Source organism: Ambystoma mexicanum, chromosome 2q (assembly GCF_040938575.1).
Source record: "Ambystoma mexicanum isolate Mex_15411 chromosome 2q, UKY_AmexF1_1, whole genome shotgun sequence".
Taxonomy (NCBI): domain Eukaryota; kingdom Metazoa; phylum Chordata; class Amphibia; order Caudata; family Ambystomatidae; genus Ambystoma; species Ambystoma mexicanum.
This window is the reverse complement of record NC_090924.1, coordinates 1,399,761,801-1,399,833,889: the sequence shown is the minus strand read 5'-3', so window position 1 is coordinate 1,399,833,889 and position 72,089 is coordinate 1,399,761,801.

Genomic DNA, 72,089 nt, shown 5'->3' with positions numbered 1-72,089 from the left:
AGCACCAAGTCAACTAGAATGTAGGCTGGGCCCTCTTGTTGGCTACTGAGTTGAAGAGGCTCGTTAAGTGCGATGAGGGCTAGCACAAATGGAAAAGGCCTCAGGGAATCGGATCTGGAGACCAAAGCAGGAGAAGGCCGCGTCGTATAGATGCTAAGTTTGTACAGTGGGCGCCCCAGGGAGACTCCGCTGTGGGTTCTGGATGGGAGCTGGGTTAAGTAGAGTAGAGCTCCAGCAGTGATGGGTGGGCAGGGCATGCAAATCTTGCCCCCAGCGTGAACTTCCCCACCCTCCCACACCAAAGGTGTAGAGTAGGGTGTTGGGTGCCGTCTAGTTGGCCAGTGGGCCTCGGCCCAAGCCCCGGTGTCCTTCCCCCACCCCCCACTGGCGAACACGTTGGCCGGAGGGCCAGAGCAGACTCCTCAAGTAATATGGAGAGGTGGACCCGGAGCACTAACCTGGCACCTGGATTGGGATCACAATCCCTCGCTCCAGCGAAACTGAGTTCCGTTGCAGCTCCTCGGGCGGGCAGAGATGGTATCCGGCTCTCTCCTATGTTAGTCGTTGCAGAAATCTGGGCTCTTCATGGGGTTAGCCAGGGGGGGTACCCCGTCTAGCAGCAGCGGGCCGCGCCAACATCTCTGTGGCTTTAGATCAATAAAAGTTCACGGGACACCACCCGCAGTGATTTATCGGGCGCCTTTAAGCTTTTCAGTATTATGGGGTGGAGGAGGGAGTCTCACAGGCAGAGGGTGAGAGGGCTCCTTTCCACGTGTGAGCAGCCACGGGGAGGCCTCAGCCGCGGGACGATCTCCGTGGCGCACCCACCATGCGGTCCCCCGCCTCACTCCGGCTCCGCTTCCTCGAGTGCTGCAGGCTGGCTTGAGAAGCTCAACTAATCTGTCCAGGCATGGGAGGAGGCATTGTCCGAGGTCCTCCCTGGGACGCCGCCAAGGGAGAGAGGGTTTCGAAACAGTTCTTGGAGGACAGGCCTTGGTCCCCTCCCCCACCGCAGAAATGGCTCTGTAGCCGTGGAGCTGTAGACAGGAACTGCTCTCCTCCGCGGGAAACAGCCAGCTCGAAACACCAGCTCTGCGCCACCCCCGGAGATCAGGGTTTCGTACGTTAGGTGCACAAGGGGTTCGCGCAGCCCCGGGGGGTTGTAGCTCCTCACCTGGGGGGGCAATGGAGGGCTCAAGTCCCTTATAGCGAGCCCAAGGAGAGTAGCAGACGGAGGTGCGTCAGACCATCTCGGCGCCCCCTGTTGGTTCCGCCACAAGCTCAGCTTGGCATTTTTAATTGAAATTGAAAAATAACAGCTGGTTGAAAGACATGTGATTGAAAGCAGTTTATTATAGCCAAGCAACATGTATGATTTCTAAAGGTGGTGGGGCAAGGTGAGTTTCCGTAGGCTAACGGCTGTTATTAAATACATGTCATTGTCTTCGACAGACACGGACTGCAGGCCTGTGTGTGCTGTGGACTCACTCTACTGATGGCTGGACTCTTCATGAACCCTCTGAGTGACATAATGCTAAAATGCTAAGCACCACCTCATATACATATAGTGTCATGAGCCTCACACGCCAGGTATAGTTATCCTATGGAAAGTACGGCCTCAGTGGCCCAAGTGCTGTGACCAGTTGCTCAAGTAGCCTCACTTTATACCAGGCAAAGCCTCAGATGCTGGATACATGATTCAGCCTTGCTGTATTCTTCTAGTGCACATTTCAATGTATCACTTTTAGTGAGCTCAATTTTGGGAAGTTAGGGAAATTTAGGCCCTGTGAGGTAAAGTTATTTGCCCAGGATCACACATGATGGTCTAGTGGAAAAGCCAGGTTTTTTGCATATTTCACTGTCTCCAATTTTCCCAGCAGACCACATCTCTCCCCATACAATCTTTAATTTAAGACTAGCATACCCTTACTAACATACCCTTGCTTGTGAATTGTGGTTTTTCATGTGCAGACACAGTTGTTTGTGTTAAATAAAGCGGATATGTGATGCATCAAGCCACATGTAAAAGAAAACGTCTTTACCACAACCTGTTGCGTAATACAAGTATTTTCTTATTGAGATTGAATGCAGGCGAAACACAATAACTAGTGCTTATCTGTTAATTCCCTGAGTTATCCTTAGGCATTTCTGCATCGAAAGTTTAATTTCCTAAATGTCCAAAAGTGCATAGAAATATCTGCTTTGTACAGTTTACATTGAACTGTCACACTTAGGACATACAACATTACACTTAGGCAAACTACAAACACAAAAAATGAACCCGCGCCACTGCGCGCGCGCAGACACACACACAGCACCAACCCCCACCCACATACCTATCCCCTCAACCACCCGACCAATTAAATAAATCAAAAACTCTTTCAGCAGTTACTTGTTGTGGAGTCTTCCAATATGCAAGCAGTCCTAATTGTGTAATGTTGAATGGGACTATACACACTTAGAGTGCCAAACCAAACTGATTTATTTCAGTCCAAAAGTGTTTAATTCACTGAGCAATAAATCACTATTGGACATCAAAGTGTGTACTGCCATTATGCAGAAAAGGAGTCAGGGATCTCCCAATAGACACATCATTTTGGGTCTTTTGATCAAATACAATGTTTCCAGAAGCACTTCCACTTCTGAAATATTTTCTATATTTCCCAGGATTTACATGCGATTGAAATACCATCCCCCACTACTTTCACAAATAAGAGGGGCTGGGATTTAATGTATTCCTCTTTAGAATAAACCCCTGTAGAACTATATTTCCCCATGACATTATAGTTACAAAGGAATCTCTTTTGGCTGTCTCATAGACAGTTGTGTACCCTCTCAAGGACTGTTTTGATTCTCCCCCTTTGGTAACACGTATGATATGATATGGCATTTGTAACGCGCCTATACACAAGTGTTTAAAGGCGCGACGAGGCAGGGGGGGTACAAGGGGAGACATACAACGATTCGACTAGGCCAGGTGTCATTCATATTGCGCAAGTGCAAGGGCAGAGGGGACTGGGAAAAAGTGCAAGGGGAAGGGAGAGGGGGAAAGTGCTGTACATGGTTAGTAGAATACAAGATAAATAATAGGGCCAGCTGGTGGCAAGTGCAAGGAAAAGTGCAGGACATGGTTAGTAGAATACAAGATAAATAATAGGGCTAGCTAGTGGCAAGTGCAAGGTAAGTGCCGGGTGAAGGGGCTGTAGGGTACAGAGACAGTCCCGTAGTGCAGGGAGGCAGTGCAGGAAGAGTGGCTGGGCCAAGGACCGAGATCGGTGAGTGGCCCAGTTGCAGATTCAGTGCAGGTTCAGTGTTTTTAGCAGGGGAGAGAGGGAGAGAAAGCGGAGGCAAGGAGGAAGGTTTTGAGGTGCTTCCTGAACCGGAGATGGTTCTCCTCAAGTTTCAGGGAGCAGGAAGGCTGTTCCAGAGGGAGGCCCCTGCTGTGGAGAGAGATCTACCCCCAGCTCGTTGCTTGGAGAAGCGGCTGACCCTGAGGTAGTTGGAGGTGGATGAGCGAAGAGCTCAAGAAGGAAGATATTTCGGAAGAGAGAGTTGAAGGTATTTTGGCCCAAGGCTCCAGAAGGCCTTGTGGACAATGCAGAGGGTTGTGAACTTAATCTCGCAGCCACTGGGAGCCAGTGTAGTGATTTCAGTCCTGGAGAGATACGGTCCTTGGGCTTGAGGCCAAGGACAAGTCTCACAGTCCTGTTCTGGATAAGTTGCAAAGGGCGGAGAGTAGAGGCAGGAAGGTTTAGATAGAGGCTGTTACAGTAGTCCAGCCTCGAGAAAACCAGGGCTCTGGAGACAGTGAGCTTCTGGGGGAAGGAGAGGAAGGGAAGGATACCTCTGAGGAGGTGTAGCTGGTAGTGTGACTTCTCAGAGACGTCAGAGATGTGAGGAGAGAAAGAGAGTGTGGAGTCGAAGATGACTCCAAGGTTTTTTGATTTGCAGATAGACGCAGGAAGAGGGCCAAGGGAGGCCGGCCAGAGAGCTGCAGGGAAGGAGGGAGTGGGTGTGCCGATAAGTAGAATCTCAGTCTTACTGGCATTAAGGCAGAGGTCATTGGCGGCACACCATTCCTGGATAGCAGAGAGACAGTCAGAGATGAGGGAGGGGGAGAGGAGGCTGAGGGTAGCCTGAAAATGAGCTGGGTATCATCCACGTAGCACTGAAAGTTGGGACAGAGAGCGGCGATGCGGTGAGCAAGAAGTGCCAGATACTGGTTGAACAGCCAGGGGGGGAGGTTAGATCCCTGGGGTACACCACAGGTAGAGAAAAAGATGTCAGAGAGGAAGGAACCCAGTTGGACCTGGGAGGGTCGATTGGAGAGGAAGGAGGTTAGCCACGCCAGAGCCTGACCAGTGATACCCAGGTTATCACGGAGACGGTTAATCAGGATGGTGTGGTTGACAGTGTCAAAGGCAGAAGAGAGGTCGAGCAGAATGAGAACACAAGGGGTGTTAGAGTCAAGGTTAGAGAGCAGGTCCTCACGTATGTTCAGGAGAGCCGTTTCCGTGCTTCTGGCAGCTTTGAAGCCAGACTGATGGTCATAAAGACTACCAACAGATTCAGCATGGAGATTAAGCTGGGAGATGGCCAGTTTCTCCAGCATCAGTCACGTAGGTATCAGTCAGCAAGGTGGGCCAGCTTCCCTGCACAGCCTGGTGTCTCTCCTTCTGCATCTCTTAACATAGTCTGTCAGTAATCCAAAATGAGTCCAAGAAAAGACAGGCTATTTTATTCTGCTTCCTATTGTTATCCAATATTGTTTTTATCTCCTTCTTCCAGTCAGTCCATCATTTAGTCCATCCCAGTGAGTGAGTGTGTGAGTCCCCTTTAATCAATGGGTTTGGACTTTTATAGATTAGAAATAGTCCCTTCTGAGGTGTTTCTCATTTATCTATGCTGATTGGCCAGTCTACATAAATGGAGAGTGTTCCAAAAGTGATATTACACTAAACCACCCCCTTCCTACTCATTCGGCATATTAATGAAGAGGGCCGTCTAATGGATTCATTTCTAAACCCAGTTCTACATGAAACAATTGTGATTTTCTAAAACATATTCCTCACATGAGATTAAGTTACTAATTAGTTTGTCCGATTACTCTCACTCGGACAAATCAAATAATTCAATTTTCATCTTGGCATGACATATGATGTGTGTGACAGATTTTTGCTTTTCCTCCTCTAATATTTTCCCTCAACAATCCTATTCCCATCTCAGAATAACAGCCTAGTGTAGAGCATTTATTTTAAAAATATCTACATTTGTCTAATTTTCATAATTCTATGGAGCAGATCCTTATCATTGGTGGGTTTGGACTGGCTTCCAAAAATGACAAAAAATTGTATCCAATAGTAAAGAATAATCTCAACCCCTGCACACTGTTAAAGGCCAGTATTGCCTATAATTCAAGAAAACGTAATGTCTAACAACAAAAATTGACACTTCTAACAAAAGATAAGTGATTGAACAATGTAAAGAAACCTTCTCTGGATCCCGACAATCTAGATAACAATAGCCCCATCACTCATCTTCTCTTCCTAAGTAAGATCATCGAGAACACGGTAGCCACACAACTGCAGCAACAAACCAACACCAACAATCTCCTCCAAACCTACCAATCCGGGTTAGACGCAGATGCAGCACGGAGACAGCAACTTTACAGGTGGTCGACAACCTCAACATCATTGATGACGGCCAACCTGCCTCCTGGTTCTACTCAACCTCTCAACCACTTTGACAAAGTAGACCACCAGGCGCTCACTGACACCCTACATTGGCACATGGGGATCAGTTATCTCGTCCTTCACTGGTTCAAGTCCTACCTAGCCAACCCCCAGCAGTTTGTTCAGATGGACTCCTCTTGATAGTCAATACTACCTGTCACCTGTGGAGTCCTGCAGGGTTCCATCCTCTCCCCAGTGATCTTCATTCTATACATGGGGATGCTGGGAGTCCTCCTAGCCACACACAACACTCACACCCACCAATATGCCAATTACACAGAGCTATACCTCAAGATCGACTCCTTTGAGGGCATCCACAGGCTCACAACCTGCCTCTTGCTTATCCAGTCTTGGATGTTTAGTGCATTCTTGAAGCTCAAACCCTCCAAGACCAAATTCCTACTCCTGACCAACAATATTTAACACCCAGACATAAAGACCTGGCTATCAACCATGAACCCTAGGGGCTTCACACCCAAACTCACCTCTTGTGCCAAGTATCTTGGGTTCCACATCGACAAACACCTCTCCTTCAAGACAGACATAGCTAGGAAAACTCAGACAGCTTGGGATCAACTCTCCCTCCTGCGGAGAGTCAAACCCTTTCTCCCTCCGGACATCTTTAAATACACCATTAAAGCACTAGTCCTATCCTAACTGTAAGGGAGCAATGTCCTGCTTGAAGGCCTCCCACCGTCCTTCCTTGTGCCACTGAGAAGTGTCCTTCGCACAGCCACAGACCTCCTCAAACACAAATCACCTTCAAGTCTTGCTGCATCATCTATAAGGAGGTCGCCCTCAAGTCATCCAGCTTCCTCTCTGAGAACCTCAGTATCTCCGGTGGACAGCACACCACCAGAAACCAGCACACGTGCAGACTTGAAATACGCCACTGCAAAAAGGAAAGGACCAGAAAACAAGCCTTTTCTGCCTATGCCCCGAGACTATGGAACCTCCTCCCTGTCAGCATCAGACTTGCACCAACACTCCTACAAATCAGAAAAGAACTCAGTACCTCTTTCTCAACACATAGGCCATCACGTCACCCTCTGCGCCATCCGACCCACTAGACGCTGTCCACCCCTCTCCACCCCGCCACCCTGTACCCCTGCTCTGTGCCCCTCTGTATCCTACACCCCTTGTTACTGCTGAAAAGTGCTCCATTATGCAGATGTACTGTTCTATTCCTTGGTAAAGTGCTCAGTTGTGTATCTGTATTGTTGTATACCTCTGTAAAGCACGCTGTTACTTCTCGAAGATAAATACCAAAAAAACAATCATAATAATAAAGTCAATTTCAATAAAGGTGCGTGAGTACATGGAAAATTCCAGAGAAGAAATGTAAGTTGTGATTTTTTTAATATTTACATTTTTATTGTTGGAACAGTTTTACACGGAGTAACATCAATATGTAAACATCATACAAGGTCGTGGGATTTTCCTAGGCCTCTCAGAGTAACAATTTACATTCCAAAAGGAAAACGTTGCGTATGAAATCAAATTTTCCCTACAACCGGATGCAGCCCACATTCTTGCCAATGAGAGTGAGAATAATAAAGAACATTCTAACTATCTAGTAACTATCCAGATACTTTTAAATTATCATACATGTGTTGAGGTCATAGGGTTTCACTGGCTGGGTAGACTCATGTCTACTTGCTTGTAAAACAAGGCACCAAAAAAGACTGCCTGGTCGTCTCTTCCGGACATACAAGTGAAATAGATATTCATTATACTTATTCCTGGGGGGAGCCGGTGCATCCAATGTCCTGTCTTGTCTATAATAAGTCAGAAAGAGGAGCTATTCCATCTTTATACCATCATGCAACTCGGAAAGGGTTGCTGTAAGACTATCCAAGTCATGAATGATCCCCGGGACCGCGCTTAGAAACCTCTTGGTATTAAGCTATCATATCTTATCATATCATATCATATGCTTTATGAAGCCATTCTCTGTGTGTGGGAGGGTACCGTCTTTTCCAAAAGATTGTTAGGCATACCCTAGCTGCTAGTTGTAGTTGCAAACCCTAGCTGCTAGTTGCATTGCCGTTGAAGCCCACCATGTTTGCTGACACATGGCTAGCCATGGATATTTATCCTCTGGAAAGGGAATGTCACATGCCCAATGTCGTCTGGCCCTCTGTACTTTTTTGTCATTAGCCTCAACTAAGGCTGAGTAAAGTTTGGAAATTAGGCCTCTGGACCCTGAATGTGAGTTAAGGACCTGTTCAAACGCAGCAAGGAGGCGACTCAGAGAGTCCCTCCAAATAATGTCCATCAAGACACCCTTCAGTTGTAGGTACATGCAATCAGATATTGGATCCCCTCCCAGTGCTTCATCCAGGACAGGTTTGGCGAGGATGGAACCATCTTTTCATAATTGTCCCACTCAGGTTAAACCCCTCTCATAATATGGCTGGAATTCAAGTTGTTTTTGTATCTTGTCCCTTATCGGGGGAGCACACAGTCAACGCAGTGGGGAAGGCCAGGACATTATCTCATTAGGTAATGTGATTTATCTCCATAACACCAATAATGTGGGCCATATCGGATGTTTCCTAACTCTCTGCAGAAGCTGCTTACACGGCACCCACAACCGCTCCCCTACGGTTACCGGGGACATCAAATCATTCTCAAGGGTGACCCATTGCTTGTCCCTTATAACCCAAAGGTGGTCCAGAAGGACCCTTGCCTTTGCTGGCCTTTGATATTCCCATAGGTCTGAGAAGGCCGCTCTCCCCATGTCTTTTGGTAAAATTAAATTACTGTAGGCAACACACGGTTTCCCCTCTGCCCACAAAATTTCAGGAGAGCTTGAAACAAACATAATAGGAGTTGGAGGACATTAATTTTCACTGTGATGAGTCGACCCACCCATGAATGAACCAAGCCTTTCTATTTTACCAAGTCAGACCTAATGGTAGACCACATATGAGGAAATTAGCGCTATATAACCCTTAATAACCACCGTATTACTTTACCATCTCAATCAGTCCCAGGAGAGAACCATCCAGACTGGTTGCATATGCCAATACATCATTTGCAAAGAGTGCCAATTTGTATTTTCTCCCCTATCTGATCAGTTCACAAATATTTTCGTCTCTACGCATAAGTTCCTCAAGCGATGCTAGGGTCAACGAGATTCCAGACCCATCTTATGAAGAACCGCTTTGAGAAAAGGCCATTCGACTCTGTTGAAGGCTTTTTCTGTGTCGAGAGAGACCAATATTGGGTCTTTGTCTGCGGGTGTAATGGAGGCTATGACCTCAAGCGTTTTTCAGATTTTAACTGCTCCCTGCCTCCCTCTTACAAAGTCTACCTGGTCGCTATGCACCAGGGTGGGAAGAAACCCGCCCAGCCTATCTGCCAACATGCTAGCGTAGATCTTTGCATCAATGTTTAAGAGAGATATCGGGCGGTAGGAGCCACAGTCAAGCTTGTCTTTTCAGTCTTCTGGGATCACAACAATCCTATCCTGAGTAAAAGAGTCAGGGGTTGGATCGCTGTCATTATGCCATTAAAAAATGTAGTGAGAAAAGGGACCAATAGCGGGACGAATCTCTTGCAGAAGGCAGTGGTGTAACCATCTGGCCCTGGAGCTGAGCCCTGTTTTAGTTTGGAAATTGCCTGTAGAACCTCCTGAGGCTCAATCAGGGTGTTGAAATAGGGTAAATCTTCCGTCGATAAACTGGGAAGCTGAATGTCTCGAAGGTATTTTTCTTTGACATGGGCTACAGCGACTGTTTCACTGCTAAATGAGGAACCATAGAAGTGGGCGAACCTCTGTGTTATACTTTCTAGGGATGTCAACTTCTCTCCCTGCTGCCCTCTCAATTCGTTTACCAACCTCTGCGCCCTCTGTTTACGAAGCCTGCCTGCCAAATGGGTGTGGGCTTTATCTCCTTTCTCGAAATTCTTTTGTTTAAAGCATTGAATCTGATACAGCCCCACTCCCCTCCAGAGGTCGTTCACTTCCTATCTCAGATCAGCTATTGCTTTTCGTCCCTCCTCACGGTCAAATTGATTGTTAGGTAAGGTTTCTTCCTGGGCCCTGATTTGCTGACTTAACTGAATGTCCCGTAGGGCCCTTATCCACTTTTTTGCCCAGCCTTCCAAGATTATCAGACCTCAGAAGGTCGCTTTCGCCGCTTCCCAGACCATACGTTTGCAGACCTCCTCTGTGCCATTGCCTCAAAGAAATGTCTGATCCCATCTTGAAATTTATCTTGAAATAATTTGTACCTGATCAAAGTGCACGTCCAGCGTTTGTCAGTGATGGGCTGGCAGCCCACGTCAATGGTGGCCGTTGTCATGTGTCATATGGAGGTCAGTCCATGCCACTACCCTAATATCATGATGTATTATATTGTGTGTTTTATTAGCGTCCAGAAGTATATAGTCGAGTCGCATGTAGGTCTTGTGTTGAGAAGAGTAGAACATGTATATCCTCAGGTCTGGGTGGAGTGTTCTAAAGGTATCTGTTAAGTGGACATTTGTAAAAAGATCCCCCAGGGCCCGTCCCAAGACCTGAGTGGGTTGAGTCACCCAATAACGCAATGAAAACCAGTCCTTCAATGGTCTGCCAGGGAGTTAAGGTCTCCTTCACAGATCGTAACCCCACTCTTGCATCCCTCTAGCAGAGTAAATGACTCATCACAAAGCTGGATCAGTTGCTGCTTAGGCACATACAACACACAACGCGTCGCCTCCATGGCATTTAATTTCCCTGACAGCTAAGAAACGACCCCCCAAGCCCTATCTTGATATGCAATATTTGAAATCAGAGCGCTTTCCTTATTAGTATTCCCACCCCTCCCTTTCGTTCTAGGCCAGATGCCCATACAGCCTCACTTATCCCGTTGCCTCTAATAGAACAGTCTTTCCCTTTTTTAAATTCAATCTCCTGGACAAGTAGTATATCTACACCTGACTGGCGAATTTCCCTTCCCAATATGTACCTTTTCTGCAGCAAGTTTAATCCATTGATATTCAGGAACCTCACAGGCAAAGAAGAGCTAGGGTTAGGCCCAAAAAGGCGTTATCGATGTTTAAGGGCCCTCATGGCGTGTTCAGTTTTTCAAAATGTCCTGGAGCCTTTTCCCCTTCCCCTCTGTGGTTGAGGCTGTGATATACCAGCAGTCTAAAAAGACACTTTGGCTCTCTGGTAGGATTCGTAACGTAGACCTAATTTTTGTAATGTTCCAAAGCTCTTTCTGCCTCCTCAGTTATTGTTATGCAGTAGTTGTCTTGTCGATATTGAAAATTAAGAGAAAAAGGGAACACCCACCTGTAACGCACCTCGCTGTAACGTAGCCATAGTACCAATGGACAACATTCCTTTCACTTGGTCAATGTAAGGGCTGAGAGGTCTTGGTATATTTGTATCGTCGACCCTTCATGAGCAATTGGCTCCCTTTCCCGTGCTTTTTTAAGAATTGCCATTTTCTGGACAAAATAGTGGCATTTGGCAAGGACTGAACGCACCCCCCCTGGCGTGCCCCCTCAACTACACACTCTGTCAAAGGTGAAATCTGGGAGATCGGACCCTTCAAACAAGGAAACTAACATTTCACGGGGGGCGAGGTTTCTAGCATAGACACAGGTTCCCTTTGCGTCTCTTTTAAGCTCATTATATTCAAGTTACATCACCTTACCCAGTTCTGCAGGTCGTCAATTTTTCTGGCTAACTCCATTTGTCTGGATTCCAGATCTTGTAGCCTTGCATCAATCAAGATCTAACGTCAGAGGCAGAATTCACTACCAACACACCAAACAGAATTTCCTGCAGTATGTGATTAAACTTGAGGGTCCAGTTGACCCCAGATCAAGCCATTTGCACCAGAAGAGAGACAATTATGACAGTGGTCGTGTCATAAATTGAGCAAGGCTGATCGATCAGACACATGTGACCAGTGAGTGGTGTGGTTTGATCTCTCCTCAGTGATCGAGAATAGTATCTCACCAGGGGGAGGCTGGGTTTAATGGCAGCTGCAAAGTTAATACAGGTGATTTATGTGCCATATGGTGTACAGGATTAGCACACAAATACTATGAGTACCTACAGTTGTAAACTCAGTGGAACAGGGGTAGGTTCTCACTGATGTCCTGAAGAAGGCTGGAGCAGGAAAAGGGCCATAGTGAACGGCTCATATATCCTGGCCGAAACATTATTGCTTTCCTGAGTCCAAGAAGTTTTAGTCCGTGTAATAGGGGAAGTGCTGAGGTCATTACAGGCGCCTGAAAAGCAAAACACTAATTTACATATTTCATGCCCTATGCAGGCATGGGTAGGACCTAAATAAGGTATTGTGGAAGCAGTTTTCTTGCTTAGTCTCTGCTTAAGAAATGCCTTTCGTTTTGACTAGTGAACATCTTTACGCTTGTTTTTATCACCTTATTTTACGCCCTGGGGACTGGAAAATGGGGCACATTATGTTCTCTTGGCCATCTTGCAAATGTCATTAATCGAAGGGGCCCCGTTTGAAATCCATGAGTTTGTGGTTGCTTATTACTATTTCTCTGTTCACCCATGCCTTATAATAACCACAGTTGATGGTAGAGTAGCCCATTTACTTTCCCGAACAACAACCACTTGCTGATTCTTAGACTGAAGAAACCGGGTTCTTTTGGGATATCCATCCAATGGGCATAGAACCAGAGCTTTTTCCACAGCAGATACTTATTTTAATAATGAATTTTATTGATCTTCTACACATAATACAAGAGCATAAGGTGCTACCCCTTTTCTTCGTAACACAGAAACGAAAAGCACGTACCAATGTGATAAACCAACTGCAAGAAACACCTGCGCTCAATACCTACCCGCTCCCTGGGAACCCACATTTTGCCTCTAACTTTGGGGTATTCCATTATATATCATGTTCCCATAAATCAAGATCTACCAGTACATTTGCCCCATGTTTTATCATCTTTCTTTGTACAACCTCTTTGCTCATATAGGAGTCTCTCGGGTTCCATGCATGTGCCCATAGCAACCCTCCACTCCGGCATCTCTTGTGATTCTGAAGACACCCAATGTCTTTCAATATCACGTTTGGTTATGACGTGTCCTATGGCTATGAACCATTTTCATGTCGGCAGCAAGCTATATCACCACACACTCCAAGGACTAGCACTTTGGGATCTACATCCAGCGGCAAGCTCAGAATGCTCCCAAGTTTCTCTCCACTTGCCTCCAGCAGTATGGAATACGAGGACCATGGCCAGAGTATTTGGAGACATGTACCTATGATAATTTTACACTCAAGCATCAGCCATCCTCTCACACGCCCATTTTATGCAATGTGCCTGTGGAGCAGTAGAATAATTGCAATATCTTCATTTGTACAAGCCTGATGCTAATGCCAATTTTCCTTGGTACACGTAGGGCCTGCGTCCAGTCTGCCCCCTCCAGCATTCCCAAATAGGTTTCCCATCTAATCTCTAGTTACCCTAGTGCCTTTGCTATATTATTAGCCAAAACCTTGTACATCGTGCAAAAGGGCTTCTGAGACCCCCCCACCATTCATTCTAGCGGTGTCTACTCAGGCGGATTGTACTTAGTAATTGTTGGACAGCGTGCCAAGGTTGTAGATATTGGAAAAAAGGTACCCTCCCCAGACAAAATATTTTCTTGTAAGTCATCAGAGGACTTAAAAATACCCTTCATGGAGCATGTCACTTAGCTTAATAATTCAGTTCTGTACATAGAACTGCACACGTTGGAGAGTGTTCATATTTCATGTATGTCCATATTATTCCATAAAGGGGCGGCCAGGGACAATTTGCTACCCCAGCCCTTCTGCTTCATGGTTCCGAGCAGGTTTGCAGGATTAGATCGTCAGCTATAGGGAAAGAAGAAAATTGCAAAACACCACTTGAAACCGGTTGAGTACTTCTTGACCTCATCCTGTCCATTTCCAACCTAATTGTTGGTTCAGTGGGGTCTGTCTGTAGCCAGTGTTTACTACCACCATTTAGGATGTCCATCAAAACTTGCAAAGATCCAGGAGGTCCAACCCCAGAGTGAGAACTTATTTTATCCTTTGGCGTTTTAGGGACTTTACCGATGCAATGTTCTTATTTGTTGTAGACAAACATACAAATTTGGAGAGCACAATCATTTAAAAAATCACAACTTTTCTCATCAGCGTTTCACTTCTAAGAGGAATGTATCCATTAGAGGTACCCAGCTTAACCTCCAGAATCCTTCTTTGGATCATGTTACCTGGCTTCCCAAATACCTAAAAGAAATTGATTCAACCCTAATCTGACAGGGCTCTATGGCTGGCATATTTCTGTTGCGTATTAACAGCAGGCATGGACTTTTCCCAGTTGATTCAGAGTTGGCTATGATCTCTGTATGATATGATATGATATTTTACTTGTATCACGCTCGTACACAAGTGTTTCAGATCTCGAGTACTCTTTAAAACCCCTAGACCTCAGGATAGCTAACTCCCATTGACAAAAGCGTATGAGAAGGTTGATCGCATATAAGGAGACTTGATCTTCTGTCCCATCTGGCCAACCTATCCCTCTCAAAATGGGGTCCCTTCTCAGCCATTCAACCAATTTTAAAGTGACTTACAAAGAGAGAGGCAGAGATAGAGGGCAATCAGGGTCGGTGCTTCTAGATAGTGGGAAGACCTTGGAAATATAACTGTTGACCATAGCTTGCTGGTCGGTGTATACAATCTTTATCCATCCTAGGTAATGTCCCAATCTCCATGTCAGTTAACAGTGCCCATAGGAAGCACCATTCCACCAAGTCAAAGGCCTTGTGAGAGTTCAAGTACAGCAAAACCACAGCAGGTCGTCTGGCAGAGTCTAAAAGCATCATCACATTAAATAGCCTTTATACATGTAGATCTCTCATGGGTGAACCCCCATTGATCTTGATGGATCAATGTGGGGATCGCCACCTGCAATCAATTTGCCCAACACGTTGGCCAGTGCTTTGTTCTCACCATTAAAGAGTGTGATGAGCCTGTATGTTTTACAAGCATCTGGGGGTTCCCTTATTTGGGGACCACGACAGTCATTGTTGGTCTCAAATCATGAGGGAGAGGAACTTCTGCTTATCTAGCTGTCTATATGTTGGGGACCTGCTCACTATCGTCTTCACTCAGGGATCTCCACAGCTCAGTTGGGAAACTGTTGGGTCCCAGAGTTTATATGTCCATGTCAACTCGGCCTCCAGCCTGCCTCTTTTCTCATCATGTAACCCTGGGACTGTGAGGTCATAAAAGAAGACCTCAAAGTGTTCTGCTGTACTGGTTCTATTGCTTGTATAGAGTTCAGGAGAAAACAACACAAATGTTTCAGCTATGTGTAAGATCTATGGCTGAACAGATGAGTCTGGACAAAGTCTCTTAGTTAGACGTTTACTTGAACTCACGTACAAGATCAAATGTGATAATATTGTAGGAAGGAAGTTATATAGGGAAGGAAGACTTCCACCAGCCCCTCACTCTGGCCAGGTCTCAATCAACCGTCCACCCCGGAACCCAGAATGAGGAACGTTCCAATACATCAACATTCCATTCCAATAGCACTTACTCAGACCAACCCCAGTTAGAATATAACACTATGTCTGGGGTTCCCCTCTAGATTTCCTCAACTTCGTCTTTGAATTCTGCCAATAAGCTGATAGTCCTGGCCAGCCATGGAAGTAATTTGCCTGGCTTATCTCCCTGATCACAGATGTGTACTTACTCTCCAATTGCAGGATTTGTGCTTTAATTTTTATTAATTTGTGACAGTTGGCCACTTTATATTTAATTGCCAGCGAGATTGCGGCTCACAAAAATGGTGATTAATTGGCTCCAGATTGTAATGAGTAGCTTAGGTCGGCAGGCTACAAACCTCACCAAACGTTAACCATTCCCAGTGTGTCAGCCCATCCTTTCAGCCTTATTGGTGCTGCCAGTAGCCACTGAGGACCCTACTTTGATAGCATGGGACTTAGTGACTTCAGAGTTGCCTGGCACAGTGCAGGAACCAGAGGTGGAGGACCAGTTGAGCACAGATCTGTAAGGCCTGCCCAAGCTGGATGAGTTTGCTTCAGCTGGGGGCCCAGATCAGACAGACTCTTCACAGCCCAGAAAGAGTGTCCCACTCTGGAGGGTTCTTTGGAAGTAGGCAGATTAGCAAGCTAATGGCGAGGCCCCTGGCTTGTTCAAGGGGTACTGGGATGATGGACCCTAGTACAGTCAGCCAAAAGACTCTGAGGGCGAGGGCTCCAGGAGGTTGGTAATTCCCCAATGGCACAGTAAGTTCCTTTTGGATGTGGCTCACCAAATTCCCTTAGTAGGTCACTTGGGAGTGACTAAGACATCAGACCAGTAGTCTGTGCACTTTTACTGGCTACAGTTTGGTGTAAAGATTAAGGAATGTGTCCGGTCCTGTCAAGTTTCTGGCAAGTCAGGCGGTGCCACAAAGGCCCCTTTAATTCCATTACCTGTGGTTGGGCGGCCTTTCGATAGAATAGGGAGGGATATTGTGGGTACTTGGGATCCTCAAACCAGCTCAGCGAACAGATACATCTTGGTGGTGGAAGACCAGGCCACAGGATACCCTGAGACTGTCCCTCTGTGGAGCATCAAAGCCCCTGTGGTTGCAAAGGCTCTGAATTGGATATTCTCCCATGTTGGTTTCTCAAGGAAGTCATTTCTGACAGGGAATCAAACTTCATATCAACGTATACGAAGGCTTTGTGGGAAGAGGGTGGAGTCACCTAAAGGTTCTCTACATCCTTCCATCCACAAATAAATGGGCTTGTTGAGCGGTTCAACACGATCCTGAAAGGCATTATAGGTAGCTTGGAAGAGCACCTGAGGACAAAATGGGATATTCTCCTACCATGCCTTGTGTTCGCCTACAGGCAGGTGCCACAGAACGGAGTAGGGGTTAGCCCCTTTGAGCATCTGTTTGGACACCCTGTAGGAGGTCCCCTCAGTCTAGTGAAAGAGGGATGGGAAAGCAAACCCTCATCCCCTACACAAGATGTGGTGGACTATGTTCTCGCCTTTTGTCTAGAATGGCAAAGTACATGGAACAGTCGACAAAGAACCTGAAGGCCAGTCAAGAGATGATGAAGCACCGGCACGACCAGAAGGCCACCGTGACAGTCTATTGTCCAGGCCAGTGGGTGTGGATTATGGAGCCTACCAAACCCAGCACCCTTCTGGACAAATGGACTGGACCTTACTGTGTGCTGGAAAAGATCAGTGAGGTCTTAGTGGTCCAGTAATTTTTACGGCTGTTCATGAGGTAGCGGCTAGATCTCCAGCCAGATCCAGGCCTCTTTTAGTAAATAAAAACCAAAAATTCAACCTTCCTTGATCACTTGAGTTCCACCAGAAACACTAGCCTATATCGGAAGTTGTCCTTTCTTAATATTCTGCCTTGGCTGCCTTAAAGGAATGTCTTGGAACTGCGTCAGTGTAATTAGGGAATAAGTGAACTCTTGCATCACTCCCTTTCCCAAGGCCCACATGCCTTTCTCTCTGAAGAAGAATGTCTCTATCTCAGGGGCCCGGGAAATTGCTGGGACTATGTGCTCTTTCAATGGAGACACAGTTAGTTAGTTTTTCCCATTTTGTTTAATCAGCCTGTCCTCTGAAACAGTTCCGCCAATATTGCGTCAGTCCTTTCCAGGAGGCCCATAATTCGATGGTTGTCCATTGATAGTGGCCTTCGGCATCCTCTGTCTTGCCGTCCACATTCCTAGATGCCCTTTGGAGATCCGTTAATTGCATTTTCAGTACTCCCACTGTGCCTTCCATTGCTGAGTTCCACTCTTCCACAGGAGTGATGAGTCCACTCCCCCCACCAATGTTGTTTTCCAGGGTGTGACAGGAGTGACACATCACCTGCATCAACAGGTTTAGGGATATCCTAGGCCATTGTTTTGTTGTTTACCTAATTCTGCCATGGGATTCAAAGTCTCCAGTTGAGGATGAGTGTGTGTGTACCAGACTTTCCAAAGGCAAGAGAATGAGGTCCAATTCTACATTATTGACCGATGGGTAGTGTCTTGTAATTCATCCACTTCTCTCCCGTAGGACTCTTAAAACCCTCACCATCGCCAGTATTTCAGTATATTTGCTCCAAAAGAGTCTTGGGACCCCTCGATCCCTAGACCAGGAATTTGACGTAGCAGGCCGGTTGCACCAAGTGAATCACTTTCCCCTCTTATAGATATATTTCCTCATGATAAGTTATGTGTAGTGCCATGCCCGCCATTGTCATTTACTCCAGTGCCTACATGGCTCCCGAGGAGTGACGGTCACCCCATTCATCCCAGGTCAGGATCATCATCCTCCTCCTGTCAGACTGCTCAATAGGATGCACTGCCCCAAAGGCTGCCGTGCAGCTCTCACCATCAAAGGGCAAGACCACAAGTTACAAGGAGATCAAGGTCCCCCGTGACTCTGAGTCCTCTCGCATTATCGTCTCTGCCGCCTTTGCGACAGGAAGGTTTCTCACCACATAACAGGCCCAGAGCGATCCGGATACTGGCCTACTAGCTGCTCCACACAGGCAGGTGGTCTCTGCTCTGTCACTTCCCACAAGGGCACCCGCATCAGGATGGACTACCCATTGACTGCAATCTGTGTAACCTTTCAGCCCTGTTTCCTCTGCTGCGGTTACAGAGGATTCCGGATCACCCGGTCATCCCGATTCGCAGCACCCCTTCTGGCAGTGGATCATCTCAGTCGTTTTCTTCACCTCACTAGCAGAGCTGGGGATTCGCCACCTTGACTGCTCACTGCACCCGAGACCAGTCCTACACTCTATGGCTCCAACAACAGGGACGATCCGCCTGGTTCTGTCATGAGGTAAGGGAGGTCTCCTGTCTCGGCAATCATCCAAAGGCTAAAAATGAACAGGATACATGACAGATTTAGGGGGCATTTGCATGGAGCTTGCAGGGCTCACATCTTTATTTTCTGGTGGTTGCCAACACTCCCAAGCATATACCTTATTTGAGCATTAGCAGAGCCAGAGCACAAGCATTGGACGTGATCCCAACCAACCATGCCATGCCCTCCATCTGGCCCGTACCAGTTTTCTTTTCTGTGCCAGTTGGACTGGGGCCCTGAGCACATTCCACATGGAATTTTCTTTGTTCCACGAATTTCCTTCTTTTTTTGTTTTGGCCAACCATGTTCAGCTCCAGCAGTTCCTTTACCACTGTTTATCCATTGTACATGTTTTACCTAATGCAGGGCCTCTGAGTACAGGATCCCAGTTATGGACCATCATGCATTGTGTTGGGAGATGTGACAAATCCAGGGAATTCGTCCCCTCTCCCTAAGGGGGAGCCACTCCCTTTGAGAAGAGGGAGGTGTGCCTGCTATGCCTAACACCCCCTACGGGACAGGAAAAGCAGGATCCCACCGAGGGTGACCCCTCCTTAGAGGACAGATCGTCCCTTAGCAGGGATATTTGTCACCCTCCCCTGTATCAGGAAGCCAACGTATTTGTTGGTTATTTGGGGATTGCACAAAATCACTGTGAAAATGTATGACCTAGTTTGGATTCTGATCCTGTACTGCTGCCATCACAAAACCAATGTAGTGCTCCATCTCCTTTCAGAGACAGATATAAAGGCAGTGTGAGACTGACACGAAGGAGTGCAAGAGAGAGAACTGTAGTGCAGCATGCAAGCCTGCAAAGCCAAGACGCAGAGGAGGACTCTTCCCCCTTTGAGGCGGAGCCAGGGAGACATCCCGTGCAGAAAGCCTGGAGAGCAGAGGAGCAAGGAAGCCCGGGGAACAGTGCTCCCTGAAACCAGGCCGAGAGCTAGAGAAGGTCGGCCCTGCTATACCGAGAAGAGATATGACCAAGTGGACTGTGGTTGACTGGCGCCTGCTGGAATGGACACGGAGGTCCTGTCCAGAACAGACGGGAAGCACAGAAGCCAACACACACCGAAGCAGAAGATCAGAGAAAAGCAGGAGCAACACTGCTGATTCACATGATGAATATAACTGCAGTGAGAAAGGTACGTGGTACGTTCAGGGAACTGGGAGGAGGGAGGACTAGCCTGGAGAGACCCCAAGTCGTAGTGAGAAAAGGAAAGTACCAAGAGGGCCTGAGGCACCAGGCTGTCCAAGACGGGGTGAGAATTTGCATACCCCAAGCAAGGACAAGAGAACTAAAGGCTGAAGAGGAGCAGGGGCATCAAATAGGCCAAGAAGGGGTGAGAACATGTATACCCAAAACAGGGGAGAGAAAGCGAATGACCCAAAAGGGGCCGAGACAGCAGACTGTTCAAGATGGGGCTAGAACCCATATAGGGCCGATGAGGGGCCGATACATCATATAGCCTGAGACAAGGCGAGAATCTGTATACTCCACGCCAGGGTGAGAGACAAGAAACCATGACAGGGGCTGAGAGCCAGAAGAGCCCAAGAGAGGCAGAGAGAACAAACAGAACAAGCGGGCTGAGAGAGTCAATAACTCACGAGGGGGTGTAAAACCAGAGACCCCAGGGAGGGGCAGGAATCAAAGGGGTTCCAAACCAAGCCAGGAGATACCTGGCCATTTAAGGACAATTGAAAAGACTTTGAGGGTCATTCCGAGTTGGGCGGTAAGGGTTAACGGGCACCGGTAAGGATGCTGGTGCCGGTAAACCCTTACATAGGGCTCTATGGGACTGGGGAAGGCGCTAATTACGGCACCGCAATTTTGCGGTGACGTAATTAGCTCCGAGGTCCCTTAGCGGGTTGGATTTTAACGCCTGCAAGAAGCAGGCGTTAAATCCTCCAACCCGCAAAGGGACCTCGTAGTACGGCGGTAAGGGTTAACGGTCACCGTTGCCATTAACGGTGACCGTTAACCCTTACCGCCGTCCGTGTAATGAGGCCCATTGCCTGGTGACAAGCTCGGACAGCACAGTGTGGGTCGGAAACCAACTAAAGGGGAGGCCCTTAAGTATTTGTTGGTACTTCTTGTTACTTTGTAGTGGTAGGGTCAGGATCAGGTTAGCAAGGTTTCTATATGGATGACACCTTTATTTTCTGTATGACACCCCGACTTGCAACCTTGTGTGCTCCTTCTTTTTTTTTAGCCTAGGGACAACGGTCCCTATGCTAAAGGGCTGGTAGGATTAGACTATGTTTTTTGCAGCAAAATACAAGTCTTTCAATACGAAATACAATGAGTTATCCGTCTCCTGATTCAGACTTGCCACAGCATGACTATGCCCCAACCACAGGTGGAACTTGAGTTCATAACATGCTTTCAAAGAGAGTGCTCAGTGACCAATTGCAACATTGCAAGAAGATTTTCTATCAACCTTCTCCAAGGTTCTTGAAACACAAGATAAAAAGGTAGGTATGTACCAATCTCTTTGTTCTTTGCTAACACCCTGCCCTGATGACACTTTCCCAAATTGCTGAGGCCACAGGTGTTACCCTAAACTCTCTGAGGTGGCAGGCCATGTTGGGGTGGTTGATAAAGGTCTCAATGGGAAAGAGGGGTTCGCGTTGCGCATGCCATATTGGTGACTGGCGTGACAGTGATGTTTGCACGATGTTGCAATTTAGCATATATCTAGTGTAGTTAATGAGAATGGGATAAGTGTTACGATTAGTGTTACTTTGTTTTTAGTTGATACATTTTAGATTCACAGGCATGCAGCAACATAATGCCTAATCTGTCGATGCAATAGGAAAACAAAATAGGTGTGTGGCTTGCCACGTAGTGCCTAAAAGATGGGCAGCGAGGTGCTTCATATGCACACGTGAGAAAGGAGATTTGCACATGGGGAAAGCCGCTGTGAGGGGACGCAGTAGTCTTGAACATACATGCACAGATATACATACACAGGGGTTTTTATGGATATGTGTCTGGGACAGTTGGGGGACACGGGGTACCTAGCAAAAACATGGATATGTATGCCAAGAGTATCCTCATAGCTAGGGATTGTGAAGGCCCAGAAAACTGGGGTGGCGAGATAAACTCTTTGTGACCGGGATCGCTGGTTGAGTGAGGTTGTAGACTCAGGGAAGGCATCGAGCAGCTGCAATAATATCAAATGGTCAGCTACGGCCAGGCTCAGGTTCAGGTTTATGATATGATAAGTCATTTATAACGCTCCTGTCCACTTGGAAAAGTATTGGTATTTTATTTATTTATTTATTTATTTATTTATTTATTATGTGCAACCAAGTCGGCCCGGGAGCATACGGGCGCAGAGCGTAAAGATATACTCATCCCAGAGGAACGTACAGGTGCCTGTTTATCTGAAAAGATAAGTCTTAAGTTTGTTTTTAAATTCTTTAATTGTTCCGCAGTTTCTTATAATAGGTGGAAGGGCATTCCATACAATGGGGGCCCTTGCCCAGAACGCTCCCTTTCTCACCAGTTCTAAGGAGGTTTTAGGTACCTGAAGGTTCCGGTCTCCGTTAGAACAAAGTGAGCGTTTTGTTTGCTTGATTTTTAGCCTCTTAGTTATATATGGAGGCGCATCATTCTTAAATGTGATGGTGAGAAGTCAGTGCAGCTTCCTTCTTACCCCAGAAACATGGTCATATTTTCGGAAAACCCAAGAGAGCTTTTATTGCACTATTCTGCACTACTTGTAGCTTTCTCAGTTCAGCTTTATTTAAGCAAATGGGCAAAGAGCCACAATAATGTAGTTTTGCGGATATAATGGCTCTGGCAATGGTTTCACATCCTACTTGGGATAAGAAAGGTCTTACATGTGCCAGAAGTCGAATATAGTACGCAGACAAGGATACTAGGTTGTTGACATGGGCTAACATCCTCAATGATTGATCAAGAGTGACACCTCGAATTTTTATTATTTCCTTGACTTGAATCACATGATTATCAATACGGAACTTATTGAGTCTTTGTTTAGAGCTGATCAACATCAACTCTGTTTTACCAGGTTTCAGGGCCATGCCGTTTACATCCATCCATTTACAGATATGATCATAAATTTCTGCTACAGTCATGACATCATGATCATAGTTCTCTGACAAGGTGATAAGACACTGAGAATCATCAGCGTAATTGGAGAAGCATATGTTATTATTCTCCAAATCATCAAAAAAGGGAACGGTAAAAAGATTGTAAAGAATCAGTGACTTTGCTGCCCCCTGAGGAATTCCATAGTTCATGGTTATAGGGTCTTCCTGTGCTTGTTTGCTGCAAACCCGAATTGTTCTCGAGCCTAAGAAATATCATCCATTTCCTGGCATTGTCACTAAAATTCGCTCTATCCTCCAATCTTTCCAGGAAGAGTTGATGGTCCACCAAATCGAATACAGCTGAGAGGTCCAAGGACATCAGAAGCATTGTGGATCCTTCATTAATTTTTGTCATCATGTTGGATTTGAGTTCCAGAAGGGCTGACTCCATGCTATAGCCCGGACAAAAACCTGATTGTCCGTTATTAAGGATAGGGTGTTCATTAATAAAGCCTGCTAGTTGATCATATGCCACTCTATCCATAATTGTTAAGATAAAAGGAGTGTTGGTAATAGGCCGGTAATTCTGTGCCTCTCCAGGATCTAGGTCAGCTTTTTTAAAAGAGGAGTAATCCAAGAACCTTTAAGCCTGTTAGGAACTATACCCTCTCTAAACGAGGTGTTTATGATTTTGTAAGGTAACCAATGAGTAGTTCGGAGCACGTTTTAAAAGGTACAGCAGGAAAATGGTCTCCCTTACATGACGATGGCTTCAATTTAGCAAGCGTGATCCTGAGATCATCCTCCGAAATATCATTAAAGTTAAATTCCGGTATGGTTTGTGTCTTTTGGTGATTCAAGCCCCTTCTATGACATTAGCTTAACTGTTTCTTTTTTGTTATTTTCAATTCCTTCTTTTATTTTAGTGGTCTTGTCTATCATGGCATGTTGGATTGATGTACACCAGGCCTGATTTTTTTTTCTAGTTTTACTTGGTGTGTGGATTCTGGTTTTTCCAATTCTCTTAGAATTGTAAAAATGTCCTTAGTATCATATTGGCCCTCGATAATTCGAGCCTCATAGGATGACATTTTTGCTTTGATGACTGGTTTAAAAAAAATAAGGGCAACATCTGCATAGGTAAGTTTATCCTCCTCTGTTTTGGTCTGCTTCCATTTATAAAATACTTTTCTTAATTCTCAATTGTTTGAGGTTTTCTGTGAACCAGGTGTTCTTTATGTGGTTGCTCACCTTACGTCGTTTAAGAGGTGCTGGTACCTCCATGGCATCCGTTAATGAGTCTAGTAGATCATCCGTTAGTTCCTCTACACCCATAGCGGGTGGGACTTAATCTTGGATTGTGGGAATTATCCACTCCCTCGTGGCCTCTGGAGTCACGCTCTTCATATTTCTTGAGGTAATCCAGTTATAGGTAGGGGTTTCTAACTTAGTTTGTGTTGGCCTGTCCACATCAAATGCAATAAATGAGTGATTGGACCATGGACACTCTGATAGTAGTACTTTTAGATGTTCATACCTTTGGACTTGTCAGCCGCCTTTGATTTGCTTGACCATCAGAAACTCCAAGAGCCCTTAGAAAAAATATGGCAGCTGTTCTCAGGATGCTATAGATTGGGTGTCCTCTTTTCTTGCGGAGCGGAGCTATAAAATACATTGGGGTGGCCAGATCTCTATGCCTCGTTCCATCAATTGTGGCATACCTCAGGGGGCAAGTTTATCCTCCCTTTTGTTTAACTTGTACTTACGATGTCTTTGGACCCTCCTTACCAACTTAGGGGTGCTTTTCACCAACTTCACAACGACACCCAGCTAGTAATTGAACTTAGTGGGTGCCATTCCTCAGATAACACCAAGGTTGCTAATATCTACAACACAATCGAGGCCTGGATGAAGACAAACTGCCTTTGCTTAAATGGAAGCAAGACTGAACTCATGATATTTGGTACACCCAAGGCTAGGTCCAAACTTCACTCTGACTTTGCTTCCTTTAGTATCAAGGACTCAGGCATTTCGGTCTTGGATAAGGTTAAAACTTTGGGTGTTTACCTAAAATCCTCACCTGGGGCGGATGCTCAAGTAGCGTATCTGAAAAAACCTGCCAATACTACCAGAGACTACGCCGACACATTAGACCTGTTCTGAGTGATAAAAATTGTACCACCATCGCTAGAGCCACACTCCTCCCTAGAATAGATTATGGCAATGCCCTACTGGTTAGAGCTAATAAGGGCTGCATAGCACAATGTCAGACCATTCAAAATAACATCTAGGGATGTCTGGCCACCTGGTAGGGTCAGTCGGGACCAGGTAATTAACCCAGTATGAAGGGATGCTTAAGGGCCGAGTTGACAAATGGTTTATGGGTTTCGATCAGGTGCTCGGGAATTACCAGGATGGGGCTAGAGGCCAATGCATGCTGAATTGGTAGTCGTATAGATTAGTGTGAAATGAGCATGCCAGCAAGTCTGGGCAAATAAGATACTTATCGCCAGTTCAAAGGGAAACTGTTTGATTCTTCCCCACCTCATATTGTTGATGTGTCCTTGCAAAGACCATGTGCATCACGTCCGGGGTTAGAGGTCCTTGACGGGATGTCCTTGGACAATGAATAACAGGCTCCCATGTACTTTAACATATTACATCTCCTCTCCAAAATTGACCAGATGGACTCAGTAATGAATTATGTTTCTTGTGTGAATATGTAACCATGTAAAGGCATCATGAGCAAACTGCAGAAATACACAGAGAAGGGACATGCTGTAAATATGAGGGGATGCAAATGTATGTTGAAAGGAGATGGCAGTTAAATAAATGTGTCAATGAGAGTGTGGGGACTAAAGGAGATTAGGTTTCTTTGTATAGGGCTGACCAATCATGTATGCTGGATGACTTTGTAGTGAAATATGTGGGAGTGTTTTAAATGTTGCTAAATGTATAAAATGTGTAAACTTATGCGTTTCGAGGAGACTCAGATTTAGTTTTATGCCACAGCATCATCTAGTCCTTCCCGGCCATTTGTACAATAAACTTGCTTTATGGACAAACGTGCACTCACTTCTTAAGAGGTGGGCCTACTTTGGGTTATGGAAATCGGAGGTCCACCCCCACAGCCACCATGACACTGTATGAGACTCTATGGCCATTTAAAGCGTGCAAGGGTGCTATTTCAAGAAAGCCAGCTGAATCCAGTCTGACTGCAACCACTGTCCAGATTCAAGATGATATCCCTGCCACTTCCCTGCACCAAATAGCTCTATAAAATATTAGATCAAAGGCTGCTTCTTTGTTTTTTTATTCCTGATGCTGCATCCAAGATGCCATCCAGAGATCTGATCTCAACTCAGCTGGGCTGCACCCTTTTGCCATCTTCTAAATGGACTACGACCTTTCAGACTTCACAGACTGTTTTGCTGTACACATATCCATGTCAGTCTGTGCATACTCCCCATGTCATGATTCCTCCTCAAGTGTGGGTCCTCTCTGGACTTCTTCGCTCATATTCAATGTGAAAGGGCCAGGTTTTTTACCATGATTAAACACCTTATGATGGTGGCAGCTATTAGGACATACTTCAAGGGCATCATCTAATAGGATTAATCCTGCTGCTCCGATTACTCCTCCTGTTATTTAGTGCATTTCGCAGCCATTGGTGTGACTGGCGCCTCCCCGCTGCCGCCACATCCCCTTGCCGGTCCTTTCTATACAGCTCCTAAATGAGCTCGGCCAATGAAAATCAGCATCATCTGGCTGATTATGAGGGTTCAATTGGTCCCTTAAAAGATGACCACAGTGGACTGGCGGAGGAAGCTCCATCATCCTTTCTCTCCTTTCATAAGCCTATGGGAGCATGCACTTTAGGGGGGTCATCTGACTGCGCCCCCGGCTCTGGCAGAAGGTGTTCTTACACCTCTGTTGGTGGGCAGGGTTAATGCTCGTTCTGGCAAAAATCTTCAGGAGAATGTTCCTAATGTAGCCCTTAAAGCCTGGGAGAGAAAGTTCTGGCAGTGAATAAAGGGATAGGTACTCTTTATCAGCAGGTTCCCTCAAAGAAGGTAAGTCTAGCATCAGAACCATAAGCAAAAGCATCGGTGGTGGCAATGGCCATCTTCTGAGGTAAATCCAACTCAGCAGCTTGTAAACAAAGAGGACATGTTCTTTGATAATCTGGACAGCAGCATTGACTGTGCTCAAGCAAAGCCTTGAAAGGGATATTCCTGCAGATAGAGCGGTGCTCTTTCATGCTGGGCTGGTCAAGGCAAAACCAAGAGCCGGCAGCGTGATGTAGGTGGTGCTTCACCACAAAGGCACGTCAGGGCAGGCATGCTCGGGGGTTCAGAAGTGAGGAGACAAGCCTAGTGGAGGGCTCCAAGTTCCCATCAAATACAGACAATAAAATCCTGGATTTAACATTCATTGGCATGCAGCTGTTTCACTCTGAAGCTAACTAGGAGATAATAAACTATCCTGTTTGAAGATCTCAAAGGGCCTTGTTTTGCTAACAAAAGCAACACCAGAAAACATGTCCCTCCAACACATGAGAGACACAGCTGGTCTCACTTTTAATGTGCGGTTTTGTTACTTCCACGACAGAAAGCCTCACCCACAGGATCGGCCCCTTGGGTCCTTGGGAAGGAAGCAGCAGCGAAACACTCTGCGGTTGGATCATGTCCACTTCTTCAGCTGGTGAACACAAGTGTCAACAATAAACCCCTTTTCAAGTACATTGTTCACCAGTGGGTTAGGATTCAGCACTTTTCCGAAGCCTCGAAAACCATCTTGATGGACCCGTTGGGTTTATTTGGTCATAGGCAAAGGATAACCACCCAATTCACCCACTCAGCTGCCCCCGCATCGGGCAGGGTCAGTTAATCTGTTTTCTGAGGTCAATAAGGTCATAAAGGCATTCCCCAAATAAAAACAGAGGTTGGGATGTTTCCCCATACTGTTTATAGTACCAGAAAAGATGTACGCAGGCCTTCATAGTGCTCTAGATCTACCTTTCCTCAACTTCCTTCCGCTAAAGGAGAAGTTCAATATAATCTCACCTGGGCAGATTCGGTCCTCCCTGTGTCAGGGGATGGGATTTATGCCAGGTGTCAGAAAGATGCCTACCTGCATCTTCCAATCTGCCCTCCACACCATCAGTCTTCGGGAATTTCCCCGGGGGGCGCCAAGTTTCAATACCAAGTGATCCCATTCGGTTTAACCACGTTTTTGATAATGGGGTTTGCTCCCCACAGACTTCAGCGGATGAACATTTAGCCTTATCTAGATCACTGGCTACTTCCTGCTAACTCCCCACAGAGATCCCTGGGTTCAAACCCTCTGCATCTCTATTCTCTATGGACATCAACAAGAAGAAGTTGCCTATGGTCCTGTTATGGAGAATTCTCATAAATGTGCTAATTCCCTTCACCTTAGAGACCCCCAGCAACTTTGCTGGATTTTGAGGATTTGATTTTTTTACCTGGAAAGAGTGTGAGCCTTTTTACCCACTCTTTCATGTATTTTGATGTGTGTTTTACATTTGTGTTCTTTGACTTTGGAGTTTTAAGATAACTCCATAGGCATCTTTTCATGTGTGTTACACAGCACCCTCAGTGCAGTGACACAGGGATGTCTTTTTAGACTTCCCAAAGGTTTCAATACCTTCTCTAGAATAAGCTACTGTTTCCCAGCGACGGCTACTGCAACTCCCGGACTGTTGGTTTGCCCGGTGAAGCCCTGCTGCAGGTCCGAATTGCCAAACTCCATTCGACAGAGAAGCTCCTTCAAGGACGGTTCTTCCTTTGAGTTGGTGGGACCAATCAACTCATAAGACACCTTAACACCATTCTCAAGGCTGGTTAGGTTTAAACAGGGAGAGGGACACCAGTTTGTCTTCTTGAATCTACAGCTACTGGAAGGAACTGAAGTGACTCCATTTTGTTTGCTTTCTTCGACGATCCTGTGCAGTGCAGGAGTCCCCCGACGTCCTCCCTCTTGTCCCCACGACTAAGATTCAGGAACAGCGAGATCTGCAGGACCTGCCAGGAATCACAACTTCAGCAGCATTTGTTTCTTCATACAAAATGTACTGTGCCAACCCGATTGGGAGAACTCCACTCTCGCAGTGAAAGTTTGTGAAACTTTCCCAACTTGCAGGCCTAATCAGCTTGTGACCCCACAAATGATTCTTTTTCACCTAAACTACTTCTCAGAACTTTTGCAAAGACTTTACAGTTTGATACCAGATCTGCTCCTTCCTATCCAGAACACTAGCCCATTGACTTTGGCCTGGCCTATTGACTTGAATTGAACTCCTCTGGTGAACTGACACTATTTGCACTGTTTAAACAGTATATATGATCTATTTTACTTACCTTGTGCCTTTTGCTCCCTTCTAAGTACTGAACTGCTATTTGGCTCCTATTTCAGGGGAGCTCAAACTGTCTCAAAACCTTCGAATTTTGTATTGAAGTGTATTGCTTTATAATTATAATTAAGTTGTCTTCTTCTAGTGAAATGTTTTCTAAATGATTGTTTAATAAATTAATAAGTGTTTTTTTTATCAGGAAACCTTGAGTATATGTGTTTACTTGAACCACTGTGATTGAAAGTCCTCTGTGTAACTACTTGTACTGCTGAAATTCACTCTTGAGATAAGCCTGGCTGCTCAGCTCGCTACCAAAAACTGTGTGGTACAGACTTAAACCAAAGGTTGGTTTGGCTAACACCTGTAGTCCTAATTGTGTGTAGCGGTCCCAGAGGATATTGCCTGCAATTCTGCCTAACAGGTCCCTTCTCAGAAGCCGACATATACAGGATTCGTCTGGGATAATCAGTAGGAAGAGGTATTTTCCACCAGAGCGGGTCCAGGATCTACAGGAAAACGTTTTGTCTACAGGGGACCATGGCCTCTTGTGTATTTTCCATGTGTATAGCCAGCCTTCATGTGCTCAGAATTAATATTATGGGGTCTGGCTGATATCAATTGTCCCAACCCCACGGCATGACCGTGCAGAACCCCCAGGATGTCATTCAAAACCTTCTAAGAAGGATCCAGGAAGTCCACCTACAGGGGATTCTTCTTCCAGGATGATTATTCCTCATGCTGATGTAACTTCAGGCTCCTCCATGTTGGTGGAGGCAGCAGTGCTCACCCCTGCACCCCACGCCAGCCATGACGTATGGGCCGATCAGTACATGCCATCAGCATGTAAACTGCCTGGAGCTGAAAGCCATTGCTCTTGCTGTCAATGCATTTCTCCCCATGGTTCCAATGCGACTGGAATATTGTATGTGAATAAACAGGGTGGCGTGAGTCCCTGCAGGGGAGTTGCTAGGTCTAGAAAAGACCCGGGGCTACGCTGATGTCAGAACTGTTGGGACTCGGGGCTAGCTAGTCGTTTGGCTGTAGCTCCTGAGATTCTATCCGGGGCTACAACCAAAAGATCAGGGGCTACAGCCCCCTTAGCCCCGCCCCTAGCAACGCCACTGAGTCCCTGCACCCTTGCAGTCTCGCGATTCAGTTGTGGGAGTGCATTGTGTAGCAGAATGAAGGCTACCCACCTGCAGGGGAGAACATTGAAGAGGCGGATACCTCTGACACTTCTCGATCACAAATGTGAATTCCAGAAATGTGGGTTGGCGTTTCCTCAGGCAGGCCAGCTTGCCATGCACCTCAAAATCAAGTGGCCACGGTATGGCTCATGGCACGGCCACGGCTATCGCGCTCCGGTAAAGCAGTAAGAGGGCTTATGCTTTCACTCCAGTTCCAATGATCTAAAGGTTGCCCTCTGATAGCTCCCATGGGCCAGCAAGGCTCTGGTTCTCGTAGATGGTAAACCAATCCTCTAGAACTCAGCTTAATAAAACTCCGCCGACCAATCTGAAATGGGTAATGGACTGAGAATAAGCACTTCCTCAAAGTGCAGTAAACAGGTGGATTACTTTCTTAAGGCAACACAGGACAGATGAAGGAACGCGGAAGTGGAACTAGTTCAGAGGTTGAGTGTAGATAACCAGATAGTGTCTGGTTGCTCACACACCTCTCCATTTGAAATGCAACATTCACTTCCGTACTTCCTACATTGCCTTCATAAAAGAGGCTGACAGAGCTCCGGAAGTCATAAAGGAAAGGTCTACAGACTTACAGTGCTTCCGGGGGAAGGAAAACCTAAGTACAAGGTGGCCAGTGTAGGTCATAAATGCATGTAAACACCCGACTTTTCCAGATTGCATGACAAAATCCACAGACATGTTAGACCCATGCGATTTATGGAAACACACTAACATAACATAGCATTGCCAGCATAACACAGTATGCAGTAACATAACATAGCATGAACTAACCTGATATCATAGCATAAGATAACCTATACCATAACACAGCATAGTGCAGCATTGCATAACCTACCATAGACTATCACACATAATATAACATATTCTAAACCTACAGCACACCGCAGAATAACACAGCATTTCATATCACAGCATACATCCACCTAAGATAGCCTGCCATTACACAACATAGCAAATGACTGCTTTCATGCACAACATAGCATAACATGAAAAAAGCATCAGGGAACAAGTTATCGGGTTTTTGTAGCGGCGTGCACGGCCACCACGAGTCCTCTTGGCGCTTAGAAAAGCAGAAAAGTCTGTCATCAGTTGGTATGGAGATTCTCTCTGGAAAAGAGAGAAGTTTTCAGCAGCTTACAAAATTGAATATTAATTCTGATATCGAGGTCGTTTTTTTTCCACGTCTGACTAGAGGGAGCGGAGAGGTTTGTCCTACCTGTCCTGTTTTGTAACCTTCGTTTTTCAATGAGCATAACACATGTTCACACAGCATAACATGCCAGCATAGCAGAGACATTAGCTGTAATTAGTCTATCATATTCCGGTTTAGCTCTCTCTCCCGCTGTCTGCCTCTCTCTGTATGGGCAAGAATGGCATGTCACGTGTCATTTGCTAGAGCCACCCCAGCCGTTGCGGACAGCAGCACGGCCAGAGAAAAAAACACAGATATCTTGAATGCGTGTGATGTTTTTTGTTTTGTTTAACCAGATCTTTATTCATTTAACAATGTTCACATATATAATCAATTTACATCTCTATGTGCGATTCATCTGTAACATTTCTTGCGCTGCAGCGAGCTGCGCTCACATACCTCGGCCCACTATCGCGCAACTCGCACAGTCCCAAAGCATGAGGCTCGACTTTCCATAATGTCCGCACTATTTCAATAAGGTGTTCCCCTATGCTACTTAAACCTCAGCTACTGTGGCCTACTATGCATTTGCTATTCTCCATCCAGTACGCCCAATCGAAATAGACTATCCAGCTCTCCATGCTTATAGAAATTTAGCCCTATGGCCGCTTAGAGACCACTGTGATATTGTGTTGTGCCCTATGGTCGCTTAGAGACCACTGTGATATTGTGTTGTGCCCTATGGCCGCTTAGAGACCACTGTGATATTGTGTTGTGCCCTATGGTCGCTTAGAGACCACTGTGATATTGTGTTGTGCCTTATGGTCGCTTAGAGACCACTGTGATATTGTGTTGTGCCCTATGGTCGCTTAGAGACCACTGTGATATTGTGTTGTGCCCCATGGTCGCCTAGAGACCACTGTGATATTGTGTTGTGCCTTATGGTCGCTTAGAGACCACTGTGATATTGTGTTGTGCCCTATGGTCGCTTAGAGACCACTGTGATATTGTGTTGTGCCCCTTGGTCGCCCAGAGACCACTGTGATATTGCGCAGTGCCTTATTGTCGCCCCTGACCTCTCACAGGCCCTCCTAGGATCTCTGCTATTAGCCTAACAGGATTTTACTGTTGACTACTGTATCTAGCCCAATTGGTGCTAATAAAGCGAGCCGAGCCACTCTTTACACCGCCTCCCTATATCCCTAGCTATGTTAAGTTGGACATTGTGCATCATGTTCCCCTTCTGCCTTGTCCGAGCGGACACCCCGTGCACTGGCACTCACTTCCTCGCCCTCAGCAATGGGCTCTCCAAACTAGCTTGCCCAAGACACCATCCCATCCCCTGTCCTACCCCCTTCCTCCCTACCACACCTCCCTTCCCATCCTCCTCCATTCTCCTTTCCAGGCTCAAGGACACCTACGCAACCAGTAAGGAAAACCATCCCACCTCGACCATCACTGATGATCCACATGTATACCCCAACCCCTCAAGCAATGGTAAAACACACCCTATCCTAGGACATGAAAGAACATCCCATTTAAGAACTCGCACTAGACCACCATACCACAACCCTACCACCAAGACGCAGCCTCCTAGATCACCCAAACCCACGACCCACACAACCAACGACAAGCACACCCAGCCTAGAGCAACTAAAACCACTCCACTAGGTGGCCCACCAACCATAAACACACCCTCTAAGGAGCCCAACCCCCCCATTAGTCTCAAAAATGCACTCATTAACGCCCGCTCCCTTGGAGCCCACGCCATTGATATTCATGACCTCATCATCGAACTTGACCTTGACATGTTAGTAATTACAGAAACCTGGCTACACCAAGCTTCAGGCCCTCTGCTAGCACTGGCTATTCCACCAGATTACACCATTCTCAGATCTGACAGAACCACCACTCCAGGAGGCGGTGTGGCTATCATTGCAAAAAACACTATCAAACTTAGATCAAGTTCCATTGAAATGATCGCAGGGTACGAACTACTACTCGCCAAACTCTCATTGAATGAAAACACCACAATTAACATAGTTGTCATCTATAGAGCCCCTAGCACAAACAGCCACCCAGAAACAGACATCCCACTAATACTGGCGCCCTTCCTCAAACCTAAAACGAAATGTATCATCATTGGTGACTTGAATCTAGGTTTTAATGATAACCAAGACTCCAAAGCAACCGCCCTCATCCTGGCACTAAATGACATGAACTTCTGCCAACACGTCAATGCCCCCACCCATACCAAGGGCAGAACTCTCGACTGGATCCTCACCCTCAACACCAACATCACCTTAGGCCCGATTACCGCACTGAATTGGACAGACCACTTCTGCATAGAATTTACAATCACTAGTGACGAACCCAGCATACCCAAGAACATACCTATGGACATCATCGAAAGTAGAAATTCTAAAAAGCTCACAGCTGAGAACTTCGATCCCACTTTGAATAAATTGCTAGATACCCAATCTATCCTCAGTAATGACCCAACTACTATCGCTGAGTACTACCACACATGCCTTTCCACAGCGATTAACACCATAGCACCGGTAACCTCCAAACTAAGGCGCCTCAATAAAAAATCCAACTTCTGGTTCAACGAGGAACTAATTGCCCTTAGAAGGAAAAAACGCTCTCTTGAGCATGCCCATAATAAACATCCCTCCCCAGACTCAGCTAAAGCATTCAAAGACGCAAATACCCTCTACAAATCAGCTATCATCTCACATAAAGCTAACGCCTACAATGCTCGCATTAGCAATGCAGCATCTGACTCCAAAGAGCTCTTCTCTATCCTTAGAGAACTTGAAAACCCACTTCCGACCGACACTCCCATTAACACAAGCAAAGAATGGTGTACCACTATACAAGATGCTCTTGCCTCCAAAATCACTATGTTACAAAACAAAATCAACTCCAAAAAATTACTCCTAGCTACAAAACCCCCCCCTCCTCTAATCCCTGTACCCTTTCCAGTGACAACTCCAACCCCCCCTTCCAATTCACACCAGTCACCCACAATCTCGTACTCGAGACTATCTCCAAACTAAAAGCATCCAACTGCAAAGGAGATACTGTCCCAGCCAAACTAGTCAAAGCCTGTGCACCCACCCTGACCCCCCTCATCACTAAATTTGTCAATGCCTCATTCAACTCCAATACAGTTCCGACTTGCATTAAAGAAGCCTGGGTTACACCACTTCTAAAAAAACCAAATCTAGACCCCACCATTCCAACCAACTATCGCCCCATAACCACGGTCCCATTCTTACTCAAAATCATCGACAAACTAGCCTACCACCAAATTCAAGCCCATTTAGAATCTAACCAGCTCCTCGGTACCAGACAATCAGGCTTCAGGCCTAACCATAGTACTGAAACAGCTCTCTTGGACCTCAAAATCCAGATGGATGCCATTAGAGATTCAGGGAAACTCTGCATTCTCCTGCTGTTGGACCTCTCAGCTGCGTTCGACTTGGTGGACCATGACAAACTCTGTAATTCACTTGCCCGTGAATTTAATTTCTCTGGGGCAGCCATTGCTTGGGTGAAATCATTCTTAACTGACCGCACCTCCAGAGTGTCCATAGGCAAAGAAGCAGCCAACCCCATCCCAGTCCCCATAGGAGTGCCCCAAGGCTCTTGCCTTTCCCCCACGCTGTATAACGCATATACCAAGCTCCTGTTCTCAGCACTCGACGATATGGGTGTCATATACACAAATTTTGCGGATGACACTCAGATCCTAATACCCCTTACAGGCAACTATGACCAGGACACTTCAACCATCAATAAAATTTACGCCATCATACAAAACTGGATGGCATTAAACAGCCTATGTCTTAACGATGAGAAGACGGAAGTCCTCATCGTAGGAGCTCCAGCCAAATTAGCAACCCTTCAGCCAGAATATTCAACCATCAACATCGACGGCACCAATATTCCAGTATCAAAACAAGTAAAAACACTGGGCGTGTACCTCGATGCTAGCCTGACCATGACTAAACAGATCAATGTACTTTCCTCCTCCACGGCCTACACTTCCAAATTAATTGCACTCAGCCGCCAATTTCTGACTCCAGTTAACTGCTTCACCCTGGCCAGAGCACTGGTCCTATCGAAATTGGACTACTGTAATGTATTACTACTGGGCACTTCCAACACCAACCTAGCCAAAATGCAACTTCTGCAAAACAAAGTCCTGAGGGCAGCGCTAGGTATAAAAAAATCAGACCATATATCCAAGACCAGGAAAGATGCCCACTGGCTCCCCATCAAAGCCCGCATCATTTTCAAAACATTATGCATCACCCACAAATGCATCACTAAAAAAGGACCCATCTACCTCAACAACACTCTGCATCCTAAAACTAATATAAGACTACTGAGATCCAATGACAAACTCCTCCTGGACCCCCCCCGATTCAAAACCGCAAGAGCAGGGGGCAGCAGCTTCACCACTCTAGCCCCCAAACACTGGAACACCCTACCCACCACCATCAAAAAAGCATCCTCCTTCACGATCTTTAAGAAACAGCTAAAAACCTGGCTATTCAACCAATATTAGCACCCAAAGATAGGTCCCCTCCCACCGGATACTGCTGTGAATACTTAGGCCACTGTATATTTTTATGAATATGTTTGTAACCTATATCATGTAAAGCAACTAATGTAATGTATGAATATGACTAATTCCTAAGGCATCTTATTTCCTCGCCGTGACACCTGAGGGTTTGGGCGTGTAACAAATAAAATAAATAAATAAAATAAATAAGTACTTATGCTCCTTGCATAACAACTCAACCGTAACTTACCCGTCTCCCCTACCCTCCCCCTGTTTGTATAGGCGGCACCTTGAATCCTCCGATCTGCTGCTCAACCCTCTCCTCCTTCTAAGATACACAGTGCCTGCAACCTCTTCTGGATGCACAAATGTACGGTATCTTTAATTGCATAATTTATGAAGGTTGACCATATCTTCAGAGAGCCTCGTATCATCGCCGTCATTTTTTCCACATCTATCGTGTCCCATATTGCATGGCACTATTGTATGATAGATGGTGGTTCCTTCTGTTTCCATTGCCTGACTATACACCTTTTTGCGGTCATCATTAGCCCATAGCCCATAACCTTCTTTCTCCTACCCCCCACGCCATGTTGGTCATTTAGCATTACGCCGAGGAGCACCTCTGTTGCAGTGAACTCCTTGACCACTCCCAGGATGTCAAGCACTTTTGTTTTCACCTCTTGCTAAAAATGTCAAAGCCGCTCGCATCCCCACCAGGCATGCTCCAATGTTCCCACTTCCCCACACCTCCTCCAACACTCTGCTTGCAGAGAGGGAAACATTCTGTGAAGCCTTTCTGGGTTGTAATGCCACTGGTGTAGCACCTTGTATTGTAGTTCTCGGTGTTGTTCTGAGGTGTACGATGTATACCCGCTCTTTAATGCAACAACCCATTCCTTGTCGGTGAACACCTTTCCCCTCACCTTCCCCCATTTGTCCCTGAATGCCCTTCCATCTTCCTCCACTCCCCTTAGTAATATTTTATAGGTTGATTAAATGAATCCCCTTTTGTCCTCTGCGGACGATATCAACTTTTCCCTTGTAGCCCCTTCCATCATTGTGTGGGTACCCACCCAGTGTCTTTGTTGTTGGTACGCAAATAGATCTCCCTGCTTCAGTCCCAGTTCCCTTCTGCATTCTGCGAATGTCTTGAAGTGTGTTCCCTCATATAGATCTTTCTCACTGATCCCTCCGTCCGTCCACTGTTGCAATATGCGATATTCCCCACCTGGCGGGAAGGCAGGGTTGCCAAAGATGGGTGTCTTCGGAGATGGGCAGGGGGATAGCCTACACCTCAGGTTTAGTTGGTCCCAGACCTTCATGGTATTTCTTGTGATCGGATTCTCCCCTAACCCCTCTGGTCTACCCGCCACTCTCATCCCCGAGATTTTGCAGAGGTGCTCTCCTGCCACCGCCTGCTACATGCACACCCAGTGTTTCATATTATACGCCCTTGCCCATACAGCCATTGCTCTCAGCTGTGCCGCTTGGTAATACTTTATTATGTTGGGACAGGCCACTCCCCCCTGAGCCGTACTCTTGAATAGTGTCTTCCTCCCTATCCTTGGTCCCCCCGCCCCCGGATAAATCCCATAATGCATTCCTGGATGTCCTTCATCATTCTCCCGTGGACTGCAAGGGGAATTGCCTGGAAAAGGTATAGAAGCCGGGGGAGTACATTCATTTTGACAACCACTATCCTTCCAAACCATGATGTATATAGCTCCCTCCTTCTCATTAGGTCTGCCTTGATTTGTTTTATTAACGACGGATAGTTTGCCTTATTATTTGTTGTATGGACGCAGTTAGGTTTACCCCCAGGTATCTGACTGGTCCGGTCGTTCATCTGAATGGAATGTTATTTTATAACTGTCTCCTTTCCCTCTCCCCTATGGATATATTCAAGATCTCTGACTTCCCAAAGTTTACTTTGAATCCCGATACGCTGAGAAGGCCCTTATCTCCTCCATTATTGCTGCCAGCGATTTTCATGGTTCATTGATCATCAGGATGACATCATCGGCAAAAAGGCCTATTTTGTGGTGTGCCCAAGCCCATCCAACTCCACGGATCGCCCTGATCTTATGCGCAAAGGGTTCCATCACCAGCGCAATAAGGAGCGTGGATAGAGGGCACCCTTGCTTTGTTCTTCTACTTATTGAGAATGGGTCAGTCAGCCCCCCGTTCCTCTTAACCTTACCCCAGGGATTCCGATAGTTGGCTTGTATCATCTTCATGAAGTATGGACCTAAACCTACCCTCCTCAGTGTCTGTTCCATGAACCCCCAGTTGACTCGGTCAAATGCCTGCTTGGCATCATCAGGCAGGCGGGTTTTGCACCTCCCCTCGTTCCCACCTTATCTATAATGTGGAGCACCCTTCTTATTTTATCAAATGTACTCCGTCCTTTAATAAACCCTCATTGGTCCTTCACTAGACCTGGTAGTAAACCTTTGAACCTTGCCACCAGTACTCTTGTGTACAATTTAGCGTCTGTGTTGATAAGTGCTATGGGGCGGTACAAAGATCACATGTGTGGGTCTTTCCCCGGCTTCAGAATGAGAGTAATGTGGGCCATGTTCATAGATTTGGTTATCTCCCCCGTTTCCCTGAACCAATTGAACAACTCAGAGAGGACCTTGGCAAGTAATTCCCTAAACGATGTATAGAATGCTGCCTTTAGTCCGTCCTCCCCCAGACTTTTGTTTCCCTGCAGCCATGCAATCACTCTTTGCACTTCTTCGCACGCTATGGGTTCCTCTAGCTGTTCTATTTGCTCAGTGGTTAGTGGTGGCCCATCCCAACCTGCTGGTATGCCTCCTGTTGTTCCCCTCTCCACTGGTTCCTCCCGAAATAGATCCTCGTAGAATTCTCTCTATCCTATGTCTGGCCTCTCTGTTCGCACTTGCCTGCCCCCTCTGTCTTCCAAGTTGTCTATTAACACCTTCTGTTCCCTAGCCCTTATCTGTCACACCAGCGCCGTCCCCACCTTGTTACCATGCTCGTTGAACCTCTGCCTGCTTCGTAGTAAAGTGCTCGCCACCGTCCTATTAGTTATCCGCTTGTGTTGCCCTCTCACATGAGCTAGTCCCCTGGCCACTTTGTTTTCTTCTCCTTGTGCATCTTCCCTAGCTCCCGTATCTCCTCTTCTAGTCTCCCCTCTGATTCCCTTCTTGCCTCGCGTTTCTCTTTTGTGACCCTTATGAAGTGTCTTTTTATATGCTGCTTTAATGCCATAATGTAGTTAATTCGAGAGTATGTTTTATGGATGTGTGAGTAGAAGGAGTAATCTCTCTCGTGTGGGTGGTGTGTCTTCCATACATCATTTACCCGCTCTTCTTGGAATTGTTTGAGAAAATGGTTGGACATTATCCCCATTGCATGCCGCCTCAGGCCCCCCGACCTGTCCCACACAGGGTCTGCTGCAAGATTAAAGCCCCCTGATATGATTTTTCCCTATCCCCAAATAAAGCTCTTCCAGGAACCCGTCAAAGAATCCCTCCTGCCCCTGATTGGGGGCATATACTGACGCCAACGTGTATATCTGGCCCCTCATTTTCCCCTTTGATCAGCACATACCTCCCCTCTGTATCTCGCTTTACCTTGACCACTTCCATCCATATAGTTTTAGGCAAGAGGATTGCCACCCCTGCCCCCTTAGTCCCTGAAATGGTGTAGAATTGCAATGGGTACTTCCTATTACGCAGGCATCCCTCATCTCCCTTTGTCAAGTACGTTTCCTGTAGGCAGACTATTACCGGTCCCTCTTTGTCAATCTCCCTTAGGATAGTGGCCCTCTTATTAGGGCTGTTTAGTCCCCTTACATTCCATGAAATTAGCTTATGCATTCCTTCTCATCTCGAGTTTCCCTCTGTTGCCTCGGCACCCCCTCTTCCCTCTGATCGGCTGAGTCTTCGTCCTGTAATATCTTGCCCCCTCTGAACTGCCCCCCCCCAACTTGTGACCACCCCTGGATCTGTTGTCCATGTTCTTGAGGTGGTCCCCTCCTGTGATCCTTGGATAGCTTCACAATCCCTCCACCCCCGCCCACATAAATCCCCTCATCTTACCCGTCAGGCTATATTCTAGTCCTTGTGTTCTTTGTAGTGAGCTTCTTCCCGGGTCACTATGCTCACTGTGATGTCGTCTTGTGCTTCTTCGTGATCGACCTTTGGGGCCTGGCTCGTGCCTCATCTGAATTCTCTCCCAGTTAGTTTTTCGCACTATCCCCTCTCATCTCTCCCTGTGCCATCTCCAGGGCTCTTAGACCATCCTCCACCTGGGACATTGTCTTTTCGTCGTTGCCCATACGAAATTGCAGTCTCATCGGGAAGAGCCACCTATACCTCATTTTCATCTTGTTCAGTTCTTCCGTAAGTAGTTTGAAAGACTGCCTCCTTGGCAGTGTAGCTTGGGATAGGTTGTCGAAGAGCTGAACTTCACACCCCCACACAGAGACCTTCCCCTTCTTCCTGGCCACCCCCACCAGCTGCGCTTTGTCTTTGTAATTATGCATTTTCACTAATATCTCCCAGGGTCTTGCTCCTGGGTCGATCCTTCGGCTGCCCACTCTGTGCACCCTTTCTATCTCCATACTTCGAGCCTGCTGTCCCTCCACTAGGTTATCAAACAGTTCTCGGATGCACCCTTCCAGATTTGGCTCTCCACTCCCTCCCACAGGTCTTTAGTTTGAAAATTGTTTGTCCACAATCTGTTTTCTAAATCCTCACATGTCTCCCTGAGTGCTCTTATTTTCTCTTGTGCCTCCTGCGTCAGCTGTGATCACTCATTTCCTCTTGTATCCAGCTCCGTCAAGCGTTCTTCCATTTCCATTACCCGCTCCCCAAGGGAGTCAATATCTTTCCGGTTGCTTGTAATGGCCTGTGATAGTTCTTCTCTAATGTTTGCTCCTTCTTCCTTAACAGTTTTCGTGAGCTCGCCTTTGAATTGGGCCAGTGCTGCCAGAAGGTCCTTTTTTGTGAGCGCCATTCCCGCGTCCCTGTGGTCTATCGAGTTTCCAAAGGGAAGCTTAGTTTGAATATGTCCCTTGTGGTGCTTTTCTTCTTCCCGCTCTCCTGTGTTAGTGATCTTCTTCTTTGGTCCCATCAACTTTCCCTTATTCCATTCCTGTAGGTGCCTTTGCCTGCCGCACCCCGGTGTTCTGTTTCTCTTCTTCACCTTCCTGCAGCTTAGTTGCCTTCCCTCTTCTTCTCCCTCCGTCCCAGCCTGTTGCTCTTGGGGATTACCCCTTGATCCTTCCCCCTGTCCTTCCTCTTCAGCTGATCCCCTCTCTGTCAGGGAGCCGATCTCCTGGTGCCCCCTGGGCTCTCCTTTCCCTCACCGTTGCTTGCACCAGTCATTGCCCCTTTGCTACCTCTTGTGTTCTCCTCTCACATCAGTGAGGATCCTTCACTCCTCTGGTCTTGCCCCTTTTGGTCCCTGGTGCCTCTATTGCTCCTGGGCTTTCTTGGGCTGGGTCGCACTGATGATGAGCTCTTGGTGCTCTCTGCATCTCCCCACACTTCCAGACTCTCCAGGGCTCTTCGGGAGTCATGCTATTTCATGGGCTAGGGGGTCTGTTGTGCAACGTGTTCATCCAAAGGCATTCAGGCCTATCTCAGTTTCTCCAGGTTTCTTGAGCTATATATATATGGGCTCCTCTTACCCCCTGTGGCAGCAGTGCTTGACCTTCCCTGCTCCCTCCTCTCCCACTGTGCATTTGTGGGCAGGGTGTGTGCCCGTGCTCCCTCTTGCTGTCTTTCACCCTTTCATGCCCGGGCTCCTCCTCACCTGGTCTCTCGCAGCTCTTGCCAGGTCTCTCCAGTCTTCCGTTCTCTCGCGGCTTCTGAGTAGCTGCTCGCCGCTTCTTTCCCTATTCTTTGGCAACTGGCCTCCCGGTCGGTACGGTTCAGATGGGATAGTCCTCCTCAGTTCGGTGCCTTCTCCCTCACGTCGCCAGCCACACTATTCCCCCTCCACAGCAGCGGTCCGCTCCCTGGATCGTCTCCGGCTCCCACTCTTCAGGCATTTCCTCCGCTCCTGGCTACCATGTTCACCGGTCCCAGCGACTTTCATTGCACTATTAACGCTTTTTTTGCTTACAAAAAAAAAAATCAGCAAATTGTATTCGACAAAATGGTATTTCAAAAATATGTTTTCAAAAATATAACCGGATACAGTGGGACCCTGAGCCGCTCCTCGCAGCTGCTGGGTCCCACTGTGCTGTTGGGCTGGTCCCAGGTGCTGCAGACCTCTCTCGGTTCTATTGCCTTCCTCATACACCGTTTTGTTCACTCTAGGCACGCGTCCGCACCCAGATTCTTCGCTGATCAGCCCTGCAGTGCTCTTCACGACACGCCTGATAGCTGGCTTCCTCTTCCAGCCTGCAAGATCCCCCAGCGCTCGGTCTCTCCCACCTGGGTCCGCCTCGCTCCACAGAGCTAATGAGAGCCGCCTGCCATTTTTCTCCCTGGGCCTTGTCTCCGCTGCAGCTTACTTCTCCGTTCCTCACAGGACTTCTCTCCGTCAGCGGTCGGGATGCCTCTCCTCCTCACTGCGCGGTCTCCCCAATACACGCTCACTCTTTCTTTCTCCTGTCAAGCGTGCCTGATGTCGAAGTCTCTCTTATTACCATGGGTCGGGACGGAGCTCCACTATCCCACATCCACTCAGCCCGCCATCTTGGCCAAGTCCCTGTGATGTGCTTTTTTAATGGAAAAAAGTAGAGTGAGAGCAGCAGAGACAGAGACTACACCGAGGTGAGAGCCTGCCTGGTATTTGTACACATACATTCTGATAGCGTGTCTCCTGTAGGAATGTCTTTATCACACTGAGGACGATAAGCTCTGCGGGGGTGCTGGGGGCTCTACGAGACCAGGGTCTACAATTGCGTATGGTATTTAAAAAAATATATATTAGTGTTTGAATGTACTGTAACAACTGTGCAGCAGTACACACCAGTCAGTGGCCAGTATGCACATTTCTTTTTTTACAATCATATAAAGGACTTCAGCACCATGTCAGGATGCAGATCCCAACCTATCACTTACCAGTCAGCCACAGTACACCACATCCGTTAGATCTACTGTTAGAAACACACTTGGAAGAAACAGGACCAAGTATCATCAAACAAGGACCTTTTCCTCTGCCTCTTCAACTAGTCATATCCTGTGTAATTTCTCTATTCATTCATCGCTCTTTGCTGACTTTCACCCTCTCAGTATTAATATTTTGGCTGAAATCGTCACCCTAAACAGCCAGAATTTCTGCAGGTAAGTCAGCTCATCCACAGTGGGGGCGCCCCAAGATTAAGGTCTCAAAGTCAAACTCGCTGTCTGACCTTAGACGAATGTTCAGTACCTCTGCCACCTTGCCCCCAAAACTAGTCACCCTTCTACAGTCTCAAAACATGTCTCCAAAGTCCCAAAACATGTGTTAAGTGGTTCCCATGCTATGCTTGCAACTCCAACAAACCTCTGAATCACTCATTCCACACTTGGCCATCCCATCCAGCGCACAATATGCCCCATTCGGGGTTTCAACCTGTCTGCCAGTATGCAAAATTAAATATTGCCTTTGAGATCACAGAAGAAACGGATCATTGGTTGTAATCAGAGTACTACCCATTCCAAGAAGGAAGGACGCTATGAGAGATAAAAGGTGGGCTTTCTCTGCAAAAGAAGCTGTTAAACAAAAAAATCACTAGCATTGTAAAAGGTTGTTTAAAAAAAAATCTTCAATATTACTTTCTAATGTTCACTTCCAGTATACACGATATGATAGGTTATTTAAAACGTGCTTAATGCCCAGTGGGTTCTAAGCGCCGATCCAGGGAACGAACCCGTGTTGCTCCACTTGGTCTTGCTTCGCTTGGTCTTGTTTCTAAGGCGAGTGCGTTGCCCCTGAGCTATCCTCCCGGGACAATATGCTCTCATAATAGAAAAAGGTCACCCTTGTCGTCATAACTTACTGAGCGAAGCACATTGTTAAAACCTAGAATACATACACATTATTTTCGGATAGAAGATGATCCTTTTCAAGATGGTAATCGCTTATTGCACTCTTTCGAAATACTCGAATAAGAAAGGCGGGCGGCACATGGCACCAGTGGGGGTTCCTGGCTACTTTGAATTAAATAAAAGAGCATTTTTTAATTTCTTTTATTGCATTTAACCATTTAAGACTTTTAAAATGTTCCTTCTTCTTCTTCTACTTCTTCTTCTTCTTCTTGTTCTTCTTCTTCTTCTTCTCCTTCTTCTTCTTCTTCTTCTTCTCCTTCTTCTTCTCCTTCTTCTTCTTCTTCTTCTTCTCCTCCTTCTTCTTCTTCTTTTTCTTCTTCTTCTTCTTCTTCTTCTTCTTCTTCTTCTTCTTCTTCTTCTCCTTCTTCTCCTTCTTCTTCGTCTTCTTCTCTTCTTCTTCTTCGCCTTCTCCTTCTTCTTCTTCTTCTTCTTCTTCTTCTTCTTCTTCTTCTTCTTCTTCTTCTTCTTCTTCTTCTTCTTCTTCTCCTTCTTCTTCTTCTTCTTCTTCCTCTTCTTCTTCTTCTCCTTCTTCTTCTTCTTCTTCTTCTTCTTCTTCTTCTTCTTCTTCTTCTTCTTCTTCTTCTTCTTCTTCTTCTTCTTCAAAGAGCATTTTGGGAACACGTGATCTTTATATTTGACAAACCTTTCTGTGATAAAAGGGTTGTATGCTTCAATCAATAACTACATAATGCAGACTGGAATTAGTGCTCATTTGATTTGTCTCACCATAACATTAATACGTTTGGAACCATGACAAACTTTGCTCATTCAGGTACCCTCGAAATTTGGATGGGAGGATACAATGGCTGTGACTTCTGTCTCCCTTTTGGGGTTGTTGGATGTCCTGCCCTTTACCAGAGATAATGTTTCCTCTGCCTTATGAGGATAGACTTGAAGAGATTTGGAAGAGGAGGCGCTGGGTATTAGGGTAAGCATGTCTGGGCACCAGTACTCTGTGGTCTGATATCATTAGAGAATGATGTATATAGGGGTATCCGGTTATATTTTTGAAAACATATTTTTGAAATACCATTTTGTCGAATACAATTTGCTGATTTTTTTTTTTCGTAAGCAAAAAAAAGTATTAATTAAAACAAAAACGGGGGGTTGAGGGGGAACCCACCATTTACAAAAAAAAAAATCCTACTTTTTTTTCCTGCAATTTTGTGACGACAAAATGGCATTTCGAAAATATGGCATTCGAAAAAGTCACTATAAACCGTTTATAGGATCATAACATAATAGCATAGCATCGTATCCCAGCATACCATACATGACTGGAGAGCATAACACAACATGTCATATGACAGCATAAAATAACCTCACACAGCCTCTTTTCCCAAGCTCAGGCCAGCCGGTCTCTGTAGCAAAGCGTTACGCCCTCAACATCTCTCATCAATGTCCAACATGATCTCTTGGCCGCCAGAGCGCCTGCCATCTGCGTGCGTGGCACAGGGTCCAGCCTCAATTTGGCCTGTCCCTTCACAACACTTTAATTGCCAAGAAAATATGGGCTTGTAACCCTCTGCGCGCTGTGCTCTCCCTTCAAGCCTATTCGTTTCTAGGAGGCATGCAAGCTGCATCCATGTCCCACTCCTGTTTGGAGGAAGTGGCCGCGTGATTTAGCTTCCAGGGACAGGGACGTCATTTCACCAAAATGCCTGGGGTGGCGGAAGTGACATCACACGACCCTTGACCCCCTGATGACATCACAGGAAGTGATGTCATTTGACCCCACCTCGGAGTGAAATCGCAAGAAGCGATGGAACACAACCTTTCACCCCATTGACAAAACAGGAAGTGGCATCACATAGCATTGTACACTACGAAAAATGTGATGTACATTTCATACAAGAATGGATCGACATATGTGTCATTAAGATCACTGTGTATAGGCCCATATTTACAAATTACTGTGAATGCAAGCAGACGTCCGTGACCAAATGATAATGATGTGTTATTATATAGCACTTATGTTTAAGCGCTTTATATAGAAAAAATATACACCCAATATCACCCAACCTGTGTTGGTACTCATTTATCAACCTCAGAAGGATGAAAGGCTGAGTGGAAGCGTTTAAGAACAGACTAAATCAGTGACTCACCCCCTGATGTGTGCCAGAAATAAACCTTTTTTGAGTCTAGCAATTATTGTGTAGAATTCCACAAAGACACATTATTTGGTATTCCTATTCTTTCTCATTTAGGGTCAGTGCTGAAAGTGTTAGACTTGTGGCACTCCTGTTCTTATTTTTCTTCTTTTTTTAAAGGGCCTGAACAAGAAAGACAGCCACTCCAGAAGTAAAGAGCCACATGGTGCTGGCCACATCCCAGGAACTTGCATTACAAAAAAAAACAAAAAGAAAATATATATATATTTTTTAGAGGTCGCAAGGGAGACCACATAGGTCGCAAGAGAGACCTCAGAGGTTGCAGTTGTGACCTCTGGTGACCCCTAAATGACGTCCCTGTCTAGGGACAATCCTCGGTGACGTATGGCGACAGGGGTGTATGCACGAAACCCGAGACTTCTCCAAAGGTTTGGGACCTTCCCATGGCTTTGCTGGATTTTACACTCAAGGGGCTGAGAGAGGGAGAGGTGAACAGAGAAAGGGAGACTAGTGATAGCAGAGAAAGCGGATGGCAGAGTCTCAGGACTGATGTAAGGAAAAGAAAGGGAGACCGGTGATAGCAGAGAAAGCAGACGGCAGAGTCTCAGAACTGATGCAGGGAAGAGAAAGGGAGACCGGTGATAGCAGAGAAAGCAGAGGGCAGAGTCTCAGGTCTGATGCAGAGAAGAGAAAGGGAGACCGGTGATAGCAGAGAAAGTGGACGGAAGAGTCTCAGGACTGATGCAGGGAAGAGAAAGGGAGACCGGTGATAGCAGAGAAAGTGGAGGGCAAGGTCTCAGGACTGATGCAGGGAAGAGAAAGGGAGAGCGGTGATAGCAGAGAAAGCGGAGGGCAGAGACTCAGGGTTGATGCAGGGAAGAGAAAGGGAGACCGGTGATAGCAGAGAAAGCGACGGGCAGAGTCTCAGGACTGATGCAGGGAAGAGAAAGGGAGACCGGTGATAGCAGAGAAAGTGGACGGAAGAGTCTCAGGACTGATGCAGGGAAGAGAAAGGGAGACCGGTGATAGCAGAGAAAGTGGAGGGCAGGGTCTCAGGACTGATGCAGGGAAGAGAAAAGGAGACCGGTGATAGCAGAGAAAGCGGAGGGCAGACTCTCTGCACTGATGCATGGAAGAGAAAGGGAGACCAGTGATAGCAGAGGAAGCAGAGCGCAGAGTGTCTGGACTGATGCAGGGAAGAGAAAGGGAGACCGGTGATAGCAGAGAAAGCGGAGGGCAGAGTCTCAGGACTGATGCAGGGAAGAGAAAGGGAGACCGGTGAAAGCAGAGAAGGTGGAGGGCAGAGTCTCAGGACTGATGCAGGGAAGAGAAAGGGAGACCAGTGATAGCAGAGAAAGCGGAGGGCAGAGTCTCAGGACTGAGGCAGGGAAGAGAAAGGAAGAGCGGTGATAGCAGAGAAAGCGGAGGGCAGAGTCTCAGGACTGATGCAGGGAAGAGAAAGGGAGACCGGTGATAGCAGAGAAAGCGGATGGAATAGTCTCAGGACTGATGCAGGGAAGAGAAAGGGAGACCGGTGATAGCAGAGAAAGCGGAGGGCATAGTCTCAGGACTGATGCAGGGAGGAGAAAGGGAGACAGGTGATAGCAGAGAAAGCGGAGGGCAGAGTCTCAGGACTGATGCAGGACAGAGAAAGGGAGACCGCTAATAGCAGAGAAAGCAGAGGGCAGAGTCTCAGGACTGATGCAAGGAAATGAAAGGGAGACCAGTGATAGCAGAGAAAGCGGAGGGCAGAGTCTCAGGACTGATGCAGGGAAGAGAAAGGGAGACCGGTGATAGCAGAGAAAGCGGAGCACAGAGTCTCAGGACTGATGCAGGGAAGAGAAAGGGAGACCGGTGATAGCAGAGAAAGCGGACGGAAGAGTCTCAGGACTGATGCAGGGAAGAGAAAGGGAGACAGGTGATAGCAGAGAAAGCGGAGGGCAGAGTCTCAGGACTGATGCAGGGCAGAGAAAGGGAGACCGCTGATAGCAGAGAAAGCAGAGGGCAGAGTCTCAGGACTGATGCAAGGAAATGAAAGGGAGACCAGTGATAGCAGAGAAAGCGGAGGGCAGAGTCTCAGGACTGATGCAGGGAAGAGAAAGGGAGACCGGTGATAGCAGAGAAAGCGGAGCACAGAGTCTCAGGACTGATGCAGGGAAGAGAAAGGGAGACCGGTGATAGCAGAGAAAGCGGACGGAAGAGTCTCAGGACTGATGCAGGGAAGAGAAAGGAAGAGCGGTGATAGCAGAGAAAGCGGAGGGCAGAGTCTCAGGACTGATGCAGGGAAGAGAAAGGGAGACCGGTGATAGCAGAGAAAGCGGACGGAATAGTCTCAGGACTGATGCAGGGAAGAGAAAGGGAGACCGGTGATAACAGAGAAAGCGGAGGGCATAGTCTCAGGACTGATGCAGGGAGGAGAAAGGGAGACAGGTGATAGCAGAGAAAGCGGAGGGCAGAGTCTCAGGACTGATGCAGGGCAGAGAAAGGAAGACCGCTGATAGCAGAGAAAGCAGAGGGCAGAGTCTCAGGACTGATGCAAGGAAATGAAAGGGAGACCGGTGATAGCAGAGAAAGCGGAGGGCAGAGTCTCAGGACTGATGCAGGGAAGAGAAAGGGAGACCGGTGATAGCAGAGAAAGCGGAGGGCAGAGTCTCAGGACTGATGCAGGGAAGAGAAAAGGAGACCGGTGATAGCAGAGAAAGCGGAGAGAAGAGTCTCTGGACTGATGCAGGGAACAGAAAGGGAGACCGGTGATAGCAGAGAAAGCGAAGGGCAGAGTGTCTGGACTGATGCAGGGAAGAGAAAGGGAGACCAGTGATAGCAATGAAAGCACAGGGCAGAGTCTCAGGACTGATGCAGGGCAGAGAAAGGGAGACCGGTGATAGCAGAGAAAGCAGACGGCAGAGTCTCAGAACTGATGCAGGGAAGAGAAATGGAGACCGGTGATAGCTGAAAAATAGGAGGGAAGAGTCTCAGGTCTGATGCAGGGAAGAGAAAGGGAGACCGGTGATAGCAGTGAAAGTGGAGAGCAGAGTCTCAGGACTGATACAGGGAAGTGAAAGGGAGACCGGTGATAGCAGAGAAAGTGGAGGCGATCTCTCTTCTGCCTTTGACACAGTAAACCATGCCATCCTGCTCAATTGTCTCTGTGATAACCTTGGTATCACGGATCAGGCCCTGGCCTGGCTGACCTCGTTCCTCTCTGATCGACCCTCCCAAGACCAACTTGGGTCCTTCCTTTCCTCTATCTCACTCTCTACCTATGGTGTTCTGCAGGGGTCTCACCTCTCTCCCTGGCTTTTCAACCACCAAGCACTTCTTGCCCACCACTTTGCCACTCTCTGCTTCAACTTTCAGCGCTATGCTGATGACACCCAGCTAGTTTTCAGGCTCCCCTCTGTCACCTCTTCTCCTTCTCTCATCTATGACTGTCTGTCTGCTATCCAGGAGTGGTGTGCCGCCACCGATCTCTGCCTTAATGCCAGTAAGACAGAGATTCTCCTCATCAGCACACCTGCACCCTCCTTTCCTGTCACTCTCTGGCTGGCCTCCCTCTTGCTCCCACCTATAAGGCTAAGAACCACCGGGTCATCTTCGACTCCACACTCTCCTTTTCTCCTCACATCTCTGACGTCTCTAAGAAGTCAAATTACCAACTGCACTTCCTCAGAGGTATTCTTCCTTTCCTCTCCTACCCCAGAAGCTCACTGTCTCTAGAGCTCTGGTTCTCTCTAGGCTGGACTACTGCAAACACCTCTTTCTAAATCTGCCTGCTTCTACTCTCCGCCCTCTGCAACGCATCCAGAACAGGACTGCAAGACTTCTCCTTAGCCTCAATCACAGGGGTCGTATGTCTCCAGCACTGAAATCTCTGCTTTGGCTACCAGTGGCTGCAAGGATTAAGTTCAAGACCCTCTGCATTGTCCACAAAGCCTTCTGGGGCCTGGGTCCTCATTACCTCCAACTCTTTCTTTGTAAATACCTTCCTACTCGAGCTCTTCGCTCCTCCAACTCCAACTTCCTCAGGGTCAGTTGCTTCTCCAAGCAACGGTTTGGTGTTAGGTCTCTTTCTTCGGCTGGGGCCTCCCTCTGGATAAGCCTCCCTGCCTCTCTGAAACTCGAGGAGAACCATCTCCGGTTCCGGTAGCACCTCAAGACCTTCCTCTTTGCTTCTGACTTCTCTCTTCCTCTCCCCTGCTGATTTCCTGTCTGGGACTGCACTGGCCACCTGGCTACCCTCTGATTTCGGGCCCAAGTCCTTACCCGCCCAGTTGCACACCCACACTGCCTCACGGCAACCCTTGCACTTTGGCCTGTATCTGTAACCTTACAGTCCCCCTATCTGCACTTTTGGACACCTGCTGCCTGCACTTACCCTTGCACCTGCCACCTGCTGGCCACACTTCTTGTTATTGTTTTGATCCCATGTACAGCACTGCCCTGCCCCCTTTTCCCCTGGTACTTTTCTCCTCCCCCCTCCCCTGCACTTGCGCGATCTCAATGTCACCTGGCCTAGTAAGATTGTTGTCTCTGTCTGCCTTCTGTTCCCCCTCCCTTGCCTCGTCGTTCCTTGAAACACTTCTGTATAAATGTGTTACAAATGCCATATCATATCACATCATATCATATCAAACAGGCCGGAAAGGCCTGCCACGGGCAGACTGGAGCTCACCGAAAAGCATGAATGCCCTCTGGGTTTCTCTCCTCTGCTCTCAACTCCCAGGGTTTCTCCTTCCTTGGGCCCATACCAGGCTAAACCCCGGGGGGTTGGGAGGGAGAGGGGTGAGTAGCTGTAAGAAATCTAAACTTTCTCCTCAAGAATGCCCCAGCTCCCCCTGTTGGCGGACTGAATGATTGCCCACCATTTCAGGGATACCTGTCAAACAAAAAGTCTAATGCGAAATGGGGGAACAAGGGCTTTATTTGCTGAGTTAACGTTAATGTTATAGGATATTTGTACCGCGCACTATCCCCACCGGCGTGGTCCCCTGGCGCCCTCGTGTACAGAAAATTGGACATAAACTCAGACACCACTGAAATAAAACAAACACGAAACCGATTATCCAGTTTGACCTGGCAATCAAAATAAAATGAGAACACATTTTTTACCCCAAATGATTTACAAAGCATCATTATGTGAACATGCCCGCACCGATTTATTTTCATTTTCAACATCTTTGTTCATGTTATGGATTAAATATCCCGGTCTTGGCCTGACCCAGAAGGATCTGCAGCGATGCACTACATTACACCATCCCTTAAGGCTTTGCACAGGCTCCGAACTGGCTCCCTGTTTTAGCCAGAATTTATTTCCGAGTGATGTGTCTGACTAATCGTGCATTTTACGGACAGGGGCCCATTTTTGTTTGTAATAATCAATGCCATTATATCCCAACCAGGGTGCTAGGATTTACTTTCAAACTCTGTGTCTGAACCAAAAGTTAAACAAATGCAAAATCAGAGGAAGGTCTTTTCGCTTTTTCACTCCTTGTCTCTGGCAACGTTGACCTTTCAAGCACATACAAATGACCCCTTATTTTGAATTCAAGTCCAAACTTAAGACCAACCTACTTGGTAAACATTCTGGCTGTTAGCGCGTTATTCGGAACATGGGCTTCTTCAGTAAGGCGCACCGGCACCAAATGTCAGTTCAGGTGCGCATTACAAACAAACAAACATGAAATCAATTAACATATTGGCCCTCATTATGACCCTGGCGGTAAGTATCGGCCATTACCGGCATGGCGCAAATAACGTGTCCGTGCTGGCCAGAGACCGCTAAAAGCGGCACATTACGAGTTCTCGGGCACGAGCATTGCGCCATGCCGGTTATGGAATCACTGCCATGCCGCTAAAGGGCGTAAAATCCCACTTACCGGCATGGTATGCCGTGCAAATAGCACCTCCGCCACCCTAGCCATCGACATTAGCGGTCACCGCTAATAGCGGTAACCGAAATTAGCGGGAACCGCTATTAGCGGTGACCGTAAATAAGCGGATCCGGAAGTAGCGTCACCGCACAGGAACGGGAAAGAGCACGGCGGCCATCTTTAAAAACACAATCCATTGCCATCCTCTGTTACCAGTAGACACTAGACCCCCACAACTTCCACACACCTCCTACACCACCCCTTTGACATCACGATGCCTAAAGTTTTGCAAAATAGCGGAGATCGGCTGCGCCAGGAGCACGTTTCAAGGGAGGAGCTAACAATGTTGGCCGAAACCCACCAAGAGCATGCTGATGTTGTGTTCACCACGGAGATGACCAGACCAGCGCTGCAGAGGAAAAAGGCAATATGGGCCATGGCGCCCAGAGGGTCAGTGCCGTTGGCACAACACCCCGCACTGCCAAACAATGCCGCAAATGGTGGGACGATCTACGTCTCCGCGTCAGGAGCATACTGGCGGCAAATCGGAATCTCAGCATGGCGACTGGTGGAGGTTCTGAGTTGCCCCTAAAACTACAGCCGTGGGAGGAGATATGTGCCGCCACCATAGGCACGGAGAGCATTGAGGGAGTTGGGGACATGGAGAGAGGAGCCCCGACATCAGGCGATGCAGGTAGGTGCCTCAAGTCCAACTATGCCAATCTCACCACGATGATGTCCAGATGATTGGGAAGAGCAATGATGCATACCAGGGTCCACCGAACACATTAGCACAAGACTGCCTACAGGCAGTGCTGACCTCCACCATGTACACATGCATAATGCTCCCCGTTTCTGTAGCTACCCACATGCCTCCATGCATCACCCACCTAAGAGTGAGACTACCTGTATGTCGCTGCCTCCAATGTGAACCATCCAGCAATCAAAATGAATGCAACCATCACAATGCCTGCTCAATACCCGTAGACCCATCACTAACCCTCTCCCTCCTTTCGTCCACCACAGGCTCACATTCGGACAGCGCCGATGATGATACAGGTGCAACCCCTGCTAAGCAGGCCAAGGCCGAAGAGGCACAACGCCGTCCCTCCACCTCAGAGGGAACAAGGAAACCCCAACAACAGGAAATGTCCCACAGCACAGATGTCTACCAAGTCCACCACTTCGGCGCCACCGCATCCACCATCTGCCCAGTGTTGTCCGCCGAAGGCACTGGATCCGCAGAAAGCAGCACCATCGGTGAAACTGCTGCCACCGCAGCGATGTCGGACAACGAGGAAGGGGATGTTGATAATGTTGTGAGTCCCCCCACTGGCCCCCTGCATTCCCCTTACCTGTCCCCGTGCAGCCAGCATGACGAAATCATACAGGGGCTATCTCCTGGAAACTCTTTGCTGGTTACTCCCAGCCCAACCGCACATGTGCAGGAGGGCAGCAGTATAATGGACACGCCACAACCATCAGCCACAGGCCACAACAACCAAGAGGCAATGCAGGAAATCATTACGCGCCAACAGCAACTTACAGCCCTGTTGACACAGCATGTCACAGAATGCGCCAGCACTAAGGGGGAAATTATTATTTATTATTTATTTATTTATTATTTATGTATTTATAATGCACCGAAGCTCGCAAGCATCAGGGCGCGACAAGAACACGAGAAAAGAGGTCACAGGACTACATAAAAAAGAAAAGAGAGGGACTCAAGGGAGTCTGTGCTGAATATTTAACGAATTACCGAAAAAGTAACGTTTTCAGCTGCTTCCTAAATAGGGAGTAACTACTTTCCAGTCTAAGGTTATCTGGAAGTTCGTTCCAGAGGGCAATAGCTTTGGTAGGGAAGGCTCCCCAAGTCCAGTAGCTTTGACTCTAGTATGGCTAACTTTGAGTAGCCCTTTTTTGGCTGATCTTAGACAACGGCTTGGTTCATACCAGTGAAATTCCTTTTTAAGGTATGATGGGGCCGTACCGAATAGACAGCGGTGGACTAGTGTCAGAGATTTGAATTTAATACGCTCCTCTATGGCGAGCCAGTGAAGGCCTTTTCGGTCGTGGGTGATGTGGTCGCGCTTGGATTTCCCTGTGATAGATCTAACAGTGTTGTTCTGGATTATCTGGCATTGTTTAATGCAAGAGTTACTTGAACCAAGCATCAATGCATTCCCATAATTCAGTCGGGACAGAGTCGTGGCTCTAGCGATGGTGGCGCTATTTTTGGCGTTGAGATATGGCCTAATACGGTGTAATAATCTCTGGTAGTATTGACAATTCCTTTTAAGGTATGAAACCTGTGCATCTGCACCTAGCGAGGATTGCAGGTATATGCCAAGTGTTTTCACTTTGCTTGAGACCATAATGCTGGAGTCTTTGATGTTGAATGAGGAATAAACTGGGCCTAGATTGGATAAGGCTTTTGTAGATCCAAATATCATAAATTCTGTTTTTGAACCATTCAGACACATCCAGTGGGCCTTCATCCAGCTTTCTATGGTATTATAGATAGCTGACAGTCTGTTGTTGTCTGTAGCGTGGTCTCCGCTGAGTTCTATAATCAGCTGTGTATCATCTGCGAAGTTGGTAAAGTAAATTCCCAACTGTGAGAGGAGGGCGCAGAGGCAGCGAATATATACATTAAATAGGAGAGGGGAGAAGCTGGATTGTGCTGCTACTCTTAGGTCTGCTATCGAGTCCAGTACTAAGGACATATGTGCTGAACTGCCACATACTTTCCGAGTTAGTACAAACAATGCGGGACATGCGTCCAAGTGAGCAACCCAGTTCTTCCTCGGCTGCCAATTCAACCAGGACCAGCCCCGTGCGCACATCGGGCAGGAACCTGCGGCGTTCCGACAGGGGTGCACCGTGTGCTGGGAGCGGGGGATGCCAATAGGCGCAGTCTTGTGTACTGGTGCCACATGATGCACTTGTGCACAGTCATCCACACCATGTTTTGGGGAGTAGAGGGGGGAGGGGGAGTGGGTGTGTTGGGGAGTAGAGGGGGCAGGGGGGAGTGGGTGTGTTGGGGAGTAGAGGGGGCAGGGGGGAGTGGGTGTGTTGGGGAGTAGAGGGGGGAGGGGGGAGTCGGTGTGTTGGGGAGTAGAGGGGGCAGGGGGGAGTCGGTGTGTGGGGTGGTGGGTGTGTTCACTTAGATTTACCTTTTCAATACACTTTTTGGTTATGCAGAAATCACATGTGTGGACATTGCTTATTGTGTACGTGTGCTTTATTGGTTAACAGTCTACAGTGTCCATGTCCCTGACACACCCAGTGCCCCAAGTGCCATCTCCATGTGACACCCCCCATCCATGTGTGCTAGAAGAATTGGTTGATCAGAGTCTGACGCATGTCACGTCCCTCCTGTGCATCGCTTCCTGCCTGAGGTGCTGCCCCATCCCCAACCTCTTCATCCCCTTCGTCAGGTGGTTGCTGTTCTGCGTCAGGGGGCAGGGGCACATTCCGTCTGATGCACATATTGTGTAGCATGACACATGCCATGACGATCTTCGCTACCTTCTCATGGCGGTACAGGAGTGCCCCACCAGACCTGCTGAGGCAGCGAAACCGTGCCTTCAAGAGGCCAAATGTCTGCTCAATCACCACACGGGTTTGTGTATGGGCACGATTATAGTCCTCCTCATGCCTGTTCTGTGGGTTCTGGACTGGGGTAAGGAGCCACCGCTTCAAGGGATAGCCTGCATCACCTGCATTTGGGCAACAATGTATGTGTAAGTTAACTCATCATGTTTGACCTCATTAAGTGACACCATGGCATGCATTTATTTCTTCATCTCAACCCCATTTCCATGCATGAATGGAGTCACACGATGTGACTGCTATGTGTGTATTCCTCTTATAAACTGTTTTGCATGTCATCGATTAGTGTGCGCTGGGGGGTCCAGTGGCTTGTGAGTGCACATGCACTGTGTCAGTCCACGACCGTTGTTTCTGTGATCTTGCAGATGTCCAATTATTTGTATGCTTTCATCCTGGCAACGTTGATGTCAGCCTCATGATGCTCTCACTACGCACAACAAATGGTGTCAGACAATTTCGTTGGGCCTCTGTGTCAGTGTGGTGGTGTATTGATGTATTTGACCCTCATGTGACTCCTTTCTACGCAGTAATGGGGGACTGGCCTTTCAGTTCATGGTGTTTTGTGCTGTGTATTGGCTATAGTCGTTGCTTGTAGCTGCATTTTGTTGAGGGGGATGCGGTCTGATTTGGTACAGTGCACATGCAGATGTCAGTGGGATGGTTGGGACACCGCTTCATTCGGGCTGCTTACATCTTGCATTATGTGGTCAGGTGTCAGGTCCAGTCTGGGCTGCTTTTGGGGTATGAGCTAGCTCCATTCCCTCTGGCACTCGCAGCTAGGTGAAGTATGCATCTCCCCCCCCCATCTCAGCCAGGTGAAGTATGCATCTCCCCCCCATCTCAGCCAGGTGAAGTATGCATCTCCCCCCCCCATCTCAGCCAGGTGAAGTATGCATCTCCCCCCCCCCATTTTAGCCAGGTGAAGTATGCATCTCCCTCCCTCATCTCAGCCAGGTGAAGTATGCATCTCTCCTCCCCATCTCAGCCAGGTGAAGTATGCATCTCTCCACCCCCCCATCTCAGCCAGGTGAAGTATGCATCTATGCCTCAATCACCTACCCACATCACATTTCCATGAGCCTAACATGCGACTCACCAAGAAGCCAGGATCTCTGCCCTGCATGTCGCTCCATGTAGTGTGGAAACGTGGAGTTCCGCAGGACCATTGAATCATGGGTTGATCTGGGGTATCGAGCACAACAATGTGTGATGATCTTGTTTGAGCAACATACCATTTGCATGTTGATTGAATGGTATAGCTTACGGTTGCGGTACGCTACCTCCATGGCATGTGGGACCACCAATTCCAGATGGGTGCAGTCGATGGCGCCAATGCAACCAGGTATGCCGGCCAGTGAATGGAAACCCACTTTGGTGTTTGAGATCTCCTGGGCAGACCGTGGTAAGGAAATGTGTTTGTCTGTGTGCTTGAGGAGGGCATCAACGAGGTTCAACGTACGTGAGAATAATGGTTGAGAAATGCCATGCAGTTGCCCCACTGTGTGTTGGTAGGTGCCTGTGGCCAGGAAGTGGAGCACAGACACTACCTTCAGTGGGGGTGGGATGGTGGTGCGTGTTTCAATGAGGCTGACAATGTCGTCATATATCATGCCCACAATGGTGGTGATGGTGTCCCGGTCCAGGCGGTACATGGTGTGGATCTGCTCAGAGGTTAGGTTGAATGGACTGGCTCTGATGCGTGGGATTGGGGGCTGCCTGCGTGGTGGCACTGGCTGTGCTGGTAGGGCATGCTGGCCCTGCCTTGCCCTCCTTCTCCTCTTGCGTCTCATCTGTGCTGCCTGTTGTTGTTCTTCTTGTAGTTGTTGTAGCACTTCCACTGCAATCAGGTCCTCCAGCCCCAGCATTGCTAGTAGTATTGGATTCATTGTGGAGTGTGACTGGGTGTGGGAAGGGGTGGGGTGTGCTCCTTTTGTGCTTGCCCAGTCTGTATTGCCTCCACCTGTGCTGATTGAGAGCACCTGTGGCAGCTGGGAACACTGCACATGGCCATTTACGGTTGGTCCGCGATGGCGGTATTATCACCATGGCGGTAAGGTACTTTACGGCCTTCACAAAGACGTTATTTGCATGTCCGCGTGACTTGTAATGTTCCCCACTTAGCACCATGGCGGTATTTACGGCATGGGGGTCGCATGCTCGCGCCCTTGGTGCTTTTACCGGCAACGTTGATTACGGTGTCGCTAATAGCGCTATCTCAGGTCATAATCGGCTGTAGCGGTAAGCGATGCCGGTAATCCTTTACCGGCATCATTTTTCACTTACCGCCAGGGTCGTAATGAGGGCCATTGACTTGTTGATACAGTAGAACTCAAATGAATAGGGCCTGGCACAGTGTAAGTGCCATATCCTGTGTGAAGTGCCCTTGTTTTAGTAAGGCACTGAATTTCACATTTCGGGTTTATTTGTATTTATTTGTATTTATACTTATTTACTGAAATGTGCTGGCCACCTGTTATTACATCAGTACTTGTTCGATGTCCTATGTGAGGGGAAATTGTTTAGCTGAACTGATAATCACCTTTCAGTATTGTATCAATGACCTGTGGCAGGTACATTGGATTCAGTTCTGCAGCGCGAGTCACCTTTCTCTAATGCAGTGGGGGTGTCTAGTCTGAGGGTCCTCTTTCATTATGGGAAAGTGGGAACCTGGTGTGACTTGTTTCAGACCTGCAGTGATGGTCATGGTTCCATTTTTGAGTCGTGGTGTCCTGCAAAAGGCGCACTTCTATCAGTCCTTCAATGTGAGTCACCCTCTAGTATTGCAGTGATAGTGTCCTGTTCTGGGTGACTTCCACTTCCCCAGTCCTTCAGTGAGATTCACCCTTCAGTACTGCAGTGATAGTGTCCTGTTCTGGGCAGATTTCACTTCTCTTAGTTCTTCAGTTAGAGTCACGTTACAGTATTACAGTGTCCTTCAGTGAGATTTACCTTCCAGTGATGCACTTTTTTCAATCTTCGGCAAGTATTGTGGTGATATGATAGTGTCCTGTACTAGATAGCTTTCCCTTCTAGTCTTTCAGTGAGATTCACCTTCCAGTATTGAAGTGTATGTTCCTGTTCTGTGTGACTTTTACTTCTTTCCTTCCTTTAGTGAGAGTCACCCTCCAGTATTGAAGTGATAGTGTCCTGTCCTAGGTGACTTTCACGTCTCTCAGTCTCTCAGAGAGGGTCACCTTCCAGCATTGTAGTGGTTGTTGTGTCCGCCTTGCGTCCCGCTACGCGGTGACGCAAGGCGTCTAATAAAAGCCCTGCCCCCGCGAAGGGAGGCAGTTCTGGGGCAGAGACCTAACGAAGTGCGTCTGTGTTTCATTTCGCTCCGTCTTGGAGGGTCGTCACCGAGGCCTACTTACACGGCCTCGCTCGCCCTGTCCCAGGCCGCCGCAGCGCTGGGACAGGATTCTACACTGGCGACGAGGACGCTAAACCTACAGCACACGCACAGGGCGCCATCGGCGGAGTTGCCGTCCACGGCAAGAGAAACAGTTTTTGGGAACCGGGGGGGAGGGGAGGCACACAAACTCCCACCCACCCAAAAAAAAAAACATTTTTTTTCCTATCAATCACAAGTTGGATCTGAGATACAGAAAGTGCCTTGCCCTACACGTGGCCACAAGGACCATCAAGTGACCCCCGGACAGTGTGGGGATCAGAGACACGCGGCACAACGTTGGGAAGGCCCTAACACGGAACACAACTGCAACTGGGCTCGGAACACAACTGCAACTGGACTCAACAACCCTGCACTTCGACACCTGACAGGGGTGGAACATCTACGCACGCCCCCCACGAAGGAACGCACACGCAAGGGAGAGCGCGGACCTCGGCAAGAACCCTACCAGGTGAGCCAGAAGACCCCGGTAGTGGCTAAAAGTGAGGCCCTGTCATGACCACCGGCACACCCACCCCCAGGCCCGGCACGCCATTCCAGACTCGCTGCAAACCTATCGGTATCCACACCGCAAGCCCGCCCACAAGGTGGCTCATCAACATTGATACATCCTTTTGACCCTTACACTGATCCGTCATCGGTTGACCCCAGATGGCAACTATGGATCCAAAAGTTTGAAATGGCAATGGAATGCAAGGACATATCCACAGCCAGAAAAATGAGATCACACCTGCTGTTGAACGTGGGGGATGAGGTGCTGCGCATTTTCAACTCGTTAAACATTGATGATGGCCAGGACATTAACCAGCAAGCAAAAGATGCCCTAACGGCCCATTTTCTCCCACAACTCAACCCTGATTATGAGACATTCATATTCTGCGCCACCATTCAAGCGGAAGAGGAAACCTTAGATGCCTACCACACCCGGCTCAGGAAACTGGCAATATCCTGTCAATTCACTAACACTGAGAAAGAAATGCAGAGGCAGCTCATCAATGGCATCCAATCGGAAAAGCTGAGAAGGAGGATACTGAGTGAAAAGGGCATCTCATTAACATGAATTCTTGAATTGGGTCGCCAGAGGGAACTAGCACACGCCAGGGCAGCTTACATGGGCACCAGACTCCAAAAACTACAGCCAGCACTTACGGCAGCCACAGTAGCCCAGATCACCAATCGACAATCAACCAGGGAAGAAACTGGTGGAAGCTACACGCAGGCCAGATGGCAGCCCCGAGTCCCGGGGGCCACGGAGTGCAGATGGTGTGGAGGACCGAGACATGGACGGTGGAACTGCCCGGCACAGGGGACCACATGCGGCGCATGTGGCAGGAAGGACCATTATGCCAAAGTGTGCCGGTCATCAGGTGCCCAACAACAGGCCCTGCAATCAGCCCAAGAAAAGAGTGGAGGCAAGAAGAAAAAACAGGCTAGCGCCCGACGAGTGGAGACTACGAATTCCTCGATGTAGGAGTTAGGTGATGACACAACTTGAGCCTGTAAATGACCGACGGAGAACAGGAAGGAAAGTCTACCTTGTATCAGCCCTCAATCACGGGCAGGCCACACCAAGGAAAAGACTCAGGAGACGCAAATGCCAGGTCATGATCCAAGATTAACAAGTAGTGATGACCATAGACACCAGGGCATCCGTGAACGTCATGCCCATGACCACTGCAGCCACAACCGAATCTGAAGGAGACGAACACACTGTTGTTCGCATACGGGTGCAAGAAACCATTACCCGTGGTTGGCAGGTTCCGCACCACCCTTAAGCACGGCGAAACCGTTCTACCATCCAAAATCTATGTAGTGAACGCGGGGATCGAATGCCTCCTGAGTGGAGATGCTGCAGACGATTTGGGGCAGGTGAGCTTCATCTGCGAAGTGAAGGACTCACAAGAAGTCCAGAGGGTGCTAGGAAATTACCCCAAACTGCTAAAAGGGAAAGGATGCCTCAAGGGGAAGTCGATCGAACTCCACATTGACGAGTCGGTCCAACCAAGAGCTGTACGACACAGGAGAATCCCGTTCCACATGCGCGAACTTGTAGAAAAAGAGCTCAGAGCGTTGGAAAAGGCTGGCATTATAGAAGAGGTAAATGGACCCACGCCGTGGGTTTCCCCGATGGTGGTCACTAAAAAGCCAAAGCAACCTGGCAAAGTTCGAATCTGCATAGACATGCGTCTGCCAAACGTCGCCATCAAGCGGGAGAACCACATCACTCCAACACTGGACGAAATTGTGGCTGACCTCACGGGGTCCACGATATTTTCGAAAGTAGACCTGAAAGCTGGCTATCATCAGCTGAAGTTACACAGGGACTCCCGATACATTACCACCTTTTCTACACACATCGGTCTACAAAGGTACAAGCGTTTAAGTTTTGGGATCTCCTCAGCTGCCGAGGTGTTTCAACAGACAATAAAAGAAGTCATTCGAGGCATACCAGGCATCCTAAATGTCAGCGATGACATCCCGATCCATGCAAATAACAGGGAGGAACACATGAAAATGCTCTGCATGCTCCTTAACAGGCTAGAAGGGGCAGGACTAACAATCCATAAAAAAAAATATGAATTCCTGAAAACCGAGATATCTTTTTTTGCCTCACCTTCAGCAGCACAGGTATCTCACCGGACCCCCAGAAAGTTGCTGACATCCGGGCCGCAAGTCCTCCCACCATGCCAACCGAAGATGGCAGCTTTTTGGGTATGGCCACGTACTGTGGGAGATTAACCCCCAATCTGGCCACACTGTCGGAACCCCTTTGGGAGCTTACAAAGACCAGCACAAAGTGGGAGTGGGGAAAGTTGTGCCAGGACGCGTTTGAAAGTATAAAAGCGCCGCTATCAGCGGACACCACGATGGCGTACTACGACACCACGCTCCCAACTGAACTATGTGTGGACGCTAGCCCCGTTGGCCTAGGGGCAATCCTCACGCAGGTCACAAAAGTGGGTGAGCAGAGGCCGATCGCATACGCCTCCAGAGCACTCACGCAAACAGAGCAACGTTATTCCCACATTGAGAAGGAGGCAATAGCCGTACTATGGGGATGTCGCCATTTCCATCTTTACCTGTATGGCAGAAGATTTACAACATATACAGATCATAAACCGCTGTTGCCAATATTCATGGGCACTTCCGCCCACCCACCAGCAAGCATTGCCACGTGGTTACTACACCTCCAACAATACAATTTCAAACTGGCATACCAACCGGGAAGTGGGAACCCGGCAGACCTTCTGTCAAGGCACCCCCGAGAGGCAACGCCACAGGAAACTCAGATAGCGGTGGACACAGAGGAGCACCTCTGCCAGGTAATACGAACCATGAGACCCAGGGCCGTCAGTCTGGAAGACATTGTGGAAGAAACGCACAAAGACTTGTGCTGCAACCTGATCAAGGACACCATTATATCAGGAGAATGGAGGTCATTCCTGAAGAACACTCACAACAGAACGGCAGAGACAAAGGACTTCCTTATAGGAATGTTCACCATACGACAAGACCTCTCCATAACGGAACAGGGGCTCCTACTCAGAGGAGATCGAATCATCATCTCACCAAGCCTCCAGGACCGAATAATGGCACTAGCACATGAGGGCCACCAAGGAATTGTGCGGACCAAAGCTCGAGTCAGGCATCGAGTGTGGTTCCTGCAGATTGATGACAAAGTTGAAAGACTGATCAACACCTGCCTACCGTGCCAAATAACTGGAACTCCACCAGACCCCGAACCGATCCAATCGGCCGCACGTGGACTCAGCAGGTGGGACGCAATCAGTGTAGACTTTTGCACGCTACAAGAAGGCCTCTACCTCCTAGTGCCCATAGATGACCACTCACGCTACCCAGAGGTAGAGATTGTGAACTCCACGGCAGCGGAGGTAGTCATTCCTGCGATTGAAAAGATGTTTGTGACACATGGACTGCCCACAAGAATCAAGAGTGACAAAGGCACACCCTTCCTAGGGGAGACGTTCAAGCAATACCTGAAAGAACTAAATATACGCTACCACCACATTATGCCAAGGTGGCCCCAGGCTAATGGGGATGTGGAATGCTTCATGAGGACCCTCAATAAGGTCCTATGGCTGTCAAGGGCCAATGCCAGTCCATGGCAAGTCGATCTCTATCGGTTTCTGAGAAACTACAGCGTCACCCCTCACAGCACGACTGGCGTCCCGCCGGCAGACCTGATGTTTGGTACTGTCCTAAAATCATCCATACCACATCACCCCAGCAGGAGCCCTGACAGGATTGACAATAAGCGAACAGAAGAGAGAAGGACGGGAGCCAACGCACAAATGAGTGCCAAGAGAAGGGCGAAACAATCTGACCACCGTGTGGGTGACGAGGTGGTCTTGCTACGAAATCCGTCGAGATCCAAGTTGGACTCTCGCTATGAAGCAATCCCATGGACCGCCAGCAAGCGCCACGACACCATGAGAACAGTGCAAAGAGGACACCGACAAGTGACTCGGAATGCGTCGTGGTGCAAGGCTGTGCCGAAGAATTTGTGGACCGATGGGGACTGTCCTCAGGAAGAAGACGACCGCCCGCCGAGTGATGTCAAATCCGAGCACCTGCACAATGGAGTCAAAACAGTTGACCAAACCCTGGAGCTGTGGCGTGAACCCGAAATGGGTGAGCCGGACACTGAAGGTGAGACCCCCACAGAGACATTGGGACCCAGGTCCAGGGGTGGGGGATACAGGTTGAGAAATGCCACCAATCCGCCAGCCCGGCTCAAAGACTATGTGTGGCAGGTAGTCCTACAATGACTCTAAAGAAAATGGACACCCTGTGGGGTAGTTTAAGAATTGTAGTGAATGCTATATGTTCTGTTTTGGTTTTAAAGTTATGATAAAGGAGGAATGTTGTGTCCGTCTTGCGTCCCGCTACGCGGTAATGCAAGGCGTCTAATAAAAGCCCCGCCCCCGTGGAAGGGAGGCAGTTCCGTGGCAGAGACCTAACAAAGTGCGTCTGAGTTTAATTTCGCTCTGTCTTGGAGCGTTGTCACCGAGGCCTACTTACACGGCATCGCTCGCCCTGTCCCAGGCCGCCGCAGCGCTGGGACAGGATTCTACAGTGATAGTGTCCTGTTCTGGGTGAATTTCACAACTCTCAATCCTTCAGTGAGTGTTACCCTCCAGTACTGCAGTGGCAGTGATAGTGTCCTGTTCTGGGCAGATTTCACTTCTCTTAGTTCTTCAGTGAGAGTCACATTACATTATTGCACTGATAGGGTCCCGTTCAGGCGGCTTTCTCTTTTCTCAATCTTTTAATGAGAGTCGCCTTCAAGTATTGGGGTGATATGATAGTGTCCTGTACTAGATAGCTTTCCCTTATCTTAGTCCTTCAGTGAGATTCACCTTCCAGTATTGCAGTGTATGTTCCTGTTCTGTGTGACTTTTACTTCTTTCCGTCTTTCAGTGAGAGTCACCCTCCAGTATTGCAGTGATAGTGTCCTGTCCTAGGTGACTTTCACGTCCCTCAGTCCCTCAATGAGGGTCACCTTCCAGTATTGTAGTGATAGTGTCCTGTTCTGGGTGAATTTCACAACTCTCAATCCTTCAGTGAGTGTTACCGTCCAGTACTGCAGTGACATTGTTGTGTTCTGGGCAGATTTCACTTCTTACAGTACTTCAATGGGAGTCATCTACTAGTATTGCAGTGATATGGCAGTGTCCTGTTCTGGGTGACTTTTACTTCCCTCAGGCCCTCAAAGAGAGTCGTCACCTTCAGGCATTGCAGTGATAGTGTCCTTCCTGGGCAGATTCCACTTCTCTCAGTCCCTCAGTGGGATTCGCCTTTCAGTACTGCATTGATAGTGTCCTGCTCTGGGTGAAGTTCACTTCTCTCAGTCCCTCAGTGGGATTCACCTTTCAGTACTGCAGTGATAGTGTCCTGCTCTGGGTGAAGTTCACTTCTCTCAGTCCTTCAGTGGGATTCTCCTTTCAGTACTGCAGTGATAGTGTCCTGCTCTGGGTGAAGTTCACTTCTCTCAGTCCTTCAGTGGGATTCTCCTTTCAGTACTGCAGTGATAGTGTCCTGTTCTGGGTGAAGTTCACTTCTCTCAGTCCTTCAGTGGGATTCACCTTTCAGTACTGCAGTGATAGTGTCCTGTTCTGGGTGAAGTTCACTTCTCTCAGTCCTTCAGTGGGATTCACCTTTCAGTACTGCAGTGATAGTGTCCTGTTCTGGGTGAAGTTCACTTCTCTCAGTCCTTCAGTGGGATTCTCCTTTCAGTACTGCAGTGATAGTGTCCTGTTCTGGGTGAAGTTCACTTCTCTCAGTCCTTCAGTGGTATTCACCTTTCAGTACTGCAGTGATAGTGTCCTGTTCTGGGTGAAGTTCACTTCTCTCAGTCCTTCAGTGGGATTCACCTTTCAGTACTGCAGTGATAGTGTCCTGCTCTGGGTGAATTTCACTTCTCTCAGTCCCTCAGTGGGATTCGCCTTTCAGTACTGCATTGATAGTGTCCTGCTCTGGGTGAATTTCACTTCTGTCAGTCCCTCAGTGGGATTCGCCTTTCAGTACTGCAGTGATAGTGTCCTGTTCTGGGTGAAGTTCACTTCTCTCAGTCCCTCAGTGGGATTCTCCTTTCAGTACTGCAGTGATAGTGTCCTGTTCTGGGTGAAGTTCACTTCTCTCAGTCCTTCAGTAGGATTCACCTTTCAGTACTGCAGTGATAGTGTCCTGTTCTGGGTGAAGTTCACTTCTCTCAGTCCTTCAGTGGGATTCGCCCTTCAGTACTGCAGCGATAGTGTCCTGTTCTGGGGGAAGTTCACTTCTCTCTGTCAGTCAGTAGGATTCGCCTTTCAGTACTGCAGCGATAGTGTCCTGTTCTGGGTGAAGTTCACTTCTCTCAGTCCTTCAGTGGGATTCACCTTTCAGTACTGCAGTGATAGTGTCCTGTTCTGGGCAGATTTCAGTTCTCTGAGTCCTTCAGTGGGATTCGCCTTTCAGTACTGCAGCGATAGTGTCCTGTTCTGGGGGAAGTTCACTTCTCTCCATCCGTCAGTGGGATTCTCCTTTCAGTACTGCAGTGATAGTGTCCTGTTCTGGGCAAATTTCACTTCTCTCAGTCCCTCAGTGGGATTCGCCTTTCAGTACTGTTGTGATAGTGTCCTGTTCTGGGTGAAGTTCACTTCTCTCAGTCCTTCAGTGGGATTCGCATTTCAGTACTGTTGTGATAGTGTCCTGTTCTGGGTGAAGTTCACTTATCTCAGGCATGACAGGCAGAAGTATAGCAGCAGGCGGTGCTAAATTGTAAAACTGTAAAACTAGTAGCGGGAGTGGGGACAGCATCCCCTTTACACATGCCTTAAGATGACTGGAACCTGTTAAGCTGAAAAGGCAGTGCCTGCAAGCACGATTGTGTCACGTAACCACAAGTCAGTAGCATCACTTTATAGAGGACCTCACTTAGTGATTCACTGATGATAAAATTAGACTGTAAATGGTGTTTTTTCTTTCAAAAACAATGTATTTCATGTGGGGCCTTTTAAATCACAAACCTAATCTAAAGGCTACAGGTCGCCTTGAACACCTAAGTATACATTCAGGTGTATAAGGGCTGCGTTATAAGGAACTGCATGGTACACTTGTACAAGCCTACAAGGCAACCACAGAGGACAGAAGAACACAGCACATTGACCCCATGTTATGAGCAGACCTGTAAGCAACAGTGTAGGGCCTAGTTTCATTGGGTCATAGAGCCTGTGGGTGATGGGGGTTTTGCCAGTGTTCCAGGAAGCGAAGGAGCGAGGAGGAAGAGTCTGGGGAACAAGGGGTACATGTCCATTGCAGACCCTGGACCACTAGTGCAGATTGGTTGTGTTTGGGGGTCTCTGTTTATTTGCTACCTGGATCTGTAGCTGCATGTTGACCAGAGTTGGTGAGGTTTTTTGGGAAGATGGTTTAGGTTTCTGGGAAGCATGGCCGTAGCAAAGTCGAGCAGAATCATAGCCCTCAGACTCATTCCTGTGACACACAGTATGCTTGTCTACACTGTAGGAATACATCTGCTGAACTGTTTCCTAATAGGAGAGCAGAAGGCCGCTTCCTTTGTGGGATTTAAAAGCCTTCTTCCGCCAGAAAGCACGTGGGTTTGAGGTCAACACTTGCCCTCACCACACCTTCCTCGTGGTTGCTAAACCACTCTCTGAGTAGAAGCAGTCCCTGGGCAGGCTGGGGGCACAGGCCACGCTCTGTAGAATTGATTTCAAATGGATAGGATTTCATGACAGCAGTGGTCATGCCAGGAAGCAAAGTGCATCTGTCCCAGACAGTAATACGAGACCTTATGCAGCCAATTAAAGCAATAATAAAACAATTATCTTATTAAACCTATTTAACATAAAATCAAACTCTTGCAAATCACAGCACTGCTCAATGCCGCGCCAGGCTCCCATCACTGATGAGGGATTCTGATCTCATGTGCTGCGTTAATGCTGCTGAAAAAGAAGCAAGAGAAAGCATTCTACAAATGGGATGGAAACTCATATGATTATTGAGTATAATACTATCATAAGGACTCCACCCGAATTGGACTAACTTCTCAAACTCTCAGAGCGCTGATAAAATATGTTACAATTATCCAACTCAATCAAACTAACTGGACTGTCCTAATCATCCCTGCTAGCATTTATACCCGGCACCTGCAGATTAGGTATAGTTTATGTAGCATGTGCATTATCACCCTGAGCTTTCGGCGAGCAGTAACTGAAAGTGAGCTTGTAAGTTTTTCGCATCATCCCAACGGCCACACAATTAAATAATGCCTGTATCACTTTTGCTGTCTGATCTATAAAAATGGCTCTGTTCACCCAAAGGAACACTTTCTGAAGGGCCTCATTTAGAGTTTGGCGGTACAGTACAAAATGGGAGGTAACACGATTACTGCCACTTTTACCTCACTGCCAAATTCAGAGTTTCAGAAGGAATCTCTGTAGAAAGCACATGATTTTGTGTGGTGGGTATTTTCCTACAAACAAAACCATTACCACATGTGGTAATTACCATATGGAGCATTATGTAAAACAACATTCAATTAAATCAGTTTCCTCTAGCATGACCTGGGAATTGAACCAGGGATGCTCCGTGTAGTCTTGTTTCGAAGAGGAGCGAGTTTTCCCTGAACTATCCTTCAGGCTATCACCATGAAGTCGAATGGGACTTCAAAAAGGGGAATCGAAACTCTAAGTGCCCGATTCATGGACTTATTTGCGCAGTAAATAGGGACTTTGCGCGTCAAACTGCATGTAAAATCCAGTTTGACAATTACTGCGCTGCACTTTTCTGTGCTTTGCAGGGACTTTGCGCAGGCTCGGCACGTCTCTGAGAGCGGCCTTGCGTGAGACACCATGCAGAGCGTGTGTGTGGCTTGCGCAGAGGGCAGGGAAGTGGGTGGAACTCATAAAATGAGGAAGAACAAGGGAAAATGTGGACATTACGAGGGTTGGCCCGCAGACAGTCCATCGCATGCCCACAATTGCGCACAACAATACGTATTCATTTGTCTGACTGCACAACCTCTTGTCAGGGAACTGGCCATGTAAATTCCTCATTCTATCCGCCACCCGAAGGCAGGCGTACAGACACCTGCGCATAGGATTCACTCCACAGAAGTAAGATCGAGTGTCAGGTTTGGGGTTGCGTGTACGCAGCCGGGGTTCTGATCTGAATTAGGGGTGCGTGTACACAGTGTAGTGGGGTGCATAAATGGTTAACGGGGGTTTGTGCATAGATTTTCAGAGTTTTACCCGATTTTACGATAAATCGTACGCATGTCTGGGTGCTGGTAACAGTTACATGGGACCCCGACACAGCATTTCCGAGATGCAGGCCTGCTTGCGAGAGACCCCACACACTGTTTTAAGGGTAGCTGTTTCTGGCTGTTTTTGCTTTGCGTAGGGGCGTGCCGGCGCTTTCTGGCAGCGACTAGTGTATACAGTTACTTTGCACAAACAGTTTCATGAATACGAGGAGCACGCTGACGAACTTCTGTGTACAGGCACGCGCAGAGTCGTTTTTGCCGGGCAGTCGTTACAGGTTCTCTGTGCACTATTCCATGAATCATGCCCTAAATCTTTCACCCAAAAGAAAGGTGCCTCAAAGTACTCAGTTTGAAGTACTTTGAAAACTTAATTCTCAGGAACCAAGCTTTCTTAGCTAAAAGAACGTAAGCTATTCACACCCCTATGAGCTTATCACTCTGGAGAACCTGTGCTTCTTCCCCAAAAGCTAAAAACACCACACAATGTAGTGTTTACACCTATGTCTATATTTCTGTATTTCGACACAGACCCAAAATAGTATTACTGCTGTATTATAAATAGAAATACCACCGAAATACTGCAGAAAATGGGAAATGATTCTGCCAAAAACACAGTGCACTTAGCTCCACCTTTGTGGTGGAGGTAAATGCATACAGGTCCTGGTAATGAACCCACAGTACCACCAATCTCACTCAAGAAGGGTACGTAAGGCAGACACCTTCCCCAAACACGCTTTTCAACACCATGCTGCCACTAGCCATTGCAACCTGGCACATGCAGCTTTTCCTGCTCCACATTGACCTACAAAGGCAAGAAGAGCAGCACAGGGAACAGGGAACAGGGTGCAGAGAGAAGGAGGATGAGACGCCATGTAAGGTGAGCGCCCATACCTCGGGTCAAGCCCTCACCCTGGACTTTGACAGACAACCAGTTGGTCAACCTGTACCGGCTGAACAGGGAGACCATAGCTGAGCTGCTCACACTAATCCAGGATGACATAGAGAGCAGGATGCACATGAGAACAGATGTACCCCTGCTGCTGAAGCGTGTGTCTGTCCTGCAATTCCTGGCAACTGGCACCTTCCAGCACTCTGTGGCTATGCTTCACAGAATGTCCCAGCCCACATTTCCAACGTGCTCATGTAGGTGCTGGAACTCCTCCGGCACCAGGTGTCCCAGTATATATCCCTGCCCACCACCGAAGCACAGGAGCATGTCATGAAGGCACGTTTTTATGCAATAGCCCACATTCCCCATATCATTGCTGCCCTGCACTGTACCCATGTGGCGTTGGTGGCCACCCAAGTCATTGGAAGAGGTTTCAAGCAACAAGAAGCAGCATCACTCCCTCAATGTCCAGGTCACCTGTTATCCTGACCTCTTCATCACACACTGCTGTGAGTGATTCCCTGGTTCCACCCACAATGCAACAGTCCTGTGGAACAGCACACTGCCTGGATATATGGAGAGAGACAGTGGGCAACAGACGTGGATATTGGGTGAGTACAAGTGCCATCACACAAATGTATCTTGCAGGACTACAGAAATGCAAAGTGAAGGGGTGGAGCATAGCGACAACTCAAAAATGCATGCCCTGTCAAAGCCCTGTACATGCAGGATCTACCCTCCCACCCCACTAATTTCAGCGTACCACCCACAGGACCTGGACATGATGGACAATGATGCATGAAGTCACCAATGCCCATTGCCCCAACATAATACCAACACACCACAATGCATCAATACCCACCCCTATTCATTGAACCACAACGTATAACACTGCACCAAAGGATATAAACACTGGCAATAGTAATCTAATGTACTGGGGTACTGGTGTAAATTAAGACATCATGTAATAGATGCAGACAACACAGACCTACAGAGGTACAACTAACCCACCATCAGGGAATATGCAAGTGAGCAACGCACAGGCCCTAAACAGGCACCATGGCATCCTGCAATCACAATCACAACCCTGAAAGTAACAACTGCTCGCTGTGAGCCGGGTTCATGGTGTTAATAGTCAATACTCATAGAATGCATGCACAGGAAGTCAATCAATGTGTCGTTGCAAAACTCAACACATCTACAATGCTCTGTAACTGACACCTTTGACCTTTGACCTTTGCCCTTGCAGGCAACTCTGGATACCTCCAGCTTCCATGGCCAATGACACCTGCGTAGGATCCACAGATACCACAGTAGGTGGCCTACAGAGACAAATGTCTGAACCAGGCTCTACATTGAGGCTAATTTCCAGTGCCTACACCGAATTGAAGGGGAATTGACGTACAGGCCAGAAAATGTTGGACGCTACTCTCTGATGTGCACGTGCCACTCCCAGAAGAGGATGACTCACTGTTCAAAGTGAACTATTATTTAATGTTGAAATTGGCAAAAACCCTCTTCCCCTCCCCACAACACCATACCCAGCACACACCACTTCCCCATCCCACAACACCTTTCCCAACACACACACATCCACACTCCCTCCCCACAACACTATCCCCAACACCCTTTTGTGGACCTAAATACATATGTACTGGCACTTGCGTGGCTTCTTACCATTAATAGTGTCCCCCAGCACCTTTGGAGCCAGATTGCACACAGAGCAGTGCCTTAGGGTTCTGGGCAGAGATTTTATATTCATTTAGTTTATTTATTAATTGGGTATTTATAATACACGTATACAGCAAAATACTGTTTCAAGGCGCATCAAAACAAATGCAGTAACAAGAAAGCAGGGGCGAGGGGAGGTGAGGGAAGGGAGGCGGGGAAGAAGGCAAACATTAACGTTCCTACTAGGTCGTGAGACGATTCACAGCGTGCAAGTGCAGTAACAGAAAAGAGGTGAGAGCATAAAAAGAAAAACACCTAAATGTGAGCCTCCTGGAAAGAGGTAAAAGGCCTGGGTTTCAACATTCAGCAGAAAAAGCAAAACACCTGGATGCAAGTTTCCTGGTTAGGGCCTAAGTGCCCAAAATGGACAACAAACAATTGTGGGCGACGTGCAGCAGAGAAAAGCATTTTGATTAAAGGAGTAATAAGAGAGGAGGGAGAGTTAAATAGGGATCAGTAATAGCTGTTCCCCCTGTCGACACCTTTCTTACCTTGTCAGTTGCTGATGAAGGATGTGCTGCATGCCCCACTGGTGAACACAGGCAAACACATTGTGGAACTGCTAATGAAGGAGCTGCCCTTTGCCTTGGGACCCTTCGCCGGAGGGCCTGCATGGACAGTGGGCCTGCCCTGTGGGCTGTACTAATGAGGGGGTCTGCAGCCAATGGAAGGTGAGGGAAAGGCAAAGGGGACAGCAA